This window comes from Triturus cristatus, chromosome 4_1 (assembly GCF_964204655.1).
Source record: "Triturus cristatus chromosome 4_1, aTriCri1.1, whole genome shotgun sequence".
NCBI lineage: Eukaryota > Metazoa > Chordata > Amphibia > Caudata > Salamandridae > Triturus > Triturus cristatus.
The window spans coordinates 104,964,499-105,036,587 of NC_140585.1; the positions used below are offsets into that span (position 1 = coordinate 104,964,499).

At 47.5% G+C, this 72,089-nt stretch overlaps 1 long non-coding RNA gene and 4 other non-coding genes across 5 annotated transcripts; 1 reads left to right on the plus strand and 4 right to left on the minus strand.

Annotated features, from left to right (window-relative positions):
* Positions 1–9,757: 9,757 nt before the first annotated feature.
* LOC146839720 (uncharacterized) lies at positions 9,758–21,362 on the minus strand. Its single transcript, XR_014980702.1, has 3 exons — positions 21,237–21,362; positions 20,202–20,539; positions 9,758–9,990 (listed from the first exon to the last, which is right to left on the minus strand). It is a non-coding gene; the product is annotated as an uncharacterized LOC146839720 (long non-coding RNA).
* TRNAD-GUC (transfer RNA aspartic acid (anticodon GUC)) lies at positions 20,932–21,003 on the minus strand. Its single transcript has one exon. It is a non-coding gene; the product is annotated as a tRNA-Asp (tRNA).
* A 455-nt stretch (positions 21,363–21,817) lies between the features above and the next one.
* On the minus strand, positions 21,818–21,890 carry TRNAF-GAA (transfer RNA phenylalanine (anticodon GAA)). Its single transcript has one exon. It is a non-coding gene; the product is annotated as a tRNA-Phe (tRNA).
* A 1,932-nt stretch (positions 21,891–23,822) lies between these two features.
* On the minus strand, positions 23,823–23,894 carry TRNAE-UUC (transfer RNA glutamic acid (anticodon UUC)). Its single transcript has one exon. It is a non-coding gene; the product is annotated as a tRNA-Glu (tRNA).
* A 684-nt stretch (positions 23,895–24,578) lies between these two features.
* Positions 24,579–24,651, plus strand: TRNAR-UCG (transfer RNA arginine (anticodon UCG)). Its single transcript has one exon. It is a non-coding gene; the product is annotated as a tRNA-Arg (tRNA).
* Positions 24,652–72,089: the final 47,438 nt, after the last annotated feature.

The following is a 72,089-nucleotide window of genomic DNA, read 5'->3' on the forward strand; positions in this document are numbered from 1 at the left end:
CCATATTTAAAGCTACTAATGCGTGACTATGAAAGGTTTTTATTAATACGTTTTAGATTTAATTTACTATTTAGATCACTCAGCTTTCCAGTTATGAATAATTGGTCAAAAATTTTGAATAAATGTTCCTGTGATGATCTATCAGTGCAATCTGATATGCATAGACTTTTCTTTTGTAAATTTTATACCAGACCTAGACAAATGTTTGTTGTTCCTTTGCTAAAAATGATGGAAATTAATCGATGTCGCCCTGCTTTTTTAGCTGTACAGAAATTGGATAACATTTTAACAGTCGTATTTATTTCCTCATTCCTTAAAAATGTTTTTAAATTACGGAAAACAATTGAGATCTGAACTTACTCGGTTTTTCCTATGTTTGGTTCCTATAACTGCCATTTTAATATATGTGTAATTTTGTGTTTGTACTTTTATGGTTATTTTGTTTTAATAACCGAATAAAGATCAACTTGACTTGACTTGAATTGAGAAATGCTTGCTCGACTTTGCTTCACATGAGAACTGTCTGTTGTTCACATCCCAAACAGTGAGCAGCGACCTTGGTCTGAACATTGTGTAAAGAAACAGTCTGGGTCGCTAGACGGTGCATGTTGTTGGGTTCAGGTTGATCGGCCCACTATTTAGCCATAACACGCACGCAGCTGCAAATACCTGAAAGTCGGGTGCTTTTAATATTGCAGTGTTGCATGTTTTACATTACATTTGGAGGAAGAGCTTTCCCAGGAGCAGAGTCTAGCTGATCCTGTGATGTGATCCCACTAAGCTGATCTTTACGGTATGGGGTTCCCCATTCAAGCCTAGAGACCTTTTATTAGTCTAATAATAATATTAGTTTATTAGCGAAAGGAAGGTGGCTGATATCCACTGTCATTTTAGTATGATTACTCCTTTCATTTTCTATGGTATTGTAACTATGCTGATGGTTTTGATCTTAATCACTTGTCTGCTTATGTTAGCCAAAGTACTGCATCTTAGGACACGAGGTTTATAAAATAAACTCTTTAAACTTTACCGTGTCTCCGTTTATTCTGTTGTGGACTGATATGAGAATAATTATGAACAGGTATTTCTGATTCCCACCATTCCCGAGAATACCCTAAGTCGCTTGTTCTGGGTTGTCTATACATTGGGACCGCCGAGATAAACCTCGGATAACGAATGGGACACCGATGCTGGTCGGATAAGGGGTTCTGGGTTCTGAGGTGAGTTTTTGGTACACCACAAATCACTGAGGTCCTGGTTTCCTGTGCATAGTTCTGTGCATAAGCAGAATCCCTGCAGCAGGCTAAGAGTTTAGAGATCTCCCCCTCTGGTGGCCGCCTACCTTTAGTACCTACCGAGAGAAGAGTTTACATACCCAAGGATGTCTTCCATAAGAGTGAGGATATTGGGCAATAGTTTGCTGCATTTGAGATAGCCATGGTGTCCCACTGGGTCCCTGAGAAGGATTGGGGAGCGGGGTTGTGGGGACGCTTTATGAGTGATGGGAGGGATACCCAGTTGGATCTGCCTGACGAGAGCAGGATGGTATATGCCCATATGAAATAGGCCTTGATGACACGATATGTTTTGACCCCAGAAATGTACAGGCAGAGATTTAGAACCTGTAAGAAGTTAGAGGGTACCACTTGGGTTGAATATGTGTCTTTTTTTTGCCGAGCAATGGATCGCTGGGTAAAGGGTAGCAAAGTGGAAACTTTTGAGCAATTGTATGATTCGTTTGCATGGGAGCATTTATCTAGTAACTGTTTTCCAGAGCTACGCCAGCACCTTATTGATAGCAAGCTAACTAACCCTAGGAAGCTTGCTGAGGAGGTGGACCGCTGGGTGAGCACCCGGGTTCGCAAGGGTCCTGTGGGAGACTTTGCCAAAGGTGGGCAGGGTCCCCAGCAGAGAAGTGGGGGGACAGGGGTAAACCGAGGGAGTTCCAGAGAGGGCCCCAAAGTAATTCCCAAGAGAAACAAGGAGTGGTGTCCCAGCCTCCCCCTAAGAAGACGCCAGTGCCCCCGACTGGTAGGCCTGTTCAGAGGGGGCCTCTTACTTGTTTTAAGTGTGGTTAAGTGGGCCACCGGTATTACAATCCCCAGTGTCCCCAGAGGGACTCAAATGCACCACCCGTGCGCCCCCCTGCCAGATTGCTAGTGTAGCCCTGGGAGGGGAGGAGATGGGTGCCCAAGTTGGGTGGGATCCCGTAGAATTGACCCTTGTCTTGCTAGGAGACTTTGAGAAGGTCCCTAACCCCACGCTGCCTGATAACACTAAGAAGTACAGGCAGTGGGTGACCATCAATGGCCACAGGGTGGAGGCTCTGAGGGACACAGGAGCTAGTGTAACTGCTGTCAGCTCCCGGTTGGTGTCCAAAGAGCTGGTTTTCTCATACATTTTGCTCAGTAGTGTCAGCAGACAACTCTGAGAGCCAGTGTGAGGTGGCTCAAGTTCCCTTTGAGTGTGGGGGGGGGGGTCTCAGGAACTCTTCAAGTAGCTGTGAGGCCAGCCATGCCGGTAGACTGTCTGTTGGACAACGATTTAGAGAACTCCCCATGGGCTATGGTGAAGAGGAAATCTCACTTGGAAATGTTGGGTCTGCCTGAGTGGGCGTGCGCGACCACTCGGTCCATGGCAGCCAGTAAGGATGTTCAGAAGGACCTGGAGCCTGAAAGTATGGCCCAGGCCCCTGCCTTAGAGAGAAGGGGTAGGGGGCGCAGGAAACCGGTCCTCATGGTTCCCACGGTCCAGGAGGGAGCAGACCTTGAGGGAGATGCCCTGGAGCCTACAGGGGAACAAGTAGCCAAACTGGGGGACCTGCCTGATCTGACCAATTGGCAGCAGGAAGGAGGGCCCACCAGGGAGGAATTTTGTGAACAGCAGAGAACGTGCCCTTCTCTTGAGGGGCTGCAGCAAGAGGCGGCAGCCCTCTGTCCGTGTAACTAGAGGGAAAGGACTTTGAAACTTTCATCCATCTTGCTGAAGCAACTACCCAAGGGCCTGATTTGAGCTTGCCTCCTGCTGAAGTCTTAGGGACATTAGACTTCACTCATCAGAGACCCGGATTCCTATTTGAGGGGAATTCTACTTGCAGGTGAGGCCTCTGTTGAGAATTCCAGAGCCTCCGGTTCTACTGCGGGGAACGCGGGCTGAACACATGGTATCGCTAGTGTGGGCCGCCGCTGCTGAGGAGCTGTGCCGCTAAGTACCCTCATTTGCCATACAACGAAAATCATCGTATTGCTATTGTGGGCCGCTGCAGCTGAGGAGCTGTTGCCGCTGAGAGCCCGCATTTGCCTGCGTTACCCAAGTCATCGCTATCGCCATTTTGGGCCACCGCAGCGGAGGAGCTGTTGCCGCTGAGAGCCCGCATTTGCCTGCGTTACCCAAGTCATCGCTATCGCCATTTTGGGCCACCGCAGCTGAGGAGCTGTTGCCGCCGAGAGCCCGCATTTGCCTATGTTACCAAAGTCATCGATATCGCCATTGTGGGCCGCCGTGGCTGAGGAGCTGTTGCCGCTGAGAGCCCGCATTTTCCTGTGTTACCAAAGTCAACGTTATCGCTATTGTGGGCCGCCGCAGCTGAGGAGCTGTTGCCGCTGAGAGCCCGCATTTGCCTGTGTTACCAAAATCATCACTATCGCTATTGTGGGCCGCTGCAGCTGAGGAGCTGTGCCGCTGAGTGCCCGCATTTGCCGTCCTACGAGAATTATCACAATCGCTATTGTGGGCCGCTGCAGCTGAGGAGCTGTGCCGCTGAGTGCCCGCATTTGCCATCCTACGAGAATCATCGTAATCGCAATTGTGGGCCGCTGCAGCTGAGGAATTGTGCCGCTGATTGCCCGCATTTGCCGTCCTACGAGAATCATTGCCATCGCTATTGTGGGCCACTGCAGCTGAGGAGCTGTGCCGCTGAGTGCCCGCATTTGCCGTCCTACGAGAATCATCGCTATCGCTAGTGTGGGCCGCTTCAGCTGAGGAGCTGTGCCCGCACTAGTCACCACTTAAAGGTTCTTGTTATCACCTGCGTGTGCCAATGGGTGCCCGCCTTAAGCCCTGTCCCAGGATTATCTTGAGGTCACGCTGCAGACAGCTACAGCCGGGAGCTGTGGCCGCTGCGAGTCCGCCTGTCATCCTTGTGAGGCTGCGTGCCGTGCCCCCTTTAAATCTCAGGTACAATGTGTATCACCGGGTCGTGTGGACCCCGGCCTCAAACTAAGTTTGTTCCACACGCTTTTTGAGTGCCTTGATTGCTTTTGAAGTGAATCTGTAATTATGTGCATTGTGGTTTCTTGAGTGCTTTTAAGCCTCGTGTTCAGTCTATATAAAGATAATTATTTTTCTATAACTACTTGTGGTGTCCGTTTGTAGCGTCCTTCCTGCGTTATTGTGTATAGTCCTAAATGCCTCACACACTGCCTCTGAGATAGGCCTGTCTGCTCGTGCTACGTTACCACAGGGTTGAGCAGGGGTTGTCAAAGGGTGTAGCTCACTTACTCTGACTTAGGAAGAAGGATCCCTATTTGGACCTCGGCGCCAGCCACTGCCAACTAGAGATCCCCATTTCTAACAGGAAATTAATATTAACTCGGGTTGCACATGAATAGATGCAACACAGGGTGGGTGCGTAATGGAAAACATTATAAGTGAGTAATAATGTCTGCGTTTGTTTTCCGTAGAAGTATGGTTTTCTGTGCTGCAGGAAACGTTTGGGTGAATAAAAGAAATAAATGCAGTCTAATTCTGAACGAGAAGGGGAAGGTGGAAGACAATTGTCCTTCACGAATCCTATGTGCCTGCCAAGAGTTTGCATGAAGAAACAAATTAAACTTCGAGAGAAAGAACACTTCCTTAGTGAAACGGCACAAATGGACTATCAAGGCAAGAAAGTTGTTACATGAATGGGGTGGAGGAAATGTGTACTATGACAGTGAATCAAAATTGTTTTTCCTGGGGTGGAAGTTGATCTGATGAATAAATGAACAATGAAGACGCTGAGCTAATGGAGACAATGAGAGTGGTGTGACAGTACACCCCCTTCCTTAACCAATCAAATGTTGAGAAATTGTCTGTTCTGACACAAGTGTGGGTTGGACTTTGGGTTATAGGGTATAATTGAGGTTTCTAGTGGGCGGGAAAGGGAGTGCATGTTTCTACCTGCGAGAGGAGAGGCCCGTGTTGCTGTCTCCTGTTCTTGAACTGGCTGTTCCTGTCTGCCGAATCCTGACTTAATCTTTGCCTCTTCAAATCTTCTTGAAGGGCCTTACTGCTCTTATGGCCAGAGAGTAGTTGTCCTATTTCCTATTGGGTTAGTATAGACAGTAATCTGAATTTGCATAATCATTTGTAAATGTATTTTGCCTCTGAACCTTCTGTCACTTTGCCTTTCCACTCCTTTATGCACTGTCATTAGGATATCATTTTTGTCATTTTCTCTAACATTGTTTCTCTTGATGGTCTATGATTCATACTGTATTTGGTATTAATGAGTATTTTCACATTATTTTAGATAAAGTATTAAAAATATATAAATGAATTTGTCTTTATTAGAGGTGTTTATTCTTGATTTGTGAGTATATTTAGAATCAGGTATTAGTTTGTCAAACCCTGTCAACTTTAAAAGATGTCACTGCCACAGATTATATGCAGAATAAATTATGCAAATTGGTATTTGGTAAGTTTGATATTACACTCACCCAGCGTGAAGGGACTTGTTGGGTAATGAATTTGGGTCTTGTCAGTGAAAATGTATCAGTCCCAAATCACTGGATCAACATCTAAGTCATGCTGATATCCTGAGGTTCCCTGACTCGGGCTTGCTTCTAAAGGTGCCCCAATTGGTCCTTTTACTGGAGTTCCCAACATTCGTAGGTCTGAGCTAGTGCTTGACATGGGTATGGACCGTATGGTACTTGAGCCTATGCGTATTCTAGAAGGATCAGCAGTAGCTGGTAAAGGAGTACTAGTTTCCGTTGACACAAAGGATGGACCATTCCTACTTGTGCTTCCGGCTCTTCCCAATCCAGTCCCTTCAACTTATAGGGACTGTCGCTTACTAAGGTTCCCCACTGAGCTCGGATCATACACTGGGAACAACAGGACCATTAGTAACTGGGACTGTAAGAGCTTCCGGTAACCGTGAAGCAGCGTTGACTCTGTTCTGTTCTCTACCTCCTAAGGTGGACAGTCCTGTTCCCCCTACTCCTGTAAATATCCTCCCCACAGCTTCTGCACTAAGAACCGCTTGAGGTGCTGTTACACTTTCTGTATTCCTTGCACTCACTGAGTCCCCCTCTCCTGATTGTGCATTGTAAGGTGGCAAACGCTTGTGCATTGTAAGGTGGCGGACACTCAAATAACAGCCCATCCAACAAGGTCTCATCAGTGTCACTACGATCGTTTCCATTTGCCCCTCTGCTTCTGCTTCTCCCCTTCTTCCACCAATACTGGGTACAACCTTTCTCCTTCAATAGTATCCACTCCATCTCTTAAGTTGTTGTCCCACTGTGCATCCTGGCATGCCCTCAGAGCTTTCTTCATCTTCCCTTGATATTGCTCCCTCTGCTTAATTTGTGCTTCATGCATCAATGCATCTAATGCTTCAAACTGTGTTGGTCTAGGCTAAGGTCGTAGTGCAAACATCACTCCCCTCATCTGCTGCAATACATCCAACCGAAATGAACCAAAACTTGGAAATGGCAATTCACCTTTTTTCAGAGATTTTATTCCAATTTTTAAGCCACACTATAGTGTAAAGTCCAAGTTTTATCGCCATATCATGTGGTGGGGTATCCTCGGGTGGTGCCTCTTCACCCACTCGAGTAATAACTCCTTGGTCACTCCTGAAAAGATCTTGCTATACCCTAAAACATTGCATGATTTCAATTGCAATTTGTTGTTCAATAAAATATAGACAGAACAAGCTTTTCCAACCACAACTTACAGATGAACACCAACCAACCCCATTGCGGCATTACACCGACCGTCCTATCGCAGTGTGACACAATCTGAAGTCACCTTGATTCCTCGCACTGGCTCACCCTCATTGACAATTTCTCTGTACGCATTCACTCACATAGTCATCCTAAATCGGTTATTGTCGGCCATCTAAAAGATCGATAGAATTCAATCACTCAAGAACATGCACATACGATGACCCTTGACCAGCATTAATCACCCAAATCAGTATAGTAAACCCCTGTACACCAGGTCCACTAAACGATTCATATTCGTCCCATTTGAAGGCCGAATGGCTTAAGGTCTAAGATGACTACGTCATCGGCATACATCATGATATGAATTTTGTATGATGATATTTTTGGGGGAAAATTGATGACGTGTACAAAACGTACCGGAAGATCACTGAGATATAAAGAGAACAAGAGGGGTTCTAAAAGGCAACCTTGCCTGAGACCATTTGGTGTATCAATTGGGCGAGTAAGTTCCTTCTCTTTCCCCATTTGAACTTGACACCAAGTTTCCGAGTATGGTGATGTGATTATATGCAGCAAGTTGTCCGGGATTCCCAATTTTCTGAGCTTGCTCCAAAAAGTTGGTCTATCTACTCTGTCAAATGCTGTCATGAAATCGACAAAGGCCGAATAAACGACCTGTGATTTGGAGACCACGTATTTATCTATTATTGTTTGCAACACTGCTATGTTGTCAGTTACAGAGTGTTTTTGTCGGAACCCAGCTTGGTTTAGTGATATTGATCCCATTGAAAAATCCCAATCTTTAGGATGTTGGAGAATACTTGCTGCAAAGATCTTTGCTGTTGCGTCCAGCAGGGCGATCTGACGGTAATTACAGGGAAGCAACCGAGAGCCCTTCTTATAGATTGGATCACTATGCTTCCCTTCCAAGATTTTGTGATTTTGCCAGTAGAAAAGCATTGGGAGAACAGAGGGGCTAGAAACGTGCTCCACTCTTTTGGATTTCTTTGCAGTACCTTTAATGGAATCTGAGCCGGGCCCATTGCAGTGGACGATCTTGCCATTTTAATGAAGTGTACGATTTTCTGAGGAGATGGAGCACCATTGTCTGGAGTTTTTTCTCCAATCTTGCATGAAACTAGGATCGCACTTTTTTTCCTTTGGTTTAAATTGTATAGGCTACCTAAGTATGATTCCCATTCGACTGAGGGAACTGGTGGGGCTTGTTTTCTTGTGCCTGTTTGTTTAGCAATTAGTCTCCAGTAAACACGTTCATTTTTTTGTTTGGCTGCAATCTGAATGTCCATCCATTTTTTATCCTGCATAGTTTTCGATTTTTTTCTTTTTCGCTCCTGCAGCGCTTTTTTAGAATAATGATTTAGTGTTGTCTTATTTCTGAGACTTGAAGGGATTGCACCCGTATTGATTTATTTAAGTCAATTGCTCTTTTATCGAAGTACCTTCTTTTATGTTTTTCCGATTGTGAACTTCATTGTTTTAAGGTATCCTGAAGGGGGTGCACCATTTTGTTTAGAACTCCTTCAAAGTTTATAATTGGGTCTACGGAATAAATACAGCACTAGTTACCTTTCAAACAATGACTTCGGTGACGTGGTCAGACCACCACTTGCCACTTGCTTGCTTTCCAACATAAAACAACTCAAAGCGACGAGCCGAAAACCCCGTTACGTGCACCCACCTATCAACCGTGAAAGAAACTCAATTTGGAACACTTAGAAACACAAATAACATCCAGTACAGATCTAGAGACAATAAATTCTGTCAAAAAACTATGAGTGCCTACAAGAAGCTTTTGATATCCTGATACTACTAAAGACTACATAATAAAACATAAGAAAACAGGTACCTTGGAGAAATACAGAGATAAAAGAGATAAAAAAACAAATTAGCAAGCCTGGCTCAAAACAAACACCAATCAAGACTTCGCCTACAGAAACTTAACAAATTATACAAGTCAGCTATCGAAAAAGCCAAGAAAAGGTACTATTCAGGCAGAATTCAAAATACTAAATGTGCAAATAAAAAATTCTATAAAAGTATATATTGAAAGTGGTATAGGGTGAGAAATAGGGTAGTGCCTTGGATATGCTGAATTAGAAGAAAAGTAATAAATATATTGATACATATGTACATGGAAGGTATATATATATATATATATATATATATATATATATATATATATATATATTAGTTCAGTTGCATCCCTGGCAGGGCAGCCTCCTCGTAGCCCCCGCGCTATATATATACATATATACATAAGGAATGTAATATATGTACATTAAAGATGCATTTAATAAACTTTGGCTTTCAAGTGTTGTTGTACTTTCAATTAATGTATTTGTTTTTATTTTTTGTAATTCAATATTGAAGCAATTGTAGATCAATAGTTATGATAAAAGATTTACTTATTTATGCAGTCACCTATATACCTGTTGAAACATAGAATAATGTAACTATAAGTAATATGTACATTTATTAAGCAGAACTAACAAATAGCTATATTTTTCAAACATAATTATTATACATGTGTATACAAAGCAATACACATATGTAGGTACATATCTATAGTCCAAATGAACCATGGTTCCAGGGCTGTTTGCGTGGACAATTACTTACAGGATCTCACCCTCTGCGCGATTGCTGCTGCTGCTATGTGTGTTCAGGGAGGATAAAAAAAATTCTAGCTTTCGCGTCAAGAATTTTCAATTCTATTAAGGACACGGAGGAGAGGATTATGCTTTTCTTTTCTTTACTGACATTTACAGCAGCCAATGAAACTTTAAACTACATAACCCATCAGGCACAGCGTGCCCTGTCTCCACCAATCACCTCTCACCCCCCCGGGCATATAACTCGGTGTCCTCAGAGATCGTCCTCTTTCTTTGCGAACAGTCCAAACAGAACTATAACTTCAAAACCATTGGTCTCCTGACTGAACGTCGTCATCTGGACCTTCAACAGAAGGAATCCTTGCCGTCTCAATAACAAGCAAATCAGGTGATCCAAACTCAGGTTGTCTTGTCCTCTGCACCTGAAAAGAAAATCAAGGCCATATTACCTCTTGACTTAAGGCTTACATTAACAAGGGTGGGTATCTGTAATCACTTTACACTTGTCAATTCTAAATCATGACATTTCAGCTACCTTTTTAAATTAAATATTTATAATAACAATTGTTTGGGTGGGATAATGCTCGCCTCCGTTTCCTTAATATATTTGAAAATTCTTGACGCGTAAGCTAGAATTAATTTTATTCGATGTTAGGAAACAAAGGCTTCTGATTATGCTAGTTTTAAAGTTTTTCCACCACATTAGTTGCCACATCCACAATAGGTTTATGATAAAGTGTTTTAAACGTTGAATCAGACGACCAATCCGCCGCAGTCATAATGTCCTCCAAACAAGAACCAGTCACAAAGGCTTTAGAAGCCATGGCTCCTCTCACTATATGAGCCCCAAAAACCGAGACATCAATCCCGGCCTCACTCAATAACCATTTGACCCATCTAGCCAAAGTCGCAGAAGAGACTGAGCGAAAAGGTTTCTGAAGATAAATCAATAACTGACCTGCAACATCACTTCTAAATTCACAAGTACAATCCTCGTAACATTTCAAACATTGTATAACGCACCATTTACTATGGTGTGGAAAAGCCGGATAACTTACACACTTGGAATTAGTTTTAGTTTGTTTAGAAATAGTGAAAGAAACTCCTGAAGGACTAAATACTCTACCTGCTAAATCCACAGCTCGTACGTCCAAGACGCGTCTACGGATGTATGACGTTACAACGCACACTATTACAACGCATGCACTTACAACGCATTTTTTACAACGCATAATCCATTACAACGCATGACATTACAACGCATGACACTACAACGCATTTTTAAAAAATACCTTTACAACGCACTACCATTACAACGCATACTACCTTTACAACGCATACCATTACAACGCATAATATTAAATTACATTTAAGGTAAGTATTAGATAGTATAGGGGTAAAAATTACTATTCTAACTCCAGGGGGTGCAACAGTAGGGTAAGTGTTGGATAGTATAGGGGTAAAAATTACTATTCTAACTCCAGGGGGTGCATCAGTAGGGTAAGTGTTGGATAGTATAGGGGTAAAAATTACTATTCTAACTCCAGGGGGTGCAACAGTAGGGTAAGTGTTGGATAGTATAGGGGTAAAAATTACTATTCTAACTCCAGGGGGTGCATCAGTAGGGTAAGTGTTGGATAGTATAGGGGTAAAAATTACTATTCTAACTCCAGGGGGTGCATCAGTAGGGTAAGTGTTGGATAGTATAGGGGTAAAAATTACTATTCTAACTCCAGGGGGTGCATCAGTAGGGTAAGTGTTGGATAGTATAGGGGTAAAAATTACTATTCTAACTCCAGGGGGTGCATCAGTAGGGTAAGTGTTGGATAGTATAGGGGTAAAAATTACTATTCTAACTCCAGGGGGTGCATCAGTAGGGTAAGTGTTGGATAGTATAGGGGTAAAAATTACTATTCTAACTCCAGGGGGTGCATCAGTAGGGTAAGTGTTGGATAGTATAGGGGTAAAAATTACTATTCTAACTCCAGGGGGTGCATCAGTAGGGTAAGTGTTGGATAGTATAGGGGTAAAAATTACTATTCTAACTCCAGGGGGTGCATCAGTAGGGTAAGTGTTGGATAGTATAGGGGTAAAAATTACTATTCTAACTCCAGGGGGTGCATCAGTAGTGTAAGTGTTGGATAGTATAGGGGTAAAAATTACTATTCTAACTCCAGGGGGTGCATCAGTAGGGTAAGTGTTGGATAGTATAGTGTAATATTATGCGTTGTAATGGTATGCGTTGTAATGGTAGTATGCGTTGTAATGGAATGCGTTGTAAAGGTAGTTTTTAAAAATGCGTTGTAGTGGCATGCGTTGTAATATCATGCGTTGTAATGGATTATGCGTTGTAAAAAATGCGTTGTAATGGTAGTGCGTTGTAAAAGTTGCGTTGTAAAGGTTGTTCCCCCGCGTCTACAGGAAATCAGGCATAATAACATGGTAAGCTTTGCTGACAACGGTTTTGGTCAAAGACCTTCATTCGCCGGCCGGCTTCTGATAAAACGAAGTACTACATCTACGTCCCACAGAGTAGAATATCTGCGCTCTGATGGTTTCACTAATCTTATACCTCTCAATAACTTATAAATCAAGGGATGCTCCCCAACCAGTTTCCCTTCAATACGGGGGAGTCCTGCCAAAATTGCAGAATGGATATTATTGACCGTCATATAGGCCATTCCCCGACTGGCAATATCGGAAAGAAAATTCACAATCATATGTATACTGGATTCCATGGGTTCCACTTGTCATTCACCACACCAACAAATCCATCTACGCCAAGCCGAATCATATTGTTTGTGCATAGTGGGAGCCCATAGATTGTGACAGGAAAAACAGTGCGCCTTGCGAAACTTCCAGCACTTGCCAGCGTCTTCGGAAAGTCTCCAGGCCATGAGAGGCCCTGCATCACCAAGGGAGGTGGACACCCCACCGGATCCTGTAATATCTCTGGAAATGACAGAAGACCTACCGGGGGAGCACAAGTCAATGTCAACGTTACCGGAAACGATGATGGTGCTTTCCAATACTGGGTGATAAATATTCATTATGCCCCATGTCGGCAGACTTGTGCCAACACCCTCTGAATCATGGCAAATGGGGGAAAGGCATACATTGTGCCCGTCGTTAATGTTTGTAAAAATGTGTTTGAGTTGAGCGTTTGAGGATCCAGTCGCCAACTGTAAACTGGGGCAACTGCGTATTCAGGAGTGACGGAAATATATCTTTTGAGCATGGACCCCATTTCTGATTCAATTGCTGAAACACGTTGGGATGCATTCTCCAATCGCTGGAATCCCAAAGAAATCAGGAGTTCCAATCCGCTATCACATTGGAGCTGCCCGGAATATATTCCACCATCACAGAGATCTGGTGCTGAATACAGTAATGCCAAAAATCTATGGCTATCTCCGCCAACAGGCGTGATCTCGTGCCCCCCAATCGATTGATGTATCTCACCACTGACACATTGTCCATGCGCAGGAGAATGCAACAACTCGATATCTGAGGTGACAGAGTCCGATTTGCAAAGGAAATTGCTAGGAGCTCCAGACAATTAATATGTAATTGTAGATCTGCTGGGGAAAATCTGCTTCCCGTTTTCATTGATCCGCATCGGGCTCCCCAGCCCCAGTGGCTGGCATCCGATTCTATCACCACCTCCGGGCATGATGCAAAAATGGCCTGCCGTTCCAAGCATCCATGTGCAGCAGCCCCCAGGAAATTTCTGTTCTGGCTTGGTCTGATAGTGAAATCTGTTCTGAGTAACTCAGACCCTTGCGCAGATGCATGATCTTTAGTGCTGCAGGAGCCCTGGGAAAATTGCCTGAATAGATGATGCTAGGAGACCTGCTAGGTGAGCCAACATCCTCAATTAAATAGTCTGAGAGGCAAGCACTCTCCTCAACTCCTTCTTGATAGCCACCCTCTTTTTCAGGGGGAAGGAGTAATTGCGTGAATATCGAATTTACCTGAAAACCCAGGAATTCCATCGATTGCACTGGAATCAGGATCGCTTTGTCTGAATTGATGACGAAACCCAGGTCCTGAAGGAGCTGTATCGTCTAAGGTAAATGAAGTAGCACCAGGTCTTGCCTCTGTGCCATAATAATGACATCGTCCAAATAGATGATCAGGTGAACCCATCTCTCTCTCAGATATTGTATCATTGGTTTCAGTAACATGGTGAAACACCAAGGGGAGGAGGAGAGACCGAAGGGCATGGCTCTGAACTCGAGCCATCGTTGTCGCCATTGGAACTGGAGAAACCTCCGATGAGGAGGAAAAATAGGTACTGCTAAGTACGCTTCTTTTAAATCGAGACGCACCATCCAATCTTTTTCCAATAACAGGACCCTCAACAAATGTCTGCCCTCCATTTTGAAGCGCCGATACACTATCCAAGTGTGGAATTCTCTGAGGTTAAGGACCAAATGGAAGCCCTCATCTTACTTGACACCAGAAAAAAAGTGCTGACATAACCGTGTGGGTGAGGACTTGACTCCACATGCGCCCCTTCTTTCAATAAAGCCGTCACCTCGTCGTCTTTGAAAGAACTCTCTGTTAAGGAAAAATTTAGAGGATGAGGGTGACCATTTTGTTTTGGGAAGGGGTAAACCTCTAGCTGAAAACCCTGCACCGTTTGGAGTACCTGAGGGTCTTGCGTTATAGATGCCTAATTCTGAAGAAACAACCCAGTTCTGCCTCCCACAGACACCACTTCGGGTTGAACAAGCCTTACCTGCATAAGAGGTCTCACTGGCATTGTTGTCGTTACCGCCTCGATAACCTCCTCGATTTTTTTCTACCTCTCCCAGCTCTGTTGCGAGTGGGATAGAAGTTTGAACTGGTCTGTCCCCCTCGACCCCTGTTGTCGGAACTTCAGGAGGCTTGGTAGTATCCTCAGCCAGCTACTAGACTCCTTAAGCGTCCAGCCCGGTAAAAAGGCCAGTATGGAACACCTTTTTGACTGAAGTTTGGTCCTTATCTAGGGCTGAAAAGGTAGCTACATACTTTCCTAAGTCATGGACCAACTTGTTGCCGAACAAAAGCCCATTAGCTAAGGGCCCTGCCTTCGTAGAAGCCAGCTGTACCAATTGAGGATCAATACTCATCAAAAAGGATTCCCTGCGTTCGGTAGATGGAGCGCAGTTGGCATTGCCAAGGAAGCATAAAGCTCTCTGTGCCCACTCCAGAATCTCTGTTGGGTCCAAATTAGCACTTGATTCCTTAGCCCTCACTGCCAAATCTAAAATCTTTGTTAGTGGTCCTGTCACGTCTGTCTTGGCACCCTTTCCAAGCTCTATCTAAACCCTTCTTTGGGTCCTTTGTGACCTTCTTTATAAAAGTTGCTTATTCGGATCTAACTCTGGGGTATCAGTAACCTTTCCCAGTAGGGAAGGTCTAGGGCATTCCGATCCTAGAGTGTGCCCCTCGCGCTCATTTTACTTGAACATAAGTGCTACCTCCACACATGGCACCCACTCAGTGGACCTTGGGTGTAGAATATTCTTCAGGTCGAATAACAGGTTTTTATTAGTGGTCTCTGGATTAAGGATATGGGACTTCTTCTTGCGTTTTGGCGCCGAACCCGCTTTCTCTGTGTCTTTATCGGAGTCTGATGTATCATGTGCTGATGAGGGAGTGTCATCTACTGCTCCCAGACTAGACTGAGAAGTGTTGTCCCGAGAACCCGATGGGAATGAACTCCCATATCCGTGGCCCATAAAGACCGATGACGCAACCTGTGATAACACCTCTGTTGACGAGCTGAAAGCAGGCCTCTCTCTTGCCAGGCTCTGATCACCCAGACGCACACTCTGGGCTGGGGACTCTCCCCTTGGGATTCTCAGTGCATGTTTCCCATAGTTCTTCAGGGGTTTCATAAAGGGTTGTAAAGCCCTAATAAATGCCCTATTGACTGAGTCTTGAGCATGATTGTCAAGGGCCTCCACAAACCGCTCCTCCATTTGGTGCTCATAAGGCAAAGAATCTCTCTCTGAATGGCTATCCGCCCATGCGCAAGCTGGGTAGAAATAGAAAGGGGACGCTTTCTTGAAGACGAGATCCCTCGTCCGTCCTGCTCCCGCTCCACACCAGGGAATTGACTCTTGCACCCCTACACGCCCACAAACATGCAAATCCACAATCAATACGCTTACAATCAGCACAATACCAACAATCACTGCTTTAAAACATTGCGTAACCAGTAAGTAATGTAAATGAAGATGTACTTGCCTTGCTGCTGCAGCAAAGAAAGAGAACGATCTCTGAGGACACGGAGTTATATGCAAGGCTGCCCGGGGGGGTTGCGCAGCAGCCCCCTAACAGGGCGGCCGCCTTAGTGCAGCATGAAGGCACTGGGGGCAGCCGGTCTAGTCCCTGGGCTCAGCCAGGGAAGACGTCCGGCAAATGGTTACTTCCGGCGGAGGGGGGAGGGGGCAGGGGTATTTAGGCTGTCCCCGCCCCTTCCTCACCCTCTTGTCCCTCTCGTCTCGCCTTGCTCGGTCCTGTTCCCAGGAGCTGCCTTATCTTGCGGTGAGTGATCTCCCCCCCCCACCTCCCCTGAGGCTGGGGTTGCTCAACCCGGCTTCGGGTTGGCGACGGCCCGCCAGTGAGGGGGGGAGGGGGCAGCTCCGGGAGGTCTCTGGCAGCGGCACCCCATCCGTTCAGTGCCAGCACTGTGCGGACTGGGTAGGGGGCAATGAGGGGGAGGTATGCGGTGTGCTCCGCGGCTCGGGCGTGCGGTCCGACGGGAGAGGATGTGCATGCGCTGCCGACTTATGGTGCTAGAACCAGGGTTCGAGCCTCGTGGTCGCGACCACATCCTGTGTTTTGGGCACACTAGTTAGTCATCCCCCCCATCCCGGAACATGTATGTATTTTGGTGCGCTTACACAGCGCTCCAGTCGAGTTTGCGCTAATTTTAAGATGCAAATATAATATTATGGTGGGCCCACAAGCCATGTGGGCCGATTGTGTTTGGCCCCGGAGGTGCTAGTTGTGAAGATTTAGAGGCACAGTGTAGGATATGAGAAGGCAGACGTAATCCCCACAAAGCGTAGAGTAATGAAGATGATGTACGCCCCTGCACTGCCTGGTAAATTAAACTATTCCCCTCCACTCGTACTCGCTCCGTGCCAGGATTTGGCACTGAGCGATGGAAGGTGGCAGAGGGCGCCTCGGGGCTTGGTATCGGAGAGTGGCATCTAAGATGGCTGGTGCATGAGATGTCTAGCAATAACAATAGCTGTAATTATTGTCAGTTTGTAGTAAATCGCTCGTATGCAAAGGCACATGCGCCTGGGCTGCCTCATAGTGCTTTTTCGTAAAAGCATGAAAAAACACCACGGAGATAATAAGGACAACTGTAGTATCTATATACACTGAAGTCGGTTAGCACATAGCGTGCGAAAAGACTTCAGAACGATGTTGAGTTTGAGATGTATAGCAGTATTTCCCGGTAGTGAGTCGTGTAAGGTGTTCTAAACTGATGATTTACTGCAGTCTAGGCCAGGCGCTCTGTATCTGTTGTGTTAGCAGCAGAGCAGCGATGGCCGGTGTTTACACAACACACAGGATGCCTGTGATCCGGATAAGTGTGCATTGCGAATACGTTTGCCCGGCGTTGCAGAAACAGAGCCCAGACCTGCAGGCCCCCCCACCAGATTGCCGCAATCAATGCGGGGTGACCGTCACAGTCCCCGCGTGGTCGGGTCCACATCCTGTGATTCTGGGCAAACTAGTTGTTACCTCGGGGGGGGCGCCCCTGAATATGTAATTTATATGGTGCTTGTGGCGGCGCTTTGGAACAGGCGTACTTATGGTCTCGCTACTCGCGGCTAGGCCCGACCAGCAGCCTGGGCATCTGGGCGCGTAATAGCCCCCCCCCCCCACGGAACCCCGGCGGAGATGTCCGTGACGCTGTGGAACCAGGGGTGTGTGTCACTTAGCGGGCCCACAGCTATAGGTAATGTGTAAAGTTCTGCACTTTTGCCACAGCGTGGCTCGTTTACCGCGAGAGTGGGTTGCATTTTATACTCTGGAGTCGCTTTCAACGCACAGCAGGTACGATGCGCAGCAGAGCGTGTCTGCTGCTTTATGAACGAACTACTTTCGTGTTGTGCGCACGATTGTTGTCCTCGTCGACGCGCTTTACACGCAGCCGGCTCCTCATGTACTTGGACGTTCAGGGTCCTGCTTTTAAGTCAAGCAAGGTTGGGCCTGGTTAGTACTTGGATGGGAGGCCTGTATTGGGACTACAGGATGCTGCAGCCTTGCAACGAGCTCAGGGCAATTTTTGGGGCAAAATAGGAGCTTAGGCAGGCAGCAATGCATTAGTGGGCTTTCACCTAAAAATTGTGAATTTTTGCAATTTTAGCGAATTGTGAAAGCAAAGTTATTTACTTGTATTATAGTGACGCCATTGCATGTGCTAGTTGCGTTTCGGGCAGATATAGGACATAGTGCTCTTTGCGCTGCAAGCGACGAAGCTTGGCGCGCTTCGGTTGCCTTGGCAACATATTAACAGGCTCTGCCAGTGAGGGCACAGTCAGTGCGGCTGATACAATAAGGGTAATAGGCTACCCATATACGATGTTTGCCATGGCAGAGCAGCACTGGCTTGGCCAGTTCCTAACGAAGAACATTAGGGAATCGTTACCACTTTTTAACTTAGCATGCCCCTTTCGGCTCCGACATGAGGATTAAGGGACACTTCTCGGAAGGTAGGGGATAGGCAATGGAAAGCGATCTGGGTCCGAGGATGTAGTCAGTCTCCTCGGTATATTGGTTAGCTGTTATGTGTCAGTATTGGTTCAGTTGCATCGCATTTTTCCACTCAGAGGGGGGGCGACAGCTATGTGCAGTTAACGGCTGCCATGCAGGTGTTTGGTTCCGGCCCCAGGATTTTATTCTGAGCCAGCTTGGGTCGGGCATTGCAGCTGTGTGTCTGTTAGTCAGGCGCCGCGGGCCGTGTAATTCCCAGTTTCGTGCATTCCGGTGGCGTTAGATGCAATAAGTCTTTCCTTTTCCAACTTGGGCTTTAGGGCCATGGCAGGGTCTTGGCATACAATTTGGGTAATGTTCATACCGGCACTATTCTATGGTGGCTACACAACTCCGGGGGAAATGTTATTACTAAGTACAGACACATTTCCCCCCCCCTTTGTTTTGCACCCGAGTTTCAATTCCTTATGCACGATTTGGTGGGCGCTCACACTCGCGGTAAGGGCCTGAGTTTGGGGCAGTGGTACTGCTATGGGGGGGGGGGGGAGACCTTCATAGGGATGTTTGGTACATGTTTCACTCGGGTCCACATGGCGCAGGTGACTCGAGCAACAAAGGATCTAGGGGAGCCGAGTGATGTGTCATGGCATTTGCCTGGATGGGGGGGCACTGTGGGACGACACAGGCTGGGGGGACTGGGGCATCACGTGTGTTTTGGAGCCGATGCACAGGTTGTTCACAAGCAAACAAAGATCCAGTACTTTATGTTCCAAGTGAATTGATTTCTCGGGGTGAGGCCTTTCTATTGTGTGCTTTGTCACATTAGGGCTGTCAGCTAGGTGTGTCGACGGTAGCTCGCGTTTGGGAATTGACTCTTGCACCCCAACACGCCCACAAACATGCAAATCCACAATTAATACGGCTTACAATCAGCACAATACCAACAATCAATGCTTTAAAACATTGGGTAACCAGTAAATAATGTAAATGAAGATGTACTTGCCTTGCTGCTGCAGCAAAGAAAGAGGACGATCTCTGAGGACAGGAGTTATATGTCCTAGGGGGGTGAGAGGTGATTGGTGGAGACAGGGCACGCTGTGCCTGATGGGTTATGTAGTTTAAAGTTTCATTTGCTGCTGTAAATGTCAGAAAAGAAAAGAGAAGCATAATCAGAAGCCTCCGTTTCCTGACATAGAATTGTTTCTGTCTTGCTCTGGTTAAACAGCTCCATGTTTGCCTGATTTTCAATGAGGTGCCCATTTATGTGGTGTTTCGCTAAGCAAAGCCCACAATTGAAAAGAAACACACCACCTACATTTGAAGTGATTATTCCAAATGGTAGGACATCTGTTGTGAAGAATAAGCTTTGTGAACCAGCAGTCACTTTTTTATCAGTGCTTACTGTGTCACCTAAAGGAAAAATGTATCTAATAAAATACTTCTGATTTTAAAAAAACAAATAATAATGACAATTCGAGAAAATAGTTAGGATATGATCAAAATAAAAAACAAACATACACTAAAAGACAGAAAAATGACACCTTTCCTGACCGGGAATCGAACCCGGGCCGCGGCGGTGAGAGCGCCGAATCCTAACCACTAGACCACCAGGGAATGTATCTGCTGTGCAAAAGCAGGTTCTTCATGACACAGTGTGAGGATGCATGCTGGTATAGGTTTTGTGTACTAAGAATACATATCATGCTAACACTCTCAAGCTAGTATTTACTAAACTTAATAAAACAGCAACAGACACAGAAAACACACTACTTTGAGGCACACCATGAAGAACGGAATTTAAATACACAGAAATCTGTTAGAGTTTCTAAATGCCGAAGATGTACGAGACCGTCATAACACACAACTGGAGAGGAAAAACAGAAAGAGGGAAAAAAACAATTACCATTCTAGGAGGCCAGCACATCTTCTCTGGGACCCTGCAGGTGGGCAGCAGACCTTCTCAGCGACCCCTGCAGCTCGTCCAAGGGCTGGACAAAGCTCTCAAGTGAGCCCAGATCCGAGGACCGGCACTTCACCCAACCCAGGTTTTTTTTTGCTTTGGATTCTGGGTCCCCTCGGCCTCAGTTTAGAGAGTTAGAAACGGGACTACAAGTCCCAGAATACACTGTTATAATCGGACCTGGCAGTAATGCCTGGGCCTTGCTAATAATATAATATCTCTCATGAGGACGGCGGGGCGGACACTTCCGGGTCGGTGGTAGTTTTGCTTCCACAATGCGCCTGTAAGTTGTAAACCATTAAGTTTATAAAGATAACAAAGTTTCGCCTTCATATTAAACACTCTGTCAGAGCCCGCCCCATCATTTCATTTATTTAGCGTGAAAAAAACATGTTTAGATACATTTTATTTATTGCATAGAAACTTTGTTTTTATGTAAATAATAACCCTCCATTACACGTTTCTGTTTGTCAAGAAAGTACACAGAAGCTTAAAATGAAAAGGCTGCAATCCTTCCCCAAAAGTGTCTCAGTTAAAAATTGGCCGTCATCGATCTTAAAATGTATGTGATTGCATTAGAAAATCTTTTAGTTATAGGAGATGATGTCTTTAATGAAAAGCGTCAGTAGTCAATCGCAGGAGTGTCACGTTATAGATGACATTTAAAATAAGCCTCCCCGTCGGGGAATTGAACCCCGGTCTCCCGCGTGACAGGCGGGGATACTGACCACTATACTAACGAGGATTCGATGCGCTGCCTTGTGCTGAGCAGCTCCTTGACGTGTCCTTCAACCCGCCCTGTCCTGCCTGTGACTCATCTATTTCTTTTCCCAGCTCCTTCACACCAACACAGGGGGCCACAGGCTCAACAAACACAAACTCTCCCTCCCTCAAAAGACACACAAACATACACACTCCCTCTCACCAACCTTCTCACCTCCTAGCAGACGCTCTCAGCAGCGCTCTCAGCAGCATTACCTGATGCCAGAGTCTCCACAACCAGCTCCCAGGGCTGCTTCAGAGGGGGCCGGCCTGGATTCAGCGCCCCCCACCCCCAGTAGGAGGAGGGAGCTGGGGTGTAAAGTTGAAGAGAGGAGGCAGGAAAAGCCCAGGTGTGCGAGTGTCCGAGAAAGAGGCGCTTTCTATTGTGAAGCAGAGGAAAAAAGTTAAGTGTTTGCAAAAGTCCTTCGAAAATTTGAACCAGCGACCTAAGAATGTCAGGCACTCCACTGCAGTCCTCCGCACAACCAACTAAGCTATGGAAGGCTCGGCTGAGAGGTCGGGAGCTGCGTGAAATAAAGAGTGGCAGGGAGGGGGAGGGAGCTGGGGAATATTTTCTACATTGTAAGATTTACAGTGAGTAGGATTGCGTAAAACGTTGTGCTAATAAAGAAAATAAGGAAGGAATGAAAGAGGGATTCGAAAGAAGAGAGGGGGAGGAAGAAAGAAGCTCACCTGGAAGAAATCAAGATTGATGTTGTTTTATTTTACCAAGTTTTAGAGGGTTTAAAGTTTAACTATGCAGTAGTGATTGTAATATATTTCAAACAAAAAGTGTCTGCCGAAACCCGGGATCGAACCAGGGACCTTTAGATCTTCAGTCTAACGCTCTCCCAACTGAGCTATTTCGGCGGACTCTGTTCCCAGCGTGTGACCGCTCTGGCTCCAGAGACCCTGGTGGTTTTCCGCATTATTGGTGAGTTTACAGGGGTTATTACCAGGCGTCCAGGGCTCTCATCACCTCCGCCCTCACACTGAGAGAAGCCTCGCTGGGGGGCGCTGCTCTCCTCCCAGCACTGAAGACCAGACACGGAGCTGGCATTTTAAGCAGTGACGTCATCGACGCCGTGACTCTTCCCTAAACTCAACCAAATCCAGGCAGGTAAAACTGCCCCCACCCTAAGGAGCCATCGAGCGTCACTGGCACCGGGACCCGCCTGTGATGGGTGGATGTTGTGAGCAATGGGTCTGTTGGGCGGCTGCTCTGAACTCACACCCAGAGGCACGCGCCTCCCTGGACCATGGATCACAGAACACACACATGACCACAAACAGGATCCTGCTCCTGCAGGGGGAAGTGGGGCGGGAGTCCATTACTTTACAGAATACCCTACATCAAGCTGCTTTTTATTTTCAAAATAGGTTTATTTCCAGCGTAAAAACGTATAAACCATCCAAGGATAAAGTGTTAAACATTAAAAACACAATTCAGTCTATTCCACATCTTCCATGAAATCCATTAAACCCTCCTCACATCACTGCGGACCCCCCATCATCGGGACTCTTCCAATCACATCACTTCACTCTTGGTGACAATGTACAACTTTTGTATAATTGTGAATAATGATAATATCTTGTTAATTTCAGTGCTGGACAGGCAGAAAATACGTTTTTTCAGCACGAGCAGCACATGGCTGTGCAGGACTGCATGTATGCAGCGTATTTCCACTATTTGCACGTTCTCGAAGCGCTATGGAACCTGAGTGCCCTTTCTAGCTCAGGGGTTCATGTTTATCAATCATTCAGTAGATTTGTAGAGCGCTTCTTGTCGCCCGTGGGGGTTTCCAGGCGCTGGCAGGGTCCAGAGTGGACTCTTGATATATTCATTTTCATTGCCACTTAAAGCCCTGCCTCTCACATTGTCCACACGTGAGTCTGTGTCCGGTAAGGTTGCGTCACACCATCACTCTTCTAAAACCACTTTCTCCCTTGTCACACTGTCCACAAGAGGAATTTTATCAATTTAAAGACGAGTATCTTGAACATCCGAAGCTGTTCAAGCCCAGAGGATTCTCCCACTGCCCCTGGACTCCCACAAACCCTCGAGGACACGTTTGTAGAGTGGAGAATACTTGATTTTACCGCCATCTTCATGTGTAACATACTACGCGCCTTTTTCACTTCACCCTTGAGCGCTATATTGGTGGCATCGCCTGTGCACCTTCACCTGTGTCACTTCTAGTTTTCCTGCCCCCCCAAAATGCAATAAGTATATATACATTATTGATTTTCAATTTCTGATCCCACATTCTCCTCGCTTGTCGGATCTATAATTTTCTGATTGAATTGCTGCTTGTGTTGATTGTTTTCGTCATTTCCTGTAAATCTTCGGGGTCACTTAGCTGCGATCAACATCCCCCAATATCTTAGAGGTCTGAAGGTTCCACAAACCATCACAATAAACTCAGACCAGGCCCCCTCTGTGAATACTATTGTGTGAGACGTGACAGGGCCCTTCTTTCATGTCACTAAAAAGCGACTTTTCACCCTTGTCGTGGCCTGCGCGGTGCCTTCTTTGGATGGGTGATGGAGGGTAAAAGACAAACCTCAAGGCGCTTCTGGGAGGAAGAAGTGATCAGCGGCTCCTCTTGTGAAACTCTCCTTCACTTTTACACTTACAACAGTGCAGGAAAGGGGTGTGGAGATCAGTGAGATTTATACGCGGTGGTTTCTGGGTAATATGCCGAAGGTATAAACATACAGAGTGAAGGAAGTGGAAATAAAATAAAGTAAAATGTGTGTAAACCATTTGTATTCTTAAAAATGTAACAGTAAAAATGTATCTTCCCATACCGGGAGTCGAACCCGGGCCGCCTGGGTGAAAACCAGGAATCCTAACCGCTAGACCATATGGGAGGCGTGTCGGTGTCGGCTAGGCTCATAATATTTGTAGTGCAAATGACCGTATCCTCTCGTAGTGTGTTCCTCAGTGTTGAATAAACCACGACTTTCGAAATAAAGAGAATAGCAAGGAATAGAGACAAACTCAGCTGCTCTGAGTCAGGGTGTGTGGGATCAGCTTGGTCATTTCCGCTCTGTACAGGAATAAAACACGCAGACTGCTGCAGGAACACGCGCCTTGGAGGAAGGAAACACCAAAGATAGAGGGTCAGCGAGGGAGGAATCTACACAGAGGTAACGAGCACCTAAACCACTGAGGCTGAAAAGAAGAATAAGACTGGCAGAGAAAAGAATGAGAAAAACACAGACTTAGAAGAAAAGACTAGAGACAAAACGGATACACAGGAGAGCGGAAGTCAACAAACTGCCCTTGTGATCTTGATCACACGCGACGATGAGCCCCATTCAGAAATACTACACACACTACAAGGACGGGTTATCAAAACGTAACCTCTGATCCTCTAGGAGCGGGGGAAAGTAAGCACCGGTGTGGAGCGGACACACATAGCGCCTGTGCACAAGTACTTGTGAGTAGAAGGTGCAGCGCCCGGAGAGTCCCCTCTCCGTCCATGGACAGTTACCACGGGCCACGGATGCTCTCAGCAGCCTCGAGTAGCACTTGCGGTGGTTTCCCACGGTGACCGCGTGGCCTAATGGATAAGGCGTCTGACTTCGAATCAGAAGATTGAGGGTTCGAGTCCCTTCGTGGTCGTGGCTCTTTTACCTACTACTGAAAGGACATTTTATGAAATCTACAATCCTGCGCACATTTCAATGTTTTTGTTTTTAAATCTATGCAGGATGCTACTAAGGAGGTGGTGATTCTAATAAATGCACACACAACCTCGCTTAATAAATATACTTTCTGCAAATTCCTAAATTGTAACTCTTTTTCACAACACGCACAGTGTCACTCACTAAAGCACTGTACAGCCTCCGTCACTAAAGCACGGCACAGTGTCCCTCACTAAATTACTGCATGGTGTCCCTCACTAAAGCATTGTACAGCGTCCCTCTCTACAGCACTGCACAGTGGCTTTCACTAAACCACTGCACAGTGTCACTCACTAAAGCACTGCAGTGTCCCTCACTAAAGCACTGCACGGTGTCCCTCACTAAATCACTGTACAGTGTCACTGAAGCACTACAGAAGGTCCCTCACTAAATCACTGCACAGCGTCCCTCACTAAATCACTGCACAGCGTCCCTCACTAAAGCACTGCACAGCGTCCCTCACTAAAGTACTGCAGAGTCCCTCACTAAAGCACTACAGAGGGTCCCTCACTAAAACACTGCAGAGTCCCTCACTAAAGCACTGCACGGAGGCGTTGAAACAATCTGCGCATAGCGGGGGTGGCCGAGTCCAACAATACCGGCCCCATGGAAACCTATGTGGAACGTTTATTGGGAGACACCTTTGGCAGAGATTGTTTCTCAACTACGTTTGCGGTGGAGCGGACTCATCGGTCCTGTAATGTTGGGCCTCAGGCCCACATGAAGGTGAAGGAGCGACACGGACACAAGGATATGTCGGGTAGCAACTGGCCACGAGCACGTGCACTCGGGCCCTTTTATTGACGGGGCCACGTCACTCGTGACACCCGTGATGGATGGGTGGGGGGGTGCAGTGTGTCCAGCCCTCGAGGGAGTGGCTGGGATTACAACTTCCTGTTGAAACACTAGAACGTGTCTCGCAGAACACTACATTCCTCCCCAACTTTATTGAAGGACAAAACACAAAAGTCAAGTCCAACCTGCGGGGAAAAACACAGTTGATGAAATACCACAGGGTCCATCAGCTTCTCGAGTCAGGTGGCAGGACGACATCAGACGTTGGCTGGTGGCCTTGGCTTGCAGCAGAACCTTCTCCGCGGGCACTCGTAGTTTAACCTGAGGGACTCAGGGCACGACCGCTGGCTTGGAGACGTCCGCTGCCTACCGTCCGTTCGCTGACAATGACGGGTCTTGCATGGCTTCCTCTTGGCTGACGTCGGTGATGGTCTGTGGTGAGATCTACTAGTTCTTTTGGTGGGCTGCGTCATGATCATGGACGGGGTCTAATGTGAGAGTTCACGGAGGTGTTGCTGGACCGACTGTCCCTGTGGAACGCTTGGCTGTGATCGGTACCCTGTCGGTGGGGCAATGTCTCTTCTCGCTCTCCCGCCTGGGGAGGCCCGTCGTCGGGGTTGCTGCGGGACTATAGGAAGGCTGCGCTGGAGCCGCTGCTTGTGTGCCGTCTGGGGCAGCTGCAGGACCGCCGAGGAGCCGTTGCTTGGTCGCACGCACAACCCTCACGGGTGGATGAGTCTTGGCCAAGACTTGCACTCGTTGCCGCGGTTCCGGTGTAGGCCAGGTTCACAGGAGGTTTTGGGTTCCCTTTAGTCGGCTGGTGTGGCAACGGTTAAGGACTCCAGTCCATCGGTACTCAGGGAGTGGTGCTTGACGCATGTGCCGATGGCTGGCGTGGGTGACGGTTGCCAGCCATGTGGTGATTCGGAATGACAGGTGTTGGTGATTTGCTGGGAGAGTTCGGATGTTAGGATGGACCTGGGCAGCCACGTGCTTCCGCCTTGCTGATGTTGAGTGTCCATGGCGGCTTAACACGTAGAGTGTGTTGATCCTCTCTTGCCTGGCTTGGGGGCCACTGCCGACTCCATCTTGAGGCGGTGTGAGGACGGACACTCAGGGCAGATCTTCACCCATGGCATCTGCGGACAGGAGCAGGGATGCCCCTTGACTTGGACAGCCGACGCTTGGGGAGTGGCCGTTCACCTGGAGACGTGTTGTGGAGAGACGCGGTTTGCAACTGCTGCGGCTTACGTTCGGTTCTCCTGTGAGGCAGTGCCCAGGGACGGTGATCCGCCTTGGTGGCTGTCAGATGTGTCAGGGTGAGCTCTTGGCTTGCTGTGAGTCCCCGGTCTTCCCCTTTTTCCGGTCTATTCAGTCTTCCTGTGTCTTCCGGTTTTTCAGGGTGACAGGGCTGTCACTCTTCTTTCTTCGAGGGCGTTGTGCTTGGACCTCGAGGCGGCGCTGTCATGGCGCCGGCTTCTGCCTTCGCTCCGGCGCGCTCCTTGCTTGCTGGGCGGCGTGACGTCCAGTCGCGTGTCGCTGGCGTTGGAGCGCCTGTTGCTGTGGCGGCCGCCACGTGGAGTGTGCGACTCCTTCCTTGCCTGTCGTGGGTCACCGCCGACTCCATCTTGAGGCTGTGTTGAGGAGGACACTGTGTCACGGACACTGTGACGCTTTCGGGCCGCTGCGGGTGCGACTCCTCTTTTGCCTGTTGTGGGTCACCGCCGACTCCATCTTGAGGCAGTGTTGAGGAGGACCCTGTGTTGCTTTTCTGCCCTCTGCGGGGCTTCGCTGGTGCAGTGGGGACATGGTCGCTCTCTGTGCTGCGCTCAGCTGTGTGTCGTTGCGGAGATGCTTCTATCTCCCGTGTGCCTGCCCGCGTTGTCGGATTCACTGGTGTGGTCTTCTACGTGCTCCGGACCACGTTTGCTCCGTCTTTGCCTTGCGTGCTCTCTTCCAGCACTGGGGTGCCTGTGGTGTGGTTGGCGGTTGTGCCTGTTCACCACAAAGGGGCAGGTGATGCGACCTCTTCCTTGGCGGTGGCGTTGGACAGCCACGTGTTGTGCGTGCACTGCACCAGTTTTCCTTGTGCTATTGCGGGAGGCAGCTCCCTTGGGACGTTGCTGTGTCGGCTGGTCGTCCGCTCTTGTGGCTTGTGTCGCAGCGTATTTGGTGTTGCTGCTTGAGCTTGATCGGCGCGTGCCTGGGCTGGAGAAGGTTACGGGCTTCCAAAGAGTACTCAGTGTTGCGTAACAGTATTTTCTTGCCAAAGTCTAAACAGCCTGTCAGGGTGTTGCGCTTCGCACCCCGCCGCCGTATGCTTCTCTTGGGGTTTGCTGTCTCGTGCGTCTCGGTACTTCCTCGTGCTGTCGTAGTCCTGGGCCTCTGGTTGTATCTCGGCCATGCGGTGACTGCATGTGCCAGCAAATCCTAGCAGATGGCTTGCCCCTTCTTCATTGACGTGCAGTGAGCGGCTGACGTGTGTTGAGGCTTGGTGCTTCTGTGAAGGGGCAGCACGTCCTTCTTCACTCCTGTCTGCGGGGAGGCGTGGTCACTGCAGGAGACCCCGGTCAATCCTTCTTGCGGTTGCCAGCGAGGTAAGTCTTGGCTTTTGTCTTGCGGGAGTGGTGGAAGCTTAACGCTTCCTCAGCTGGCTTCTCTTCCTTCCTCAGCAGCCTCAGCTGTGTCCGCCTGGCGAAGGAAAACAGGTCGGGGTCCTGCAGCCTGCTAGTTTTCTGTGCGATGCGGCCAGACGACCGCTCGGGCGTGCTGTGGACAATCACTGTGAGACAGGGTATAGGGGTGCGGTTCCCTTCCTGCAGTACTGCACACCATCATTAGGGGGCACTGCCCTTGTCTGCAAAGGCTGTTGCAGTTGATGCTTGCTGGCCTGTGTGCTTGGAGAGGCATATGAGGCACCCCTCTTTCGCGGTACTGGCTTCTTGGGCCTCAGGGTAAATCTGTCCTTGGACTGTGGGATTCTGCTGGTATAGGCGATGCCGGTACCGGCTTGTGTTGCTTCAACGCACTGTGACCGGGATTATGCACTGGCAAGCGCTTGTAGAGAGGCCACTGCCGTTTGACTTCGTGCTTCCAGGCCATACATACTGCTCATGCTGGCAGATCCGCTCATGCGCCGTGCGGTGCACAACATGCACGGTGGGGCAGTGGGTGCGGGAGCAGTGCTCTGTGGATGTCAAAGGAGGCCAAAGTTTTTCCCCTCTCCTACCATCTTCCTTGGCATTAGCGCGGTGACTCTGTGGCACTCTGGATACACTCACCGCCTCCCAGCACACGAGGGACAAACTCTACTACTGGCAGGTGCGGCTCTGCAGGAGAGAGGAGCGCAGTCAGTCGATAGCGCGGGAGGCTTCCAAGGTACGCGGGGGTATTGCAGGCTGTGCAGCAGTGCTTGGGGCAGAGTTGGCTTGACCCTCACGAGTGTCTTTGCGCGTCGAGGCCCCCTATTCCTTTCCAGCACTTTACGGGCTTTGGTGTGTGCATTGAGTTTGCGGGACAATCGGGGCATTTCCTGTGTGCTGCTTCTTGTGGGACGCTGCGGTATTCCCAGGCAACCGCCAGGTGGCGCTGCGCGCCGCTCTTTCAGCCGCCGTAGCCGTTTTGTCGATCACGAGCGTGATGTCGGAGTTAGGCGGGCTTCTCCTTTTTGTGGGCCGCATCCGGGTGTGGGAGACAGAGGCATTTGCCGGGTCATTTCGCGGCGCTGGATCGGAGCCTTCTGCTGTGACGCGGCTTTGCTGGGCAGCCGGCGGCAGACAAGATGGACTACCCCCTCCTGAGCAGGTAAGGGGGGCACGGACTCATTCCCCGCAATGCCGCCTCACTGTCACTTCCTCCCCCGGCGCTCACTGAGCAGTCGCTGAGTGGGGGTGCAGCGCGTCCTCCCTGGGCAATTTCAGTCCTACCTCAGGTGCTACAGCCGCTCTGGTGCATCGGCGTCCACTGGTGCTCTCCTGTGTCAGGGCTCACAGATGCCTGCGCTCTGCAGGGGTGCCGTAGGGTGGCCCACTTTCCCTCCGGTGTAGGTGCTTCAGGAGGCGTTCAGCTGCGCCGCGACGGTCGCCAGTCGGCGGACGCTGAGGTGGCCCGCTACTGCCCTCGGGGGGAATTCAAGCATCGCAGTGGGGCGGTAGGCTTATCACCCTCACACCTGAGCTGGGCATCGGCGTCTTCTCTCCGCTGCACCGTAGCTGATGAGGGTGGGAGGCAGCCAGTCTCCGGTCGACACACCGTGACGCTGTCAAACTCGCTTCACGGGCTGCGGGAAATTCACATCTCTGGCATGTTCCCTCCCCTCGAGGGACGATGAAGCGCCGAGACGCAGGCACACGGGGTCAGACCCGCCTCGTCGCCAGTGTAATGTTGGGCCTCAGGCCCACATGAAGGTGAAGGAGCGACACGGACACAAGGATATGTCGGGTAGCAACTGGCCACGAGCACGTGCACTCGGGCCCTTTTATTGACGGGGCCACGTCACTCGTGACACCCGTGATGGATGGGTGGGGGGGTGCAGTGTGTCCAGCCCTCGAGGGAGTGGCTGGGATTACAACTTCCTGTTGAAACACTAGAACGTGTCTCGCAGGACACTACAGGTCCCTGGCCCCCAGATCTGCTCCTGGTGCTCCCCCCCCCTCGTCTTATCATCGCGCGCCTGCTGAATTATCATGATAGAGATGTCGCGATGAGAAAGGCTAGGGAAGTGGAAAATCTGCTGTACCAAGGAATGACTCTTTCTCTAGACCCAGACTTCATGGCACTAGTGCAGGAGGCCCGGCGCAAGCTTCACGATATATAAAAGACGCTGCGGATTGAGAATATTCGCTATTCCATGTTGTACCCGGCGCGCCTCCGTGTGCAACTCAACGGTAAAACTACTATCTTTGACACACCGGCCGAGGCAGCTGACGTCTTGAAACGACATAAATCGGACAGAGCGGCTTCCCCTGCAAAGTAGAACGCTGGTCACTGGGAGCACGGACTCACTGTACTGGTACATATAGTCAGTGGTCGAAGTGGGGGGAAAAAAGTAGGGGAACTGTGGGCGGAGATTCAGAGGGCGGGAATAACCCAAGAATTGGCTCAGTGGGCGGAGCCAGAGGTGTGGCCACAATGTGCAAATATCCCATTTTTAGTATTTGTTTGGCATTTCACTGCCCAGTTTAATCAACCAATGGATACACATGATTATATAAGGTTATAATGAGTTATTGACATTAAAACACATTCACAAAGTGGGATATGCTTCTAATCACAGAATGCCTCAAATACAATAAAATGTGGAAGCACAGGCAATTTGTCTCCGAGCCATGGTGTTTATCATCAGCACTTCTCCCTTTTTCCACAACAGCAGTTCAAACATGAATGGCAAAATATCCTAGTTTGCAAATGTTTTCTATATAACTCTGGCTCTGCCATATTTGCCTCCTAAAGCAAGATCTGCTGCATGATCTGACCATTTAAACTAATAAATTGTTTGTAGCTCAAATGTATCAAAAGTTAACAAAAAATGTGACTTGTTTTGCTGCGGAGTGGATGGCCTATTGCAAAGGTTGACTGATCACCTTTCTCACCGTTGCATTTGTATGTTACACTGGTGCTAATAAGGCAAAATCTTTCCAAAGACTGTTAGCATGTCTACACGTAAAAATAATGAAATATCAGAAAATATACTGCATTACGCTGCAGCCTTTTTTTAAATGCATAATTTAGTCAACACTGTGGCATAATTTTGTCCTCCTTTGCTGCATATTTAATTCCAGTGGCCCCACAGCAAGCAGCACATGTTAAAAGTGCTTGTGAATGAAGCAGAGAGACTGTGAAGTTTGCAAACTTAGTTTGGTGTGCGTGCAAATTCTGCATTGCCAATCCCTGGTGAGTTGCAGCCACTACTTCTGAAACAAGGCCAATGGAGCTAACTATGGTTGAGGCAGACTGGCCTCAAGGGCACTGGCGGTGCCCTGTGCATTAATGTTTGTTAGTACCCCCCAATGACCACCTCTGCCATGGATTACCTCACTACCACCATTTAACAGTGCCCCTCAAGTCTCCATAACCACACTCTCTCTCAGATGCATTTAATTTGATTTACAGCGCCACTCATACCAGTGTAGGGTGTCAGAGCACTTTACATCACACACATTACTCAAATACAATCAATATGTGCGTAAATCACTGTATAGAAAATGTTACATAAGACTAAGGACTAGAAGGTGTAGGAGTCACATGACAACCATACTTCTGGGCGGTATAGTTTAATAGTGATTGGTCTGGAGAAACAAACTCAGAATTGTAAAACGTTATACCATGGTTGGGGGTTCTCTTTAATAATCAGAATTGATTTCTGTCCAAAAAAACAATTTTTGCAACATTAGGATAATCAAAGACTGGGGGGAAAAACATAACGCTCTAATTCATACCTTGCAGGTTGTATGCAGCTCTTAGATGAAAGTTAATAGCTCACTGTTGTATGTTAGGATTTTAACTTATAAACTGCAAGTAACAAAAGGATCTCTGACAAAAGCAGTAGCCCACTGACCTATTTACATTATGTGCACTTTGTGATCTGTGTAGGAAGGTGGAATCTGACTACATGGGTGCCCCCACTTTTTTCCTGGTGTTTTGCTGGTTTTCGACTTAGTCTGGCTGGGATCCTGCTATTCAGGACCCCAGCCTATCTGCTTTCTCCCTTAAATTTATTACAAGTACTATAGGTACACTCCAGATTGGATTCTGGGGTACCCTTATAAGTCTCTAGTATATGGTATACCATGTACCAAGGGCATAGGTACCCCAGAGGCCTACCAGGGGCTGCAGCATGTATTGTGTCACCCCTGGGAAGCCTTTTCAAAATAAAACCAAAGGAAATGATGGACGGAGTGTTGAACATTGCAAGCACTCACCCCCAGTCAACTGATCTGGGTTTAATCCATCACCGTTCTTTAGCCCACTCTGCCACCCCAGTTCAGACATAGCCATATGCAAATCAGTCTGACCCTGTGCCTCATGGGAACAGTCCAGCCCGAACTGCCAAGCCATGTTTTCCCTGGACCAGAAACAAGCTTCCTAGGACCGGTTTCTGGCATTTCAGCCGTCTTCAGCCAGGCTTGCTTGAATCCAGTGGCAAAGTGAGCAAGGGACTCACGTCTGAGCATACCCTGCCAACTTATGGCGAACAAAGCAAAACCAAAGGAAGATTGTTTCCGGTCCAGGGAAGACATGAACTGGGGTGGCAGAGTGGGCTAAAGAACGGTGATGGATTAAACCCAGATCAGTTGACTGGGGGTGAGTGCTTGCAATATTCAACACTCCGTCCATCATTTCCTTTGGTTTTAGCCTTTCAAAATGACACCACAGGTCTGCTACTGCAGCCTGGGTATGGTGGTGCATGCACCCCTTACTGAGATATAGGTTCACTATATCTCTATATAACTGCACATATAAATCAGACACCCCTATGGTTGGCCTTACCAATCCTGAAGGCAGGGTGTTGGGTTTTATGTGAGAGGGTGCCCATGCATGAGCAGAGCCCCTCAGCAGCCTTCAGAACCTTTATTCTGGGGTTGTTTGTGATGCTGCCAAACCATACACTCTTAAGTGCATTATAACCAAACGGTAAATGCTAACTTTGGAATGGCTGCACGGAAACATGTTGTATTTGGTGTCAAACACTTTGGAATCATACCCCCACACCAGTAACTGGTGTGGGAGTATGATCCCACCCTTCTAGAGGGAGAGACATGACAGCACCTGTATACCCGGTACCAGCTACCAGAGCCCTGGCATCACAAAATGGATGCTGCCAGCCACCGACACGAGTCTGCCCTCCTGTTGCTGGACGAAACTCCGGCAGGGGAGGCCTGGACAATAGGTTTCCTGTCACAGGGAGGTGTCACCACCTCCCAGAAAGGCTTTAGTGTATTGGGGATGGGTGGGTGCTTTAAAGTTCAGCACTGGGGGCACATTTGGTGTCCCTGTGCATAGTCCAGCTCAAACCGGTTGCAGGGGCTATCAGCCCCTGCTCTGGCACGAAACTGGACAAAGGAAATGGGTGTAGCCACCCCTCTTTCCTGACCCTCCCATAGGTGGGTCCCTAGAGTTTGTCCCACCCCTTCCTTGGGTATAAGAAAGGAACCCCTGGCTACAGGACTTTAGATTACACCTGGACGAAACTCTGATACTTGTAGTGTGCTTACTTCAATACTGAATCCTGGAACTTCTACATTGAACTAGATAAGTAAAGAATATCCCTTGGAGTAAAGGATTTACTCTGATACTGAATCCTGGAACATCTACATTGAACTAGATAAGTAAAGAATCTCCCTTGGAGTAAAGGAGTTACTCCCCTGCAAGGCAGGCACCAAAGACAGATCTGACCGGTTTGCAGCTCCAAAGCTCCCGCCAGACTCCGAAGAATTGTGCAACACAGGAGGTGGGTTTCCGTGGTCTTAGAGGTCGAACGTGCCCACAGCAAGTCTGAGGCCCGTATCCCTCATGGCGACCGTGCAAACCGAACCCCTGGACACCACATCACTTTGCAGAAGCATCAGCTTTCCAACAACTCCTGCAGCTAAGCTTTGGATTACTTATAGCCCTTACCCCGAGCAGCATTTGCACTGAAGATTGCCCGCCTACACTCCACGAGTGTTCCGTGAGCTGGCCCTTTGTGTTTTCTCTCGAGGTCCCTTCGCGATCCCTAGTCTGTCGACTGGTGGGACCCTGTGAAGGCAACTTTACCTCTAATTAGGCTTACCTGATTGCTCCAGACGTGTCCTGACTCTCCATTGCTTGGGGAGTCCCCAGGACCTTGCTGGTCCGCACCAAAGCATCTTTTCTCTTCCTGCATGGGTTGCTGTTGCCAAGGCTTGTTGTGTTCAATACGAGGACCGACACCCCAGCACTCGACATCCTTTGTGGGACAGCTCAAATCCAGCTTCTGGTTGTCGTCGACTCCTCCTGGTCCTCGTAGCTGCAGAGTCAAGCTTCGCCTCTTCGCACTTGAATCACCCAACATCGGTGGGGTTTCGTCTACCGTGCCCCTGGTCACTAGCAAGTGACCCAGACTCCGTACCCTCTGCTTTCAGGTTCTTCTGATCTTCGATACAGGCTTGGATCACACTGGACACTTTTCTCCTTCCCGGCAGCAGCACTTTGCAGTAGATCGCCATTGAAATCAATGACGATCCCCGACACCATTTGACACCTATGCACCCGGCTTCCCTGGGTGAGGTAACTCAAGTACTCCGGTGCTCCCGTGGGTGCTGGCCCTAGAACCCCCTAAGTCTAAAGGGGTTTTCTCAAAGTCCTCTCCTAAGTGTCCTTAACTTCTAAAATTCCAACCATGACTTTCCCATAAAATAGTATGGGGCTCGCGCCTGTGTTCTCACACTGCACACGTCCCCTGTGGGTCTCCTGTGTCACTACCTTGGGTGGTTCCTTGGGGTCCCAGCGATTCTACGTGCTTTAGGCACTGTGTCTAGTGAAGTTGTGGTTCTTATACCACTTTCTTAATATATGGTTTGGTCCGCCCCTAGGGCCCATTGTATATTGTGCTATTTACTGTCGTTTTAGAACTGTATTATTGTGTATCTTGGACTCTAATCTCATAAAGAGATTAGTAGTGAGTGTTTAGAAATAAATACATATATTTTATATATACCTTGAGTGGATCTCCTTTCATTTAGTAATTCAAGAGGTTATAATCTGGTAAACCAAGCTGCTTTACACTCCTTCAAGACTTAGACTGAAGACTGCTCTCCATAGCTACCACTAGGATAGCTTTCAATAAAGGTTGTCTTTAAACCTATCATCAATGAGGGTTGTTTGGACTGGTAGAAGGTGCCCACTATAACTAGTGGACAGCATATACCAGGCCAACTTCTCACAATCTGTATGGTACATGTTCTTTGCAGCAGGCACATTAACCCTCTGAGCTACCTTTCCATGAATCAGAACTTCCACTAGACAAAATGATCTCTCTCTAGGAAGAACATTAAACACCAGAGTCATCATGGCATTTTTATTGTTGCCGAAAATTGCTGGAGGCCAGGAAGGAGGCAGCAATCACTTTAAAAACCTTAATATACTTGCAAACATAATGCCTCCACCCAAAGTCAGCACCCGGTGCGGTCACACCGGTTGCACTGCTCTAGAGCTGGCCCTTCTCAAGTGTCCTGTGACCTCAGTGACAGAGTCACTATCGCTCTAGGGTGTGCTGCTTCATAGGCCTGTCTGCAAGACTGGAGGTGAACTTCAATATGGATTGTGGTGGACAAACCTTGAAGGTTAACCCACACTTGCCAATGCTAGGGTCCACCTGCTGGTGCTAAGACACCAGGGCTTCTAAGGTCTTGCGCAGCCTTCTAAGGTCTAGCATTGGATTGTGCTCTCTCAGGAGAGTGGTCTGGCGGACTGGTTATTAAGGCTGAACCTGGTTCCCCAGTTCCAAATTCAGCAGCTCTGGCCATAGTGCCACATCCTCTCCCCCACTGAACACCATACTGCCCCACTGAGAAAAACTCACACTGCCTTCAACTACAACCCAATTGCTGCCGGGTATAAACACCTGGATGCGGCTCAATTTAAATGACGCAGAGCAATATGCAGTCTACAAAAAAAAAGTGGCAACATCCTGCAAAAAGCAAACACTCATAGGGAATGCAAAATTTAGCAAACCATGGGCCATATGTAGAAAGCAAAATTGCGATCGCAAACGCCGAAATTCGCCGAATTTCGGAGTTTGCGATCACAATTTTGCTAAGTGGTATGTAGGAAGGCAAATCTGCGTGCAAAATAAGGAATCGCTAAATTTGCAATTCCTTATTTTTCAATTGCATTTAAGTAATCGCAAATTTTGCGATTCCTTAAATGCAATGTAAGAAACACCAAAAAAGTGCAATTTGGCCTTAAGGAATCGCAAATTACCACCAACTACAGGTTGGTGGTAATTTGCGATTTCTTTCAAAAATGCATATTTTTGCATTTTTCAAAGTGGCATGTGGTGCACACACATGTCCTTAGGGCATGTATGTGTGCCACATGTGCACCCATGCTCATTTCAGGGGTGCAACAGGGTGTCCTTTTGACACCCTGGCACACTTAAAATTGCATTCTCAATTTGCGATTCTCTAATTGAGAATCGCAAATTAAGAATGTCTTCCCATTCATTCCTATGGGCCTCTAGGCCCATAGGAATGAATGGGGAGGTATTCCTTAATTGCGAATTGCAATTTGCAATTCGCAATTAAGGAATATGTAGGATTCGCAAAATTATTTGCTAATCCTACCTACATTCCGTTTTGCAATTCTCTAATTGCGATTCCCTAAAAATTGCAATTAGAGAATCGCAAAACACGTTCTACCTACATATGGCCCCATGTGAATTGTAAGCAGGAACAACATGGTTACCTTAATGCGTTTACACTCACTATTCAGAATTCAGTGAGTGCTCTTGCCTGAAAAGTTAAGGACATGACTACAGGGCCCTGAATGGACCCATTTCAATGCCCATTGCTTATATCCTTACAAAACGTAAGCAGTATGGTAAAAAGACCACATCCCTGTACGCAGAGCCGCAGTACACATTTTGTTTTCCAATCCACACTTTGCAGTACCTCCAGGATTGGGGCACTAGTTGCAAGCCCAGGGAAAACAAAGACAAGAAAACAAAAATAGCGCTTCACTGGCAAACTCTATAAAAGTGGCGCTAATGTGTTTGGGTGTGAATAAAATCATTCTGGTCAGTTTGCTACCAGCAGGCGCGCAACACCCATAGCACCAATATCGGCAACAGTTGTCACAAAACACATCAGTACATAAATAAACCACACAACACTGTCTTGTAAGTGGATATTGCTGCAGGTTTATTAGCATAACCAATATGCAAACATGGTGGGTTATCTTACGGGCGATCCCAGGGCAGGCCAGCCCCTATGCCGCCTGCCCGTCTGATAAGCCTGAAGTCACCATGGCAAAGCCAAATGGTGTATACCAAATATTGGGAGGGGCCACCCCTCCCATCCGTGGACCCCCAGTCCACTTGCTTACACACGCACCCCCCCCATGAGGGGTGGGCGGAGTATACATGGCAGCCCCAGGTTGCTCAGACCCACAACCGCCTGTCGGCTAACGGGGCGCCGTCGTTCTTCCAGGGGACAACGCTAAAACATCCCTGGGTATCCTTACTTAGCACCCCGCGGTGCTGCTGCATGATGTACCCCTTGGTATGTGCAGACTCTGGATCGCCCTGTAACTCCTCCACAGCCTGGGGAGTGGCCATCGTCACTACCAGGGCCCCCCCACCAAGGTAGGCCTTTTTACTTACAACCTGCTGATTGCCGGGCTTCTCCCAGGTCCAGCCAAAACTGGTCTTAACCAATACAGGACCGGAGGCCAGCATGCCCCATCCGGACAGGTGCCCCCATCCTTTCTAAATTCCCCGTGGATTTTTTACTGAATTGACCTGAAACCTAAAATTAGGCGATGGTCCAATGTTGCCTTTGCCTGGCTGAAGAACAATACCTGTGACAAGCCACTCCTGCCAGGAAGTGCCAATGCGGGTGGAGTTAAGAGCTGACAAGCCCGCTCTACTTCCTCTTTCCTCAGTTATCTGAGTCTCGCACTAGTCGGAGTATGACCATCACCTTCCGACAGTCACCCCCCTATGTGAAGCCTTGCCCTCCCAAACTTCTGCCAGAATACCAGGGAGCAGACGGGACAAGGTGACCCAGGGGTGGGGGGGGGGGACCAAGGCATAAATACCTTTCTATGTTGAATACTGGGAATGCCAGTAGTTCTCCTGCTACTTTGAAGCCCAGATATATTTCCCAGGAGTTTCCCCCCAATCAAATGGACCAAATCGCCCCCTTTGGAAGGCCACTTCCACAACCTGCATAGCTGCCAGCCAGTGCTGGAGGGCGGGAGAAGTTCTCCGGTACCGATACTCTCATCAATGGTACCTGCTTAGTCGAACTCAAGGACAGGCTACTAAATGAGCAACCAGCCTCCGCCCTTGTATCAAGAGGTCAGACCCAAGCCCCTTGAAGTTCTGCTGCTTCACCTGCCTGTTAACACGAATCCCAGGGCAGACCACCGGCCTATAACCCATGCTTGGCCACACCTGAGCTACAACACCTCTGAACAGCATGACAACAGGCTAACCACAAGCAACGCATTCTGAATGTTCCCGACACTGCCAAGAAACATGCACATAACAAAGCAACTGGCACCATGCCATAAAAGTATCAATTCAGCCTTCTATGAATGCAAAGTGTACTCTTGTGGCGATCCGTATTAGTGCTCCCTCCAAACCAACAGCCCTAACCAGGCAACCTGCACCCTCCTGGCACTGGCACACTCCCGCTCCAGCTGCCCTAGAGTGCCTGGTCGTGTGTAGCCACAACCTTACGTTTTATCACTGACATTATATCGGGGTATGATGACACTCATCTAACTCTACTGCTGAGTGCCCGTTGCACCATCGCAAGTATGTCTTTGCCTACTCAGAGTCTGGCTGCAAAGTTAGATGACATTGGCAGCCAAGTCCCGGGCGAAAATAGCAGCTTTACAGTTTCTGGTGCTATAGACGGTACCCGTAGCCTGATGGAACAGAATGCAATTCCCTTGCTCCTGTTGAGCACAAACCCACAACCAATTGCTCACCATGGTTCAATACCTTCCTGCTACTAATCATTTCCTAGCAGAATGTTGACAAATCTATGTTCTGCAGTGGCACTACTTAGCAGCCTGCACCATTCTGCCAGTGCCGAAAAGACCTTTGTCATGCTGCCTGGCCTAATCAACCTTGCCCTGCTCTAGAAGCGCCCGCTTCAGCCCTAGAGCAAACAATTCGCCAGTAACCCCAAACTGGCCCTGATGCAAGACAAACCCTGCCAAGGCACACAGGTGAGTGTAATAACTAATAGCAGGTCTAACAGCGTCAACAGGCAGCCTCAGCTTACAATAGGATTGAAGGAGTAAGGGTATCCAGTGAGAATAAAGATGACAGCTTCCCATCTGACCAACCGTGGTGGGAACCACTCCTGTATACTCTAGTACAAATGGTCCCAGTTCACCTGTCACTGCCTGATGTACGTGAGCTAGGTACATGGTCCCCTTGCATGGCGGCATGCCATTGAGACCAACATCCAGTCCCCGATAAGTACCACTATCTGCCTATGCTACAATCTTCCCTGGCATTCCTTCATGTCCAGATATACCATGCGATGATTGCTCTCCACCTAGAAGAACAAACACAGCGAGAGGAAGCGGCCTGTGACCTGCCCCAAGACTCTACGAAATCCTCCTACCGAATGATGTGGAAGCTCGCCCCCAACCTCTGTCCAAGCCTGCCAATCCCACAAGTATTTGGACCCCTGTTGCTCCAAGAATTGGAGGGGGGAGGAGGGGCAGTCCTGTCTGGAGATGTGTGTAATGGAGGACATGTGTCCTAGAGTACCTATTGTTTGGGTGCAAATATCAGTACCACGAGTACCTGATGTGTTTAATCCTAATAACAGTACTAACAACTCAATCAGCACCGGGCTAGTAGCCCCCCGTCTTACAACTGTGTGTGACAAACAGGGAGATTAAAGGAAGGCTAACCCCAGTCAGACACAGAAAGACCCACCACGTGGCTGTGCCCAAAGACCACCATCCCGCATCAAACAGACCCGATGGAAAGACAACAAGAGCCTAACGCGCTACACCTGCGGATGACCCAGGAAATAACCAATCATTTAACAATCGAGTAAATAACAACGGACATCCTTTCAGCATCTGAAGGCCTAGCCATTTCAGAAGTAACCTGGGACCCCAATGCCAGGCATCAGTGCAGGCCTCGGCACCTGTGGTGTGTGTGATCTTTGCCCACTTCCGTGTGAGCCAGGGCCCGTGATGCATACTTTCTTCAAGATCGCTGAAGCACACGAGTACCACCCTAGCTGTTCCATGCCACTAGGTCATCCTACCCTAAGGAGCCCCCATGAATGACCAGGTAACATTAACCCTCACTCAACACTAGGCGTAACTCTTTGCTTAGCCTAGGTGCTGGATGCAAAGTGACACCTCCCCCTGCTCCCGACCATAGTGGTGATGCGTCCCAGGAGTGCACGGCTAATATAAAAGACCCCGACAGAACCGAGGGAGCCCTGCGCAGCTACAAGTGTTTTCAAGAGTCAAAACTGGTCTGCAGGGCTACCCAGCATGCTCAGGCACTGGCTATGGCATACAGACCGGCCACCAACACGCCGCGCATTTACTAGGTGTTCCAAGTCCACTCGGTCTCATTTGCCAATGAAACAAAGCATTGCAACCAAGCCCCCCCAAAACCAGGCCCAGTCCCCCGCTGCGGCAGGAATACTATCAATCAAACTCCCATTTCGCCTCCTGTGTCCCTGCAACCAAGGCCCCATCTGTTGGCTACGTCACTGCTTCTTAGCTGCCTACTATAACTGCTCCCCTAGCATCTCAGGCAAGAACATGGCATGCCGGCCGGGCACTGGCACACCGCACATATACCAGGTGTCCCGCTCCTTGAAAGCCTGCATGGTCACCATTCATGGCATTACTCTAATGCACCTAGGGGAATCCATTTTGGTTATACAAATGTCTGTGCAAGTGAGCGCAAGGTGTTAAAACGATAAGCATGAGTTCCAGTTACCTGACCTACTGAGCACATAACAGCGCATACCTATATTTACTACGCGAGGAGCAATACCTACACCAAGCCCATCTATTGGCTGATCAGTGCCTATAGTTGCATATAGTGAACTAATTCCCCATCCAGCTCAGATGCAGGGCCCACCGAGAGCTATTCTGCCTTATGTCAGCCTGCCTGCGGATACGAAAGCTGAGCTGTCCCCCACACCTGTAAACCGCCAATTCCACACGAAAGACACCAACAGCTTCAAGAACGATTAAAAGTTAAAACTGGTTGCAGGGCACCCCAACTAGCTCAGGCAAAGACTATGGCATGCAGCCCGGCCACCAGCACACCGTACATTTGCTAGGTGTCCCGCTCGCTGAAAGGCTTGAATGCTCGCCATTCATAACGTTACTCTAACGCGCCTCGAGAATTCATCTCAGTTACAAGTAAAGGTGTGTGCACCCGAAGGTGTAGAAACGTAAACATGAGCTCCAGTTGCATGCCATACTGAGCACATGTCGCTGCATCCCTATATTTACTACAAATAGCACCACCTACCACAAGGCCAACTATTGACTAACCAGCTAAGACGAGCAGAAGCAAATGAAGAACAGGGTCACAGTGCGCGTGCCCGATACTGGAAAGCAGCAGCCAGCTGGCGGTGTGCACCTAGTGCTGGTGATGAAGCCGACCACCTTTTACCCGGCTCTCGCTAAGAGCCCCTTCCAAGCCAGGGGGACCCTGCAGCACCGCCTTCCGTACACCATAACGATCCAAGCGGGCCGTACTGCACACCATATATATATATATCGCGCAAACTCAACCCGAAGGTATAGGAGTGCTATACATAGCACCGTATTTGACTTACACACTCAGGCACGGGGAGATAAGTGATTTGCCCCAGACTCACGGGATGTGGACGCGAGCTCGAGGCTCGAACCCTGGTGTCCTGCACCAGAGGCGGCAGCGCAGCCGACAGACCACCTCCTCGCCCAATTCCGGCCGCATGGTATTAGTAAAAAACAGAGGAGCAGGCGAAGGCCTAAATGATGGGGAAATTAGGCAGGTAGACAGGGAAATACAGTTCAGTGAATCCTGCTAATACTAATAACAGTATGAACCTAGTTCAGGTATTTTAATGATGAGATAACTCACCTCCATTGAGTGACAATTCCAATCAATGATAAGGTGCCACATGTGACGGTGCACTGAAAATGACGGTCAATGATAAAATAGTACAAGTACAAGTATAATACATATAAAATCTGTTTCCAAAATAGCAAAATTGCAAGAGTCGCAATTTTAGGGGTGACCCCCCAGTAACATAGCGCTGCCTGCCTTAAGAAACGAATTTGCCCGCAAAATGGCCCTAAACTCGTTGCGAAGGCTGCAGCATCCTGGTGTTCCCCTTTGGGCCTCCCATCCAAGTACTAACCAGGCCTGACCCTGCTTAACTTTCAAGATGAACCATGAACGTGCACATTCCAGAGGAGCCGGCTGCATGCGAGGTTGCCTGACTAAGGCCTAATCACGATCCTCAGCAAGCGCAGAGGGCCCAAAGAGCAACACTAACAAGCCTTGCAGATTCCCCCGAGCCGATAGCGTAACATCGTACCCCTCCAATGATCGATGAGGGGTAGACAGTCGTGGCACAACGCAAATCTTCCTTTTCTACATAAATTTGGCAAGCCTCGACGCTTCCTTGATCGATAGTGCGTTGTACGAGATGAACAATCGTGCGCCCAACAGAAAATTAAGTTACTACATAACAGCAGCAAACACGCTCCGCTGCGCATCATGCCTGCTGTGCGTGGAATGACTCAAATGCTGTAGAACTCACACACTCTCGCGGAGAACGGCAATGCTGTGGCAAAGGGGCAGAGCTTCACGCGGTACATACAAAACGCCAACAGATCAGAATGGTCACAACCTATAGATCCTTGAAGACTCCCCCTTCTGCTCTAGGCCCGCTATGACATACCCGCCGAGACACAAAACAGGCCTCCCATCCAAGTACTAACCGTGCCCAACCCTGCTTAACTTACACACAGTGTCCTGGAATCACCGCAAGACTAGTGACTGCATATGAGAGCGATACCGAGGGAAAACAATTGTGCGCCCAGCGCTAAAGATATCCGTCCGTAAAGCAGCAAACCTCTCTGCTGCGCTGGGGAGTGGGCGAAAGCGCGCCCCGGTGACCGGGATGCAGATTGGGCCTAGTCTCGTGCAAACACTAAAAAACCCCAGCCCCAGGTGTCGGTGGCCCCCACGGCAGGGCCTGCCGTGAGCCTCTCGAGTAGCTTGTCAGTGATACGCTTGGGCAAAGCGCCGCCACCGCGTATACAACGCCAAGATCCGTGGTCCCCCATCGAGCACGCGAGTGAGCTTCCCGAGCAGGAGCAGGCCCCCAAAATCTGCGGCCATGCAAACAGCCCACAGGAATATCAGTGCGCCATGGGGCCCGAAGGTATAGGAGCGCTTTACATATCGCCACATTTACATTTACACTCATAGGCGAGGAGAATAATATAATTGCCCCTAACAATCGTGCGCCCAACCCAACATAGTTACTACATAACAGCAGCAAACACGCTCCACTGCGCATTGTGCTTGCTGTGTGTGGAATGACTCGTGTTGTAGAACTCACGCGCTCTCGCGGTAAACGGCGATGCTGTGGCAAAGGGGCAGAGCTTCACGTTGTACATAAAAAGTGCCATCAGATCAGAATGGTCACAACCTTTAGACCCTTGAAGACTACCCCGTCTGCTCTGGCCCGCTATGACATACCCGCCGAGACACCGTGGGCGGGGGGGGGCAAATGTGCGCACCGATGACCGGGCTGCAGGAAGGGCCTAGTCCCAGGTAACACGCATGAACCTAGCCCCACAAGTCAAAGTAGTCTAATAACTAAATAGATTGCATGTTATATAGCGTGAACTCGACCCGAAGGTAAAGGTGCGCTTACATGAGCCCCCCCCCCTGGGGCAAGGGCCACATGCAGGCACGGGGAGATTAATTGTACTGCTGACTAAGTTCCGCGCACTAACCGATTGCCCCGCTGGAGCTCACAGCGTAGCCGACGGACCACATCCTCCCCACCTCACGTGCGATCTCGTGTGACCAGCTAGCTACAAATGGGATCCCAGGGACCCTTGCCCCTCTACCTACTGTCCCACAACTACGGGGCTAGACTGCCCCACCTGAGGCTCCTCCCGGCCTCGCAACAACCTGCGCCGCCCTATGCACGCTACCCCACTGCCGAGTCTCACTCTCGTTCCCAGACCGCTCACCCCCCGAACCATGCCAGGAGGCTGTACCCACAAGCGGCCGTGGGCCCTCGGCCCATGCTGCTCCCACCGCAACACACACACCGCCATGGGGGTCTGGATGGCCATTAAATGCGTCGGGTGATGCGAAAAGCAAATCACTCCTTTATACACTTCCAAGGGTATGGGGCGGCCACGCGCACCCCGGAGACCGATGCGGGCCCTTGAATGCTCGGCACGCCCCATCCCCCCCAATGCGATGCCTCACCAGCGATAAAGCGCTGCAACTCTCATCGACGCCAAGGAGCCAAACCGAGCTACCAGCACTGCCTTCGATCACCCCCGGGGAGTGTGTTTTGCCGAGCAGGGGCTTGGCGCACGCGACCCGTGGCTTGGCCTCCGCATCCCCGCCTACAGACGGCGTAAAGACCGGAGCGAAAAGGCAGTACCCCCAACCACGAAAGTGAGCGAGCCCCTCCACACGGGAATGCCGTGCCCATGGGACCGCACACGATCGACTCACCGCAACACGAAGCAAATCCCGCGACCGGGCATGACACCAGCAGGCCCCCAGTGCCGGACCAGACCTCTCGCCGGAACGACCAGAAGACATGCAAACGGCGAGACGTCGAGGGACAAGAGCCAAGGCGAATGAGAGGGACAAGAGGGCGAGGAAGGGGCGGAGACCGTATAAATACCCCTGTCCCCGCCCCGCCTTCGCCGGAAGTAGCCATCTGCTGGGGTCTCCCCTGGCAGGACCCAGGGACTAGACCTCCCACCCCCGTGCCTTCCTGTGGCACTAAGGCGGCCACCCTTTTAGGGGGGGGCTGCTGCGCAACCCCTCCCCCGGGCAGCCTTACATTGGACTCACGTTGTGTGTGGCAGCCCGGGATGAGACAGCTTCCCGGGTACACAGACAGCCGCACCCAAACACTTCACAGGTCTTTTAAAGACCATTTGCATGTTAATGAGGCCTTACCGTTGTTTCACCCCTTCTAAGAGCCCCTGCAGCTCAACTCTGCCTATTGTTTAAAGATTAAGCCCCCCCCCGGAATTTTTTCTTTGCCCTCTGGCTACCAGTCTGTCTTACTTTACTTAGTTATTTTTCCTATTTTTAACCTTTTATTCCAGATGCTGCACTTTGGAATTATAATACAACATTTCCAGCAAAAATTATTTTCATTTTTGGATCCATTTCACAGGGGAGGAAATAAGAGAAAGGAGAGGAAAGAGAGTGAGAACCCCGTCTTGAAATCTCGGTTTTCTGTAAGAGAAGAGCTGCTAGACAGATAGAGAGGGAAAGAGTTGGGGGGAGGGGGGGAAGGCAGCTGAAGCGGCAGAGCAGAAGCGGACCCTGTATTTTCTTCTCTGGGAAAGAAGAAAAAGACAGGGTCCTGTTACTTCTCTGCTGCCCGTCCTCGAACGCCAGGAACGCCGAGCTTTATAGGCCATGCCGATTTCTTGCGTCCCAGGACGCATTTTCAAAATAAACAAGCATTGGCATAGCCAATAGGTCTCGCCTTTGGGACCTTATAAGTGTTTAGCCATGCAGCCGTTGCATAACTAAATACTTATAAGGTCCCAAAAGCGAGACCTATTGGCTATGCAAAGCGGCTGTGCGGCCGCGAAAGTGAAAGTAATTGTGGTAAAGCGCGGCGCGCGCGCCCGCGCACATGCACTGTAGCTCTAGGCTGGCCTGGTAGCACTTTTTGGAGCCCTCTCAATAAGTCTCACCAGACCAGCGCATGCGCTGGGTCAGGCGAGACCTAAAAAGTAGGGGGGCAGAATCGCTGGAATTGAAGAAGTAGGGGCACGCCGTGCCCTGCCGTTCCCCCCACTTCGACCACTGCATATAGTACTCTCGGAGAGGCTCGGACACTGATGCCCTCTCAGGGTTCTTTGCAGCTTTCAGCGCTGGAGTGCGCTCCCTCTCTCCCCATTGGTGTGGGAGTTCTTTCTTCTTGTTTCCCCCCTTTTCGCTCTATCATTCACTTTAAAAAAAAATTACATATCGATATCTTTCTGAGCTCAGCTTCATATAAATGATGTAGACTTATTATTATAATCGTGGTATGCTCGGGCGTTGTTGCCCCCCTTGGAGATCTCCTCTTATTCACAATCGGTATGGGGAATGTTTTTCTTGTTCTTTTATCCTATTTAGGTACACTATGTTGGGATTCACCGGATGCAGGTTGGGTGGTTATCCGATGTGGGTGGGGGGGGCTGAGTTCTTTGGGTAATGTTTTTTTTTTTTGCGCCCAGGCCTTGGAACATGGCAATGGTTGGCTATTTGACTGCAATCATTTTATCACAGTGAACTGCACAGCATTGCACCTACGGTAATGTCAAAGGAAGGGCGGTCCAGGGGCCTTGAATTACGTTGCATAACGTGGTACGTCAGGGGGTTGCCCAATCCGCGCAAGGGGTGACAAGTACTTACCTATTTACCCGGACACAAGATACAGGTGGCGCTACTACAGGAGACTCATTACGCTCCGAAATCAGATAATAGCTTTGTAGCCACTTTTGGTAGTAACAGATTTTCCGCATGGTATAGCAGATATTCTAGGGGGGTTTGTATCCTGATTCGTAAATCGTTACCCTTTAGTACGCAGGCTGTGATCAGGGAACCGGGGGGTCGCTACTTGCTGGTGGCGGGCTCTGTGGAAGCACAGCGACTACTTTTCATAAACGTTTACCCTCCTAATATAGACACCTGTGGTTTCTTCGCTAATATTTCAGCTCATATTGCTGGCTTATCAATTGATTCTATCATAATTGGGGGTGACTACAACCTCACATTACAGACTGGCTTAGACACAACGGGCACAGGACACAATACTAAACCATGCTCCACTAGGGAACTATTGGCATAGACAAGCACACACCTTATCACAGACGTCTGGAAGGTTGGGGCGTGGCTTGAAGCCCAGTATGGTGGTAGCATGAGCGACGTGCTCCGGGTCAGGGTAGCTAATGCGTCCAAAATCCGATATTTCCTGACGCATCAGGATACTGGTGCATACATAAGGGACTATCTGCCCGCAGAGGGGATGCTAATGCAAAGGTTCCGAATGGCTGGGATGGCCGAGAGATCGAGTTTTTCGTTGGGATGGAGTCCGGAGCAGCGTGAGGCCTAAGTGGTGGGTGGAGACTACAAGGCAGCGACCTGTCCTACGTTGTGGCAGGGCTGGAGTAGCTTGAAGACGACTGGCATACTAAAGTGAGTCCCCGGCCTGGACTCGCTACACAGAGAGGACCCCTCTGAGCTGAATTTCGACGTGTATCGCTCGAAGTGACCGGGCGTCCTTCCGGCATCCAGGTACTACCAGGGAGGCATTGCCAGTGGACCGCCCTGATGAGAAGTAGCGGGGGCCACTGATTAGGTGCAGTCTGCCCGTGCTTCCTGCTTCTCCCCTCTTCCTCGCACCAACTGCTCCTTGGCGCGGCGGCCAGGAGTACGCTGCTGTCGACCGGGGACCCAGGGTACAGAGTCTGGTGCGCGGACCTGCTGAAGGTGTCCGACTGTGCACCCAGGGCCCTGTAACAAAATCGGCTGAAAACCGGCCCTGGTAAAGAGCTCAGCTGCACCCCCAACCCCTGGGGGGGGGGCGAGCACTTTGCCAGGGCCGGTTTTGGTTCCCAGTCCGGCCCTCCATGCACCGCCCTGATCAGGGCCCGGAGTATCCTACGCTGCCCCTGATAAGGCTGCGGTGGCACTGTGGATATTTCCCCCTTTCCTCCCTGTCTCCCCTGTAGAGTGTGTGGCTTGGAGGTGGCAGGGAGCCTCCGGTCGGTGACCTAGCTGCGAAGGGGGCCCAGAAGACGACAGATCGTGGGTCTGCAGAAGGACCTTTCCCCGATACAACCTTGTCACGCACCCGCAGGCTCGAGCAGTTGACGTTCATCTTGGGGGTCGTTGGATCTTTTTCACTTGCGCCACCTGGGGGCCCCCCCCTTCCCACAGCGGTAGTTGGACACCAGCGCAACTACCCTTCTCACTGCAGGCTGTGGGTACATTTCCTCTATGTGGAGCTGATTGTTTGAGACAAGGCGGGAAACTCGGTTGGCTTCCTGCTGAGGCCTTGTACTGATATTGAGTGATATATTGACCATTGGCTCCATTTGGCATCATTGACTCCATTTTCTGTGCTGACCTAATCTTGTGCAACAGACTCCATTTTCTGTGCTCGCACGTAGCTGCAAAGTGGGGAGGGCATGTTTATGCTCTTCACTTGTTTTTCGCTCCTCACCGTTCAGAGTGAACTGGAACATGTTGTGTGGGATGCATGCTTGGTACCTTTCAGGGAATGTGCGGAATGTAAAGCTCTGTCTCGGAGTCAAAATACGGGAGCCTGGACAGCCTCTGTCTTGAACTTGACACAGACCAGTACAGCCAGCTCGGTTTTTTCCAATAGAAGGAGGCGAGGATTCTAGAATCTTCGCCTCACGTTAAGTAAAGGTATTAGAGCTGGGGATCTTCAGGGGTGCGGTTAGAAGCTCACCACTGAGTAGATGTACTGCTGTGGAAGTGACAGAATTTGGGTCCCGATCAAAATCCTTCCTGGGCTGTTGAAGGGCTTCTCCAGCTTGAGTTGGATGTTGCATGATTGATCCGTGAGGTGTTCCTTATTTTATGTACATAATTTTTAAGTTTCTTAGCTTTTTTGCTACATGTATATATACTGCATTTTATTCTGGTTTTGCACTTGAACTATTTGATATCTGGGAGTCTGCATTAACTGATATATATATTTTGCATTCCTTTCTAAAATATTGAATTAATAAACATGTGTGTGTCACTTTAAATGCACCTGAATTTGTCTTCTTGGCTTGTCTCTTGGGAGAGCTGTTTAACGCGTGTGTTGTTTAAAGGTGCAGTAGTGCATTTTCCTCCTCTTGGGAGTGCAGGATCCTAGGTGTGTCCTATTGTTTCACTACAGGCCCCGGACAATATTATCGGTGGAAGGGGCCGACTGGGGGCGCAGTGCGGCGTGAGCCCAGAGACATAATTAAGTGAGAACAGGATCTGCTTGCGGAGGGTTCGCTTTGCAGCTGTCGAGACATGATAATGTTCATATGTGACTCAAGAGGCTAATGCGGCTTGCAAAAGCAGTCGAGAACGCTAGACATTGAAAGCTTTGGCAGTTTGTTGTGCCCGCCTTGTGGGCTACAGTGGACAGAGCGACACAGCTGAGGCACTATTCGTTTAGGGAGATCTCACTGCGCGGAGCTGACGTGGTTCATTCTGGATCCCCAGCGATGCCTTGCATCAGCGTGAGTTAAATAGCAGCCTCTCCATTTGGTAAGAAACACTGTTTTCCCTTTCATTGGTGCTCAATATAGGCCAAGGCCCCACTGGACCGTACACTGAGCAAATAACAGGTGGGCAATCTGGACTACCTAATCGTATACTCGAATATCACCCAGTCACCCAAGTTAGAGGTAATCATCGGCAGAGGAAAGCAGAGGATGACCTCCAGATCCGGGAGGGCGGGATCTCTCTCACCGACCTCGGAGCGCTCACCCGGACGTTCACAGCAAGTACAGGACGGAGCGGTCTCTAACCCCCCAGTGGATAAATTGGATATGATATTGAAGGAGATAAGAGACTCGAGATCTGCGTTAGAAAATCAGCTGGGCACGATCTGTGTGGACCTTAACTTACTCAAGGATGACCACCGAAAATTAGCTAATAAGGTTAAAACTACAGAACAAACACTGAAAACATTAGTGCCACAAATGAACACCCATGAAGAACAGCTATGTCAAATGCGACAGCAAATCAAATCCCTACAGACTCGCACGGACGATGCAGAAGGCCGGGCCCGGCGAAACAACATCAGCATAGTTGGATTCCCGGAGGGATCGGAGGGCCCCAACGCGATGACCTTCATAAAAAACTGGTTGCAAACTAGTGTTGCCCTATGGGTTTGTCCGCGCTTTTTAGTGTCAAACGTGCCCATCGAGTCCCCACACGACAGCCTGTACCTGGTGCAAATCCCCGCCCAATATTGGCTAGGATTCTGAACTATAGAGACCGTGACCATTTATTGCAGGCGGTGAGGGACAATGGCCGGCTACAGGTGGATAATGCTAAAATCTCGATCTTTCCTGACTACACACTAGCAGTGCAGCGGAAATTTTTTTCATTCATGGAAGTTAAGGCTCGATTCCGGCAAGCGGGCCTTACATTTGCATTACTGTTTCCTGCGAAACTGAAAATCATATATAACCAGCGTTTTGTCTTTTTTGACAGGCCGGACAGTGCCTGGGATTGGCTGGACAGAAATTTCCAAGACACACTACCTGCCAGACGGTTGGACTCTGCACAATCACAAAGTGCTCCCTGGAGACACAGAATGGGTCTCCTCACGCAGAGTACAGGATCCAGTCCTCTGCCTCATCAACAAGTGATGGGTGGTAGACAGGAGGCCCTCCGAACTGCCAAGGCTCTCCGTGTACCTTGTCCACCTATCAGCACAAGTCCTTCCGAGGAGGTTAATCCAGACTCGGGCTCAGGCGGCAGTGTCGCACTTCCCATTGGAGCTTACGCAGCTCAGCAATGATCCCTTGGGGTGACCTGTGTGTGTATAAGTTTAAATATGGTACCCAAATAAATAAAATGTGAAATGAACACATACCGTATAATTTGTAATGCTGATTCCTAAATTTGTATTGGCCAGTATGTACGTCATTACATAGTATAATTATAATGTTTTCGGAACACATGAAATGGAAGGATTGGTAAGCTCTCTGGCCCAGCCTGTTCTGGGCGTTTTCATTCCTAGGTCACTGTTTTTGATGGGAATGCTATATGCAACTTCCCCCGAATGCGACTGCAATTATTTAAAGTGTATTCTGTTGATGTTTAGTACACAGTTTGGTCGAGCGGAGTTGGATCGTTGGACCCAGTACTGGGATGAAGTTGTATTGTTGGTATTATTGCCGCACAATCCTATGTTGGGATGAGGGGGTGGGGTTTTTGTGGGCGCGATGGGGGGGGTGAGTCCTAATTAATGTGCCCTGATGATGTTGACTGCCAAATCTTTTACTATTGTATCCTGGAATGTTCGGGGAATGGGCATGACACACAAGCGGCATAGAATAGCTGCGCAATTACATCGCCGTAAAGCCCAAATAGTCTATCTCCAGAAGACACACCTAGTGCCCTCAGAAACTATGCAGAGACGGTGGAGGGGGCAACTTTACGCAATGGCCTATTCTGCCTTTTCTGGAGGGACTGCAATTTGGATACGGGCGGGAATCCCCTTCTCCCTTAGTGAGAGTAATATAGATGACCAAGGAAGATATGTATTTATACGAGGAGCATTGGATGGTAGGCAGGTGGTTTTGGGTTGCATTTATGCTCCAAATGTGGAAAAAAAGGCCTTTTTATCACAAGTCTCCCGGGCACTCTCGGACTGGTCGCAGTATCCATGGATGTTAGGAGGGGACCAAAATGCAGTGCTTGATGTAGGACTAGATCGTTCTCATCCCCCCTTACTGAACACGACGGCTCACTCACAAGCGGCCGCTTTAACGCGATGGGTGCAGGGATGGGAATTACTGGATATCTGGAGGTCCCTGCATGGCAACATGTGAGAATATTCCTTTTATTCCTACCCGCACAAGGTACATACCCATCTAGACCACTTCTTATGTACACCTGACTAGTCCCCGACCATTAAGCAATGTAATTATTTGGGCAAGACTATATCGGACCATAATCCCATAGAATTAGTGCTAAATTGGGATCGTTCCCCCGCACCTATCTCCACATGGCGATGGCAACCGATACATTTAGAAGATCAGGTGTTCCGAGCCACACTGACTACAGCCATTACCACATTTTTATGGAGAATGAGGGCACAGCCACGGCCAGATCATTAGAATGGGAGGCCTTTAAGGTCACGATGCGGGGTGTCGCCATAGGGTCCTTGGTGGGAATTAGGAGTGAGATGGTTAGAGATATATCGGAACCAGAAGGCGCTCTGCAAGTGAAAGAGATAGCAGCCCAAATAAGTGAGGAGGGGGCAGAGGGCGTGCAAGAGGCCAGGATACAGTATGCGGGATTGTTGGAACGGTTAAGCATGATTGACTTGCAAGAGTACACACTTCGCACACACGCAGAAGCTGATAGAGCTAGCACATTGTTAGCGCGATTGATTAAACCTCAAATAACCCCCATACTGGCGATAACTAATGCCCAACAAACATTGGCCACCTCCCAAGCTGGTATTAATCACACATTCCGAGAATACTACACTAACCCGTACACTGCTTCCCCTGTAGACATGTCAGAAGCAATCACTCGCTTTCTGGCAGAGGTCGAACTTCCAACTATTTCAGACTCACATGCTGAGGAGCTGGAGGCTCCACTCACTGCAGCGGAGATCCGTGTGGCCATAAAGGCATTGGCCTGCAATAAAGCTCCTGGCTCAGATGGGCTTCTTGTTGAATTTTATTTAACATTTGCAGAAACATTAGTTCCCAAGTTGCTACAGCTCTATACGACCTCCCTCACGGAAGGTTCCTTGCCTCCCACCACTAGGGGAGCACTGGCCACATCCTTGTTAAAGCCTGACAAAGTCTGTACTGGACTTACGTCCTATAGGCCCCTATCAATCCTTAACACTGAATACAAAATACTTAGTAAACTTTTGGCATCTAGATTACTCCCCCTACTTCCAAAACTAGTGAACATAGATCAATGTGGGTTCATACTCAACCGTAGCACCTCACTAAATATTCGCCGTCTACATGCTGTGATCCATGCGGCTTCGTCATCAGCACAATTCGCTGGGTGTCTATCATTAGATGTACGCCAATCATTCAATACTTTGAGCTGGCCATATATGTTAGCCGTGTTGGCTAAATTCAGGCTTCCCCCGTCATATTGAAATTGGGTAAAATTGCTTTACACTAACCCTAAAGCCCGTGCTAAGACTGGGCTCACTATCTCACCAATGTATTATGTTTATCGTGGTACGTGCCAAGGATGCCCCTTGTCACCCTTATTGTTTGTGCTAGCATTGGAGCCTCTAGCTCAACGTCTGCATCAAATTGTGGCCCCATATAGTATACCGCTGGCTGGAACAGTCCATTCTGTGTCCCTCTCTGCAGATGACATGTTGTTATATTTTAAAGATTTGAACGAAAATATGCATGAAACAGCAGCAGAGTTCCACGATTCGGGGAAATATCCGGATTATGCCTTAACGTCTAAAAATCGGTGGCATACTCCTTTTATGATACATATAATAGACCTCACTTACAGTTTGGTCAGCTACAATTTAAGGTGGAACCCACAACTTTTAAATACCTAGGGATACAAGTTTACAGGACCAGTGCGGACACTATAGATGGGAATGTGGTTAGAACTATTAACTCACTCCGTTCCCAGATCTCTTTTTGGAATACATTACCGTTAACAGTGGCGGGTCATTTGGCCGTGTCTAAAATGGTCATGTTACCTAGACTCCTATAGCACTTTGTGAACCACCCAGAAGGTTCTCCCGGCATGGATTTTTAAAACAGTGGATACCCTGTTAGTGCCCTTGCTGTGGGAAACGGGTAGACATAGGCTAGCATTGGCCAAATATGCAGTTGCCGAGTGCCGCAGGCGGTATGGGAGCTCCCGATTTGAAGGCCTACTATATATCTGCGGCAACTATTATGGCTAGCATATTGGTTGGCGGGCCATAACTTATTTGAGATAGGATATACCCCGAACCATTTGCAACGCGGTATCCTACAGGCACAACTATGTCCTGGGGTCGACAAACTGAGAGATCCCCCCTTTCTCTTGCATGTAGCAATGCATTATTGGAAACAGGCACAAAAGCATGCAAAATGATCTTTCCCATATGCCCCAAATATCCCGCTTTGTGGCCTACCCACTAGCCGAGGAATTTTGTCTAGTGCTCGATTACAGAGGTGGAGCCAGAACGGTACAGGGACGGTTGGAGATTTATTCTTGGATGGCAGCCTGATGATTCATGATGAATTTGTACATACTAATGCAGTACCAGCAACCCTCTTTCTCACACACGCAGCAATCACACAATTCATCTGGAAATACTGGTTGGTGGATCAGGAAGAACCCCCCACCTTTCAATTGTTGAAGTCTATTCATATAATGTGGCATGGCTGCCACCTTGTTAGATGGCTATACCGGGGGCTCCGGGAACATTTGGGCACTCCACTACTGTCGCTACGACATAAATGGGAAACAGTCCTAGTAAGGGAATTGAATGATGGGGAATGGGCCTTAATGTTAGAACACCCTTGACGGGTCTCCAGTAATTTCTACCTAAAAACAATACAATTATTCATACTACATAGGGTTTATCTCACCCGAGGGTAATCCAGAAAATGTTTCCTACTGCCTCTTCTGGCTGTCCTAGATGTCCTAATCCGAATGCTGATTTTATTCACATGTTGTGGTCCTGTACCGTGTTGGGAGGGTTTTGGGCGGAGGTTACGCAGAGCCTTTCAATCTTAACGAATACTATAGACGCCTGCCTTCTGGGCCTATTCCCTCTCTCCAAGAAGGCGAAGCTACTGCACCGCATTGCGGGATTAGCCTTGATGCTTGCCAAAAAATTGATTACTCAGCGCTGGAAATCCCGCACGGCACAGCGCGAAGGTAAATGGAGGGAGGAATTTCATAGATGGGCCGTGGCGGAGCGGGAGGCGCTTCATCTTGAGGAATATAGAGGGCTGAGAAAACGACCAATCTCCCTGGAATGGGTGCAACTAGTAGAACATTTCAAAGCAAACACAGGGGGGTGTTGGAGGATTCCCGGGACACACTGGAGGACCTGACGGATGATCACTGATTAATAATGCTACGACTATTTCAGTTTTTAGGGTTGCCTCTGTCCCTCCCTCCCACTTCCCCCTCTCCCCGCTCCGCCTCCCTTCTGCCCCCCTCCTCCCTGTCCTTCCCATTGATAACTGATATGTCTACCTCGTAGTGTTATATACTAATGTTGGGGTATCTACAGCACAGCGGCAGAGTTCATTTGTTCCTTGTTAAGAGGGTTGTTATTTAGGGGTGGGTTGGGGGTAGTTATAAAATGATAAGCAACACACTGATAATGCTTGATATTCTATGTCTGATACGTAAGTGCATTATTAACATAAATACCACTGATAAATGTCAATGCAGCATAAAGAAATGTAATACTATGTTTGGAACAACAGAAAGACATGTAAACTAAGTCGTAAGAATGTGAGAAAAAACCAAAAAGGAACTCAGATACTTGTAATGCATTTAAAAGATTTGCAAAGCTTAGTAAAATCTGTGTTAAAAAAACAAACTTACAGACGTCTGGCGACACTAGCACCCGCCTGTTCCTGGTTACTCCTTTTACTCGGCCCCACATGGTAGCTGGTCCCTGGTAGACCGATGGTATGTTACCCCTGATCTGCTCCTCAACATACAAGAGGTGGGTCATCTGGCGCGCACTGTATCAGACCACTCACCGGTATTTCTGTTACTTGTTCTACCTGCTGTTGTGCGTCCATCCGCGTCTTGGCGTTTCCCTACAGAGGCCTTACTTGACACTGCTTTGAAGAGCAAAATACAAGATGCAGTAGTAGAGTATATTCAGATTAATACAGGTTCTGTACTGCGATATGCAACACTGTGGGAGGCTATTAAAGTGTATATTAGGGGAGTTTGTATCTCTAAGCAGGCAGGAGTTCTCTGTACGATACGCCGTGAGCTTGATGCCGCTGAGCGGGAGTTGCAAGAACTGGACGCGCGGACACTGGCGGGTGCTGCACTCTCTCCACTGCATCAGCATTCTAAACTCCTGGGAGGGTTCCAGGAGTTGACACAACGGGAGACAGCGTACTTGGGGAAAATACACACGTGCTAGAGTATACGGGGAAGGAGAGAGACCGGGGTGCACATTTGCTCGAATGCTTACACTTAGACACCAAGCTACATATCTCACACAGCTTTAAGCTGTGGAGGGTACGCATGTTACAAATGGCGCAGTTTCTTGTCATACTCTAATATCCTTTACACAACATGCTCGCCACCAACCGGCAAAGCACTGTCACACTATCTAAATGAAATAGCAATTGTATTGGTGAGAAGGACAGCAGGACTTTCTCGTTTCGCCTATTGGCGCGGAAGAGATTATTGAGGCCATAGATGGCTTGGATGGCTCCATGGCCCCCGGTACTGATTGACTTACAGGCGCATTTTACAAGGCCTATAAAGAGCAGCTTGTGACGCAGTTGTTAGAAGTCTATGCAGAGGCGCTAGAATCCAGGGAGCTGCCCCTCACTATGTGCGAGGCAATAGTGACTCTTCTTTTGAAACATGGAAAACCACCTTGCATGTGTGCCTCCTATTGGCCACTGTCCCTGTTAAATCAAGATTATAAAATACTTGCTAAAGTGCTGTCCACGCGAATCTCGCTCATAATTGGGCAGCTTATGTCCCTTTTTCAGCCAGGATTCATGCCAAATTGAACCTGCGCACACTATTTGCGGTCATCAATCAGTTTAATCCCGCCCTGCTGCTTCAATATTATTAGACACTGAGAAAGCGTTTGATTCCCTTGAATGGGAATTCTTACATGCAGCATTGAGTAAGCTGAGGTTTCCGCAAAATTTCCGGTCCCTGGTGCGTCTTTTCTATACCAATCCAGTTGAACAACTGCGTATAAATGGGTTGTTATCTACCAGATTCACGTTATCGCGGGGCACTAGGCAGGGCTGCCTGATTTCGCCCGTTCTTTTTATTATTGCGATGGACCCTTTGGTACGATATCTGCAAGAGCGACATCTCTAGTGGGAGATAGGGTTTCATCAGGGTCCATTACTGGCATCTCTGTATGCAGATGATATTCTTTTATTTGTCCGGGAGCCGGTCCTGAATCTTCCTCCTATCATGAGGGATGTGGTGCGGTTTGGTGCCTTCTCCGGGCTACTTATCAACTGGAAAAAATCTGAAACATTCCCTCTCACTGATGCCACTTCTACGTTCACACTGGACTTCCTGCTTCGTTGGTGTGGTGACACTCCTAGATACCTTGGGGTGATTATACATCGCACAGCCTCGGAAGTTGTGCGACTCAATTATTGTCCGGCCATGGATCGCCTTATCGAACAGGTCGATCACTGGATAGCACTGCCACTATCAATAGCTGGACGCATCGCGATTATTAAGATGGTTGTGTTACCCAGGTTCTTATATCTGTTTTTAAATATCCCTATCCAACTCACTGTTTCCTTTTTAGGTCTCGGCTGCGAAGGCTGCGCTTGCGCAGTCTCGCTCCGAGATTTAATGACTTGGAGAAGAGGGGCTTGAACCCGCCCCTCTTCTCCCCTGTTCTCCATTGGCTGGCCTCTTGAATGCTGGCCAGCCATTGGAGAAGAGGTCAGTCATTCAGATTAGGCCCCGTCCTTTTCGGATCTGTGGTAAATAAAATTCTTTACCGGGACTTAATTTGATACGGAAACATAATAAATATAGCTCAGTAAAATGAGAGGCAGAATCCGTGGTATTAGAGGTTCGGAATGGGCTTTATTCCAATGAACGATTATAATCGGTTGCTCCAAGTTCCGTCACCACGAAGGTTCAGGAAGTGAAGTACATACTTTATTGACAAGAAATGACTTTTATAGTACATACATTACAATGAAGCGAATGCAGTAGGCGTAACAATTGATAAGGAAAATGACGATTCATATGCGTAACCGAAAATGGGTGTAATAAGGAGTAAAAAGGAACATAATTGGTTATGGTGTCATATATAGGTGGATCTATAAGATAATACTTGGCATAGATGCACGCGCAGCAGCATGACGTGTGATTGATGTGCAACTAGGGGGTGAAGGGGACTTGACATTTAGCTCTACATGTGGAGACAAGAAGTCTGGGGGGTCAAGTCAACCTAATCCCAAATCATATCTAACATCCTATGTTTAAAGAACTATGTTATCCATAAAAGAAGGACTCTCGGACAGAATCTATTCTATACTGACTATACTGACTGTTAGTGCGTGTACAAGCGTCTAAGTGTCTACACTAGATGCGAGGGCAGGAATTTTCCATAGTAACAGGGCTATGAATTACTTGCATAAAGACAGAGAAGCCGAGCCTTTTCTCGGTAGCTGGAAGAATGTTTACTTAAACTACTAGACAGGAATGCATCGGGCAGGGAACGGAGCAGATAATTTCGAAGGTGAAATACAGTTCTTGGCAGGCAGCAAGCTGATGTCAGGCTTCGTGAGCCGCGCAGAGTATGAGACAAAGTTCATGGTCACGGATGCAGGCTCGGACTGGAGTTTTCAGAGGCAGAAAGCAAGAAAAGCTTGATGACAGAATCAGGGCCTACTTGCCTGGACTGTAAAATGGCATAAGTGAACCATATAAAGGCGGTGGCCTTTCGTACTTAGGAATGGAATATCCGGCCTATTCATGGCGGATCAACAGAGGACATGTTGACGGTGGACGCACATGTGTTTGCGTCTTCATAACTGGAACTGGAGGGAACATACATGTACTTGTAACATGCACATAGAACCGTTGGGGTCCAAGATAGGGGACATAACTGACCAGAAAAATCCATATTTCCACATTCCCTCCTTGTCCCCTACTTGCCCGTCAAGAGATATCAATCTTCATTAATCCATTGATCTGTTCATATAGCATCATTTGTTCTTCTTTCTTCTTCCGGGATCTTGAATGAAAATCTTGATGTGGAATGCACGATGTGGCACACAGACCACAAATCGCTGGTCCACATTGCAGGCATAAGCAGCAACTGAATAGTATGAGAAGGCCAATACCTAGAAATGATAGAACTCTCCATCCCCAGGCTGATATCACACTCCAAAACCAACCGGACCAAGTCCAAGTGCCTGGGTTCTGGTGTATCTGGCTTACAATCTTATGAAGGCGGGTTATGGCCTTATATACAGATGGCGAATTTTCTGGTATGAATATGCAACAGCTTGATCCGATGACCCTACAAGCTCCGCCCCTATCAGCCAGGATGACGTCAAGGACAAGACGATTTTGAAGCACAACAATCCGCATAGCAGACTGCTCTTCTGTTAAATTGCCTAAGGCGGAAATAGTTTCATTCACTACTGCTTCAAGGGTTCTAGTTAATCTACATATCAGCTTACTATTAGTAACAGTACCTATATAGGGAAAGATGCCTTTATTGAAATCTGTGTATTTTTCCCATGCTGTTTCAGTGTAATCGACAATCGGGAGATCTCTCCGCTCTCTGTTGTGTACTAAATGAATATTTCTATAATAATCAGGAGGAGCTAGGAAAACAGGTGGCAAAAGGAATGCAATGTAACAGGTACCATCCCAATCTAGGGGTAGACGCATATATGCAGTCTGACCACATATAAAGTAGGAGTGGCGATAAGCTCTAAATGAAGATTTACCTTGATCACTGAATTCTACTGTAGTAGTGCATTTACTATGGCCCATATGTATGGAACCAACTTTTCTTACACACAATTCACCTTTCGCTGGGAATACTGACATGGTTGGTAAAACTAGTTCAACTTCGGATTCGACATTTAGAACCATGAGATTAGGAGTAAAGTTACCTAATCCATATACTTCATTTTCTAGATCAGTTCCTGTTCTTTTGGGGCGACCCTCCTTGTCAGGGTAACAGACTTTGAATAAAACTAGGTTCAGATTTCCCCATACCCACTGGTCTTGGTAGACGGCTGTATCTGAGTCTATGGAATTGATTAAACTGAACCATGCTCCACAGGAGCCATTATGTGTAAACGGATGTGGAAAGAAAGGCAGGACTCCTTCATAATTCTGATAGGGAGGGAGCCGGCCACATACCCAACAATTAGTTGCATTACTAGTCTGATGGGAATGATGTAACATACTAATGAAAGTGTTATTGCGCAGCGCAAGTCTATAAGACAATTCATGCGGGGGTAAGTCACTAAAAGAATGTTCAGCAGTAACATTGTAAACGTTTCTGACAATAGGGTAATATATGTGCAACAATATACTTGCAGTAATTATTAAAAGACTTAAGAGAAACAAGATTAATAATGTCACTATGCAATGGCTACGCAGTGATTTACAATACGCCTGTCGTTTCATCATTTTTCGGGTGTATTCTCTATTCAGGTCCAAGGGATACATGTCAGAGACAATTCAACCGCTTCACCTTGGAGAGGACTTAAACAATCAAATTGCTCGACTGATTGGGCCTAAGCTTTAGTTTATAGTGTTCAGAGTCACTTTTTTCCACAAAAGGAAGTTTTGAGTCAATGGGTGAAGACACACGAGGTGGGCTGTTTACATCTGAAGGAAGTCCATGAAATTTCTTGATATGACTTGAATGAATCCATCCTTTCCTGCCTTCAATCTTCACGGCTGTCCTTGTGGTCAGCAAGACCAACTTGGGTGTCTTCCACCTGGGCTCCAGCTGAGTCTTTCGGTCGAAATTCCTCACAAGGACGAGGTCCCCCGGGATTACGTCATGGGGTTTCACCTCAGTGTTGTCGGGAAAGGCTGCAGCTACCTGTGAACGACAAGATTGTAGTGCAGACATCAAGGAAGCCAAGTAATCTGTCAGCATATTACAGTCAATATCAGTTATTTTGCGTGGTATAGGCGTCCCCCACATATTTGGTGGTCTGCCGAAGATCACCTCATACGGGGATAGCCCTGTTCGAGAGTGTGCTACCATTCTCGTGAAAAAGAGTGCAACTGGTAGTGCTACTACCCAGTCGACACCTTTCTCCCTGCATATTTTGGACAATCTAATTTTCAGTGTCTGATTATGTCTTTCTACGAGACCTGCTGCCTCAGGGTGTCGGACACAGTGGAATTTCCACTGATAACCTAACAAAAGTGAAACATGTTTCATTAATTCGGATGAGAACGGCTGGCCGTTATCTGAGTGAACAACACGTGGTAAACCGTATCGTGGGAAGAATTCTCGAACTAACTGTTTGGCAGTAGTCGGGGCAGTGTAATCTGAAACCGGGTATGCCTCCGTCCAGCGGGACAGAGCGCAGACAACTACGAGAACATATTTGAATCCTCGACATCGTTCCATCTGGATATAATCCATCTGGAGGACTTCAAAAGGGTGATCAGGAGGATGAAATCCACCCTGCTCTACGGGAACGCTTTTTCCTGGGTTGAACTGGCAACAGATCATGCAGGTACGGACCTTTTGTTTGGCTGCAGCTCGTAAATGTTTATTGAACCAAATATGTTGAATGCTGTCTAGCATAGCTTTTTCTCCTAGATGGGCTGGACTATGGATAGTGTTAATAATGACTTGGACCATTGAATCAGGAAGGAACCACACAGATTTTTCCTTCATCATCCATCCTTGGTCCGTTTGGATCCCTCCTAATTCGGTCCATTTCTTTATTTCATCTGGTGTAGCATGTGTCTGGATGTCAATTACGTCAAGGGTAGGATCTTTAACTGTCATACACTGTGTCGGCATCGGGACTATTGTCTTTGTCATGTCGGATGTTTGGGTTTGAGCAGTCTGTTTAGCTGTTCTGTCGGCTAGATCATTGCCTTGAGAAATGATATCAGTAACTTTCGTATGTGCTTTGCATTTCATAATCGATATTGCAATCGGTAGATGTATCGCATCTAATAAAGCATGAATGAGGGGTCAGTGCTGAATGTGGGCACCGTGGGAAGTTAAATAACCTCTCTCTCGCCACAGCACGCCGAAGTCATGTACAACTCTGAATGCATAACGTGAATCAGTGTATATGTTGACTTTTTTATTTGTGGCTTGAATACAGGCTTGTGTCAGAGCGACGAGCTCTGCTGCTTGAGCGGACAAGGTATTTATACACTTGGTTTCAATAATTTCAGTGTCTGTGGTGACTGCGTAAGCGGCCACTAGCTCTCCTGTACTTGTTCTCATACATGAACCATCTACATACAACGTCAGGTCTGGATCTGACAATGGGACATCGGTTAAATCTTGTCTGGGTTTCGTCGTTATAGTAATAACTTCAATACAGTCATGGGCTAGTGGGTCTGTTCCGATTACTGGCAAAAGTGTGGCAGGATTCAATGTGTTACAGCGTCTGATTTCTATATGTGGCTGGAACAATGTAAGTTCGTACCCTGTAAGTCGCGCAATAGTCAAGTGTTGTGTTTGTGTTCGGTTCACAAGAACCTCTACTGCGTGTGGTACTTGTACTGTCAATGGATGTCCTAACACTATGGCATCGCTTTGTCTGATTGCTAAAGCTGTCGCTGCCACTGATTTCAGGCACGCAGGCAGAGCCTGAGCTACTGGATCTAATGTACTAGAAAAATAAGCACATGGTTTGTGTGCTCCTGCTTGTTCCTGTGTGAGTACTGACAAGGCAGTACCTTCGCGTTCTGTAACAAAGAGTGTAAACTGTTTTCTGTAACATGGCGTTGCTAAAACAGGTGCTTGACATAAAGCTTTCTTTAGGCTTTCAAAAGCTTGTGTATGTTCCTGAGTCCAAGGGAGGACAGTCGATGTGGCTGCCTCCTGGGTTGTCAACTGAATGAGTGATTTTGCCAGAAATGCATATTGGGGGATCCACTGTCTACAATATGAAGTGAGGCCTATAAAAGCCCGCACCTCCTTTTGTGTCTTGGGTATTGGCATGTTAGCTATTAACTGAATGCGGTCTGGTGTAAGCTGCCTTCCCTCCTTGGACAGCGAGTGACCAAGATAAATAACTCGCTGGACACAGAATTGCAGCTTAGAAGGGGACACCTTGTGCCCCTTTTCGGCTAGAAATTGTAAAACTGTCAGTGATGCTTTCTCACATTCGGGTTCGCTTCGGGCGGTGATCAGCAGATCATCGACATATTGAAGCAAGGCAGTGTTAACTGGCATGTGGATACTGTCAAGTTCTCGTTTCAGTGCTTGGCTATAGATGCTGGGGCTTTCTGTAAATCCTTGAGGTGCGCGTGAGAATTTAAAGCTACGCCCATTTAAACTAAATCCGAATAAATATTGACTTTCCGGATCTATTGGGACGCTGAAAAAGGCGTTTTTAAGATCAATTACAGTAAAGAATGTTGCTTCGGAATCAATGGCTGTCAATAATGACGAGATATCAGGGACCACAGGGAATTGTGGCACAATACACTTGTTTAATTCGCGCAGATCAATAACCAATCGATAAACTGGCGGGGCCTTTGGATCTGTTCGTTTAAGAATCGGAATTATCGGTGAATTACATACATTGGAGTCTGTTTCTACAACCACTCCTTGGGCAATGAGCTCGTCAATGATTTGTAGTAAAGCCACTACAGCATCTGGTGGTAACTTGTATTGTCGCATTCGTGGTAGTACCACTCCTGCCTTTAATGTGACTCGATATGGTGTAATAGTCATGCAACCAACATCAGTAGGGCCTTGTGCCCATAGATGTGTAGGTAAAGTCTGCAGTCGGGGATCCATGTCTCTAGACACATAATGACCTTTAAAATCACGTAAAAACAATCTTACTCCTTCCGGAGAACAACATATTATAGCTCCTAGAGCCTTCAGTGTCTTTATTCCTAACAGGTTTTCTGGACATGATTTAGTAAGCAATAAATCGGTAGTTCGGGTCAAAGGTCCTATCGTAAGTGGAAGAGGTTGTGACACTTCATTAACAATAGGTTTTCCTGAAAAACCAAGGGAAATTTTCTGAGAGCCTGAGAGGGGTGCCCCTGGAACTTCACTACGTTTTATGGTCGTTCGACTTGCCCCTGTATCGAGTAAAAATTTTCTGTCTTGGCCTAACAATTCACTATGTACATAAGGTCCTTCTTGATCTACAGGGATCTCGATAAGGGGTAAGTCAACTTCCCTCTCTAGGCTGGTTCATGCGTATCGTTGGTAATCAGGATAGTCGTACTGTGCGGTCTGGTACAGTTGTCGTGTCGTGGTTTGTGTGGCAGCAACAGGCAGCGCTGGTGCAGCTGGCACAAACTGTATAGACTGTTGTGAAGCTGGCATGGACTGTGCATGCTGCGGAGCTCCTTGTTCATTCTGGTCCTGTCTAAGTGGTCGTGGTCTTTCTTGTGTTTTACCTATGGCGATATTATGTTTCAAAACTGGACAATCGTGTACGTAATGACCTGGCTTTTTACAATAATTGCATGTCCCTTTTACAGGTCCTGCTGAATCACCGGAATGTGTCATACCCTTTTTATGTCCTTCAGCTGGAACTGTCTGAGAAACTAGCATTTTCATTTTTGTGTCTTTCATGCGTCTGTGTTCATGTTCTTGTTCCTCTCTAATTCTATTGTGATGGTATTGTAACATTTGTAACATTTGTGATGGAGTGTTACCTTGCCAGGTACTCTCGAATTTTAATACTCTATTCTTTACTTGGGGCAGGGCATTTTCTACTAATTTTGTTACAAACAGATGTGGGTATGATTCGCTACTTGCTTTTATGCCACTATTTATACCAAAACATTTTTCAAATCGGGCATAGTAATCACTAGTATCTTCATCTTGCTTCTGTTTACAGGCTGAAATTGTACCCCAATCTTCCTTTTTCGTAGTTAATAAACGTGGCAGTACCTGTACTAATAAACCTGGTAGCGCTTTAGTTTTATCCCCGAGTCCTGCTCCTGCAGTTCGGGCCTTTTCTTCTGCTTCTAATACTGACCATTCTATCTTTTGGTCTCCTACCTCCCACTCTTTTTCCCTGAGTTTCTCATAAATGCCAGCAGGCAACAATACCTTTAATATTGTCATAATGTCGGGATAGGTATACTCTCCCATGAGTAGCATGTCTTTAATTTCTCGGTGAAAACCCGCTGGATCTTTGTCATGACTGGGTACCACTTTCTTCATTTCTAACAATTCTATTTTTGATATGGGCGTATATACAAATACGCGCTTAAACTCGTTGTCCTCGCCCTTTATTGGGTGCACTTCTCGTAAGGGATTCTGTCTATCCATGTAATACGTGGTTCTTTCCTTGATGGGCAATGAGACACGATCTGAACATACAAAAAGAATATACTGCTTTCTTGATTCTAGAATTTCTTTAATCAATTTAGTACCTGAACCTCTCCATCTATTCATGAGTAATTCAGTCAATATATCAGGTAAGGGACCAGGGTCCGAATGCTGACTCTGATACAGTATGAGGAGTTGTTGAATCATATAAATCCCAGCTAAACGCTGTTCATCTGGGGTGAGATTCAAAAATGTGCGTGCTACTGTATCATCACTGTATTTTCCGGGACTGTCAACCCAATGGACAGCTGACCTAGCTAATTCTTGTTCATCCATAGAATCGAGGAAATGATAACCCCTTCGTTCTCGGAGTAATTTGTCAGCTGCTTGGAACGAATGCTCGTTAGACCTTATATGGACTATGGGTGTTGGGAAACTCCTGTTATTGTCTGGACATATCGGACGTATCGGGTCAATAAGACATCTATTACTATTACAAGATCTTCCTCTACCTACATAGGCTATAGTGTCTGACTGTCCTGTGGGCAGTCCTGATCCTTCTTCCTCGCTTTGATCGAACTGGTCTACCGCTAATCTTTCTTCGTGTAGGCGTTCTATTTCTTTTCGGATCTTTCGGCACATGGCTATTATACAATTCTGCTTATCATGTCTTCCTTCTGATATATTCTGACTCCATCTGGTAAGAATTTGCATTGCTTCCGGGTCTACCCCTGGTCGGTCTTGATTTCTGATCACACAATTTATGAGGAAACGTAACAGTTCCCCCTGTATCTCCACTTTCTGATATTCCATAGCTCTGTTAATACATTCAGAATCTCGCCCTGTTTGAACAAAATGATATATATTATCTAGATGCGCAGTCATTCCTGGTAACTTCCCTAGATACACCGCGGCTCGTCTGATACGTAATGATGCCAGGGTCATTTCGTCCTCTTTGCCGGGCACAGGGTCATATCTACAATCTATAAGAAGTTCCTTAAGCGTACGGGCATTTATGAGTTTGGGGGTACGTGAATGTGCTGACTCTTGAAAGGTAAGTTTATTTATTCTGGGTGGCGTAGAGAAAATGTTACTAGCACCTCCCGTAGCCCCATCTGGGGTGTCGGGTGTGAAAGGATTCGTTGAACGCGTTACAGCAACTATAGGTGTGGACACAGCTATAGAAGTAGCTGTAGGAACAGATGCAGAAACAGATGTGCTTGCCGGAACTTGTGTCAGAACTTGTTGCTGTAACGATACGGGTACTGGATCTTGGCGTTGAACCTCCCTGCTAGGCGGTCTATGTGGGGCGGAATTAGCATACTCGGGAGCTGCGTCATCTAAATATGAGGAAAGAAAAACATCTTCTGCGGTTCTAGGATGCCCCTTAGGATGTACCTTTATTGGAAATAATGGGGTTGGCAAGTCTTTCGGTATCTCTGGAGTAACCTTAGGTAATCCTTCGGCCAGAAGGGGATACATACCATTCATAAGGGCATTTCTTTGTCTGTCTACTTGTTCTGATTTCACTCGGATACCTTCCTCAATTAATAGATTTTCTCGAACTTTTATTTGAACTCTCTTTATTCTTCTCTTCCTGTCTACGTGCTTTTTCTGTTCGTCTATGTGATTCTTTACGCCATAACTCAACGGCATCTTTCTGTGACTGTCTGACTTTCCTTTTCCATAACTCTTCCTCGACTTTCATGATGCACTCTGCATCCCAGGTTCCCGCTGTGGGCCACCTCTGACTTTCTGGTAATCCCTTGGTGCTGTACTAATAAATCAAGAAATAATATGGCGTCTAGGCCATGTTTGTGATACATGAAGTACCCTGGAGTGTCCCTAGGAGGAATGGGAACAGCTTCTTCGAGTACCCCTTTTCTAGTTGTGATCTGTCTTAGTTTCGAAAAGAGTGGCATATTGAGAACTGATCTGATACTTAATCTTGAACACACTTAGTACAAAAGCACAATAATGAACAACCATTCATACCACAATATGCAGGACGTTTAACACATTAAACATTAAACATTAAACATTTTTTTAACCTTTAAAATAACCAACAATGATGATCGTCTGCATAACTAATCACCAAGCATAATTCTTTGACAGTAACTAGATACTTCGGAATACTTGATATACTGCTAAACAGTACAGATACACTGCTGAAACAGTGCAGACCGGATTTGTGTACCCAAACCCGTCTTGACCGGCACAACCTATGTGCACGTCAGAAATGCCTCCCCAGCAATGGTACTCACCGGGTAGCTTCGGAAACGGAAGGCCTCAGAAACTTGACTGAACTTGAACCGGACTGGACTCGACTCGAACGCTTCGGACACTGGACTCGACTTGGGACTTCGGAAACTGGTGGGCCTCTGTATACCTCGGATCTTGCTCTCTCAGCTAGGCTCTGGTCGGGATACTTCGCACTTCTCACCGCCTCGTCTGGGTGTTGATCGCAGCCTCAGTCGCCCCCGCTTGACCGGAGGGAGATACAGGAAATCCTGCTGGTACGCGTTATTGTCCGTCCAGCTGTGGCAGGAGACCGGGCCTGCAACTCACCGCCGGCGCGTGAGATGAGAAAGTGTCCCTGTTCGGGCGCCATTCATGTGGTAAATAAAATTCTTTACCGGGACTTAATTTGATACGGAAACATAATAAATATAGCTCAGTAAAATGAGAGGCAGAATCCGTGGTATTAGAGGTTCGGAATGGGCTTTATTCCAATGAACGATTATAATCGGTTACTCCAAGTTCCGTCACCACGAAGGTTCAGGAAGTGAAGTACATACTTTATTGACAAGAAATGACTTTTATAGTACATACATTACAATGAAGCGAATGCAGTAGGCGTAACAATTGATAAGGAAAATGACGATTCATATGCGTAACCGAAAATGGGTGTAATAAGGAGTAAAAAGGAACATAATTGGTTATGGTGTCATATATAGGTGGATCTATAAGATAATACTTGGCATAGATGCGCGCGCAGCAGCATGACGTGTGATTGATGTGCAACTAGGGGGTGAAGGGGACTTGACATTTAGCTCTACATGTGGAGACAAGAAGTCTGGGGGGTCAAGTCAACCTAATCCCAAATCATATCTAACATCCTATGTTTAAAGAACTATGTTATCCATAAAAGAAGGACTCTCGGACAGAATCTATTCTATACTGACTATACTGACTGTTAGTGCGTGTACAAGCGTCTAAGTGTCTACACTAGATGCGAGGGCAGGAATTTTCCATAGTAACAGGGCTATGAATTACTTGCATAAAGACAGAGAAGCCGAGCCTTTTCTCGGTAGCTGGAAGAATGTTTACTTAAACTACTAGACAGGAATGCATCGGGCAGGGAACGGAGCAGATAATTTCGAAGGTGAAATACAGTTCTTGGCAGGCAGCAAGCTGATGTCAGGCTTCGTGAGCCGCGCAGAGAATGAGACAAAGTTCATGGTCACGGATGCAGGCTCGGACTGGAGTTTTCAGAGGCAGAAAGCAAGAAAAGCTTGATGACAGAATCAGGGCCTACTTGCCTGGACTGCCATGCTGAAAATTTGAAAAACAACTTACAATCCAGGGGGTACCCCAAGAAACTATTGAAGAAAGCGATGAAACGGGCATGGTGGACCCCTCGCGATGTACTTCTGGAGAGAAAAGAGAAACCCCAAACCTCCAGGATTGTGTGTGTATCTACATTCAGTCCTACATCGAATTGGCTGAAAAAGACCATCTCTCAAAACTGGCATCTGATTAAAAACCTTGATGCCTCATTTGAAGAACCACCGCTCTTTGCTTTTAGAAAAGACAAAAGCATAGCCAATCAGCTAGTAAGAGCTGCACTCCCTAAAACTAAAAGCCCTGATATTAGGAGCCTCCTCAATCTGTCTCCTATACAAGGACACCGAAAATGTGGCACTTGTGTGTGTTGCGAATCTACAATGGAAGGAAATCATTTCTCTCACAAGGAAATCCACTGGAAACATAACCTTTTCTCCAATTGTAAAACAAAATACGTTGTATATGGGATTTTATGCCCATGCAACAAGCTTTACATCGGGAAAACAAATCAGGAGATCAGGCTAAGAATTCAACAGCACAAATCAAGGATACGCAGGAATGTGCCTAATGCCCCGTTGGTCCATCACTGGCATCTCAACAATCACACAGAAAAGGATATGAGATGGACTGTGATCTCCAAAATCACACAGGATAACAGAGGAGGAGACATGGACGCCAAATTGGTCAAAAGAGAGGCGATGCTCATTATCAAATTTAATACATCAGTGGATGGTCTAAACGAGCTATCTGAGATTTATAATTTGTAAAAACCTGTTTTGCTCTCCCAACTAATTGAGACCTGCCGGCACGGATATCATACTTAGATGACCTACATCGACTACCACATTCCAACTCTGTAACATCTATTGGTCCAGATAACTTGTCGATACGCCATCCTGCTCGCACATAGGAGACGGCAAGTAGCCATTCACCTTCATGAATGACGCCCAGTCACATTGTGTCTCCAGTGAGAATACATTATAGGTGTTAACACACACACTGTTCAATAAAGTTTTTCTGTTGATAACAAAAAAATTTTAGTTCAATTTCACATGAACCCGGCCTCTTCTTTTAAATTATGGTTCTTGCACGGACATACGATCGAGCCGGAAGGGTCCTCACGCAACAAATATCTCGCACAGCTGGTTGTGGAGCCACGACTTTTCTTTTCAAAAAAACCTAAAAATCGGATTTTAACTACATCTCCCAGAATGCCTGAGAAGCACCGCCCCACGCACGCAAGTCGATACGCATTTAACAAGTATCCACCCCCTTCCTGCATAATCAGTCGTTTGTTTGGTGAGCACAGCGCGATGGTGACGGCAGCTTTTGAAATAACTGGACAATAGGTAATCAGGAGCTTTACATTTAAACGCTATGATGCGGAAACTGTTTAAAAGACCCGTGGTCTGGAAATCTTGCTTCGGTTTCCCCCCTCAGAGCCCAGCTGGCGACTTAAATCTTCCAACTGATAGCGGACAAACATCCACTTAACAGCCATCGCTCCCATTTAGACTTAGTCTCCAGTGCGGCGAGCACGGCGCGCAATGGCGGCATTGGACTAACGAAAAAAGGTAAACAGAATATTAAGAGTGGTAAAAAACGTGATGTGGTCAGAAATGATGATCGACCAAGATTGGATTGAAAAAATGTAAACAGAAAAAATGTAAACAGGATATGAAGAGCGGTTAAAATAACCAAAACGTGATGTTGATAAAACCGACTATCGACCAGTATTTTCAAAACTTGTCTCACCATTAAAAACGTGATGTTGTTGATACTGATTATCGACCAGTACTCTCAAAACTTGTCTCATTGCTTGCCCCTAGGCCACAGCTGGTGATTCAATTTCCAACACGCCTTTATGCACGATAATATAACCACGCTTACGAGTTACCATTCACCTGAACAAGTAAGATTTTAATTTAGACCATGACAGTTCGGGGCCACTAGCTGCCCGCTCCAACACCTAAAGACCTCCTCTGTTCTTGTCCTTGACTATCTTCTGATAAATTTCACCCTACTATTCACAGATTGTGGGTGTCGGACTGTTATGTCGTCTCACTTCGAAACCCTGAGTAACACACTTTGAAGCTTTAGGTGAGGCTCTCGGTTACTTGTGTTTGGCTAATAACTGTTTTGAGAAGTAAGGGAAAACTGGTCTAACTAAGTGTTGTGTTCGTTTTTGTTCCTAGAAAATATTGGTCCTGAAGAGAGTCCCCGGTGAAGGGATTCGAAACGCGTAGACCCCCCCTTTTCTTGACTTGTCTTCGCCCTTGGCCAATCATCTGTCTAAACAACTAAAAATAAATGTTTAGAAGTACTGCAAATGTTAGTTGTTGATGGCCTTATACATTTTATACATACAACTGTATATTGTGAGCTTTATAATGTTTATTGAATATTCTTTTGTACATATTTGTGGTGTTTTGAGTGTTGTTGTTCGTTGAGTGATTGTGGTACGCTAGTGGTGACGTCATTTATATGTGTTAATGTAATGTAATGTATATATTTGTAAAAATTTGTGGTTTTTTGAATTTTTGATTATCGAAATGCTTTAATCACTTCTCTACTTTACCGTGCAAAATAATAAGAAAATTTGCAAAAATATATTTTTGATTAAAATCAACCTAATCAATGGGAGCAATGGACGTGTTTAATTCAGTTCTTGCTTAAAATTTTCCTTGTAGTTTCAGTGCAGCATTGGCACTCCCTTTGTTCTTTTCAGTTTATATGACTTGGCCTTGCTGCCATCGAGTCAAAACCCAAGTGTGTTTTGCTAATGGACTGTAAAATGGCATAAGTGAACCATATAAAGGCGGTGGCCTTTCGTACTTAGGAATGGAATATCCGGCCTATTCATGGCGGATCAACAGAGGACATGTTGACGGTGGACGCACATGTGTTTGCGTCTTCATAACTGGAACTGGAGGGAACATACATGTACTTGTAACATGCACATAGAACCGTTGGGGTCCAAGATAGGGGACATAACTGACCAGAAAAATCCATATTTCCACAGATCGGGGGGCGTGTTTTTTGCAAGAAGTCTCAAGGAGGAGACAACAGCAAAACACGTCCCCGAATCCGAAAACGACGCTGCCTTTCTCCGAGGCATTTCTGCTCTGCC